Genomic DNA, 70,950 nt, shown 5'->3' with positions numbered 1-70,950 from the left:
CAGTCGTAAAAAACCCCAGAATAAAAGTACAGGAGCTCTGATTGGAAGCAGGTCTGATTGCAGAGCATGTGAGTTGGGGAACAAGGAGGGAGGGGACAGGGGGGCCAGAGGTGCATTTCCCTCCCCCTGAACAGTTCTGGGCTCCTCCATCAGCAGCTCTGTTTAAGCAGTGCTGTGCCACAGGTGAAAACAGGTGGGTTTAAAAATGTGGGGCTGATACATAAAAAGCCATCAGCTTGCCCAACGGTGTGTCTTATAAAACAAAAATATTCCACTTGATCACTTCTCAAAAGACAAGCAAGGTTATCTGTACCCTGAACTCACCTCTGGAACTTCCCTAAGCCACACTAGGTGGGAGTCAGGCTTTGGCAAGGCTTCCCCAGAGCCAGTTGTGTGGGGAAAGTTGAGTCTCGAAGTCTATGAGATTTGTGCTAACAGGAATGGAAATGATAGATCAGATAAAGGTGGATGGAGGAGCACTTTTCTGTGACATCCTGATGCCCTCTCCCATCCCCATTTTCCATGACTGGGCCTGTTTTAATATGTGAGAGCAATAGGGGAATTTCAGGATAAAATCCTGGCCCTGTTAAGTTCAGGGGTGTTTTGTGATTAATCCAAATGGCTTCATTTTGGTGACATTTTGCCAAGCTGTGCTCAGATTTGTCAAGTGGGCTTCCATTTCAGGAGAACCCTTGATAGCCAACATCCCCAGGGAGAGCTGGGCTGGGTTAGGAAGCAAAGGGAAGTGGGCTCTGATCCCACTGATTGGTGTTTTCACCCAAGCAGTGCTCAGAGAGCCTGGAATCTGGTTATTCCTTCTTTCATCGCCTGCTTGGGTTTGCTCTTGTAGTCCTACAGGGTCCCTTTTGTCTCAAATTCCCTGCACTGCAGGAAACAAAGGGCAGAGCTGCTGTTCTCACTGTTCGGAGTCTTTCCTCCACTGCAGCCTCAGTGTCAGGATCAGATAAAAGACAAAGGCAGAAGAATTTATGGCAGCATTATCAGCTACCTTTGAAAATAAATCAAAGGACGGGGTTGTGGAAATTGCATGTTTGATGACATGGAATTTTGGGAAGGGAGTTTTTTCAAGCCCAGTTGTTTGAACCCTCCACGAAATCCCCTAATGCATTGCTGTGCTTCAGCAATTGGTGGTAATTTAATTCCACTCACTCTTTCCCTCTCCTGCTCTATCATCTCCTCAGATCCCTTTCTTCCCTCTCAGGCCACTGCTCTGTTTGCAGGGCTCATTGGGATGTAACCAAGGCTCTAAGGCTGAACAAACAAAGCCTAAAATAGGACAGTGATTTAACAAAACCAAACACCTAAAGGCCACGTCAAGGCCCTGCTGGCTTCAACACACTGTAAAGAGCTGGCTAATGACAGGCACAGAGCCCAGGAACTCACACTTTAGCTAGAAAGGCCCTGGTTTCCTCAAGAACTTTCTCAGCTCTAGGTATTGCTGGTGGCACTAAGTTCCTCAAGTTATTCATGTCCAAGGACAGCATCCAGAGCTCCACCTTCAACCCCCTGTTCTTAACAAAGACAAACAGGAGCCAGTGGGGCTCCAACGGAGAGTGAACAGCTCAAGTTTGCAGAACAATTCACATGGAGACAAGGATGAGCCATGGGCTCCCATGACTACTGAACAAAAGGCATTTACCCTGAGACCTGCCAGCTTCACCAGGCCAGCACTGAAATTCAAGATTAGTTTTATCATCTTCAGCTCTGAAGGGTCCTTTCAGGCTCACACTCAAGCAGCCCTGTCCTGACAGCCAGCCAGAGTCAGTTTTAGAGACTTTACAGGACATGTCCTCAGTCTGCAACATCGGCCTCTGCTCCTGTCCCTCCAAATGCATCCCTGCTTCTCAGGAAGAGGAGAGGAGAGCCCTAAGCCATGCTGTGGGTTGTATTCTGAAAGGAACCTCTGCAAGAAGCTGGGAGGCCTGGCTGCACATCAGCTGCACCGCAGCAGTGTTTGTTCAGGGGTATTTCCAGCGAGGATGCTCTGGAGATGCTCCTCCAAGCAGCACAGCACCCTCTCCCCTTCCGTGGTTTCCTCAGCTGGAATGCACAACAACAACATTTACCCTTTGCTTGCTCCAGAGAAATTTCATTTTCTGAATTCACCCTCCCTGTTTTGTTCATTAAATTGTCTTTTCTTATTTCCAGTGATGAGGCTGTTAGGATGGCACTCATGGATGTGTGCAGAGATTTGAAATGTACCCACTTCAAACCCTGCTCATGAGAGGAGTGGGTAGTTAGGCTCAGACACAGTATGAAAAATAATATGCCAGGCCCAAATGTCAAATATAATCATGGGTGATATTAACCTCCCCAGTGAAAGGAATACATCCCTTTATGAAACAACCTGGCTTTAATGTTCAAGACTGCTACAACAGATTAAAAGGCAGCCCCTGATAAGTTGCCTACACTAAAAGCATCATGGAAATTTATACCCCACTTAAGTGATTCACACTATTAATATATAGAGTTTTCTAAGCTGCATTTTTATCAAAGTTGAGCGATGAGAATAAGTGAGGGGTTTGTTTCATTTCTTTTCTGAATAAGAAAACAGATGCATTTATGTCCAGCGAAGAAAGAAGTAAAATTCCTTCTGAGAAATAGAAGTTGACACTTGAGCAAAATTCATTCTGTGCTGGGTTGATGGAAAGGGAAAGCATTGCTGTTGTGCTGCTCTTTGCCTAAAGAAACCCCTAAAGCTGGGTGACAGTATTTTAATATTCAGAGCTGAACTGAACCTGTGCTGGTGCTTACCCAGGCCAGGCTTCAAATCTGGTAGGTGGTGATGGAGGGGAGACACTTCAGAGCCCCACTTCTTCAAGTGTGGGCTGTAAAATCTGGGCAGCTGCAGGCTGTAAGGACTCCTTGCTTGAGATAAGAAAAAGATTGTGATCAAAACCCCAAACCAGGCACACACTCATCCTTCTCCACACAGACAAAAGGGCAAAGGAAAACAGATGTAACAAATTATTATTATCTTACTCTAGGTTTTGAAGCCACCTAATCCCAAGTGCTAATTTCTAATTTAATGGTAACCAAGATGATCTGTGGATGCTTACAAGAGAAGTTAAGTGGTTCACTGGGATGGAGATGCACCCACCCACACCTGCACACCATCACCCATAGCTTCCAAACCCTCTGAGATTTAGAAATATCAGACTTCCTTTCAATTACAGCCTCTCATAACCAATTTCAGTGGCAAGCCAGAGGCTGGCTCTAAGAGCTAAACCATCTTGTTTAATCTGCTTGCTGACGTTCCAGATTCAGTGCTGCCGGAGCCGCACCTTCGGTCTACAAAAACATCGCGCAGCTGCTCCTGTTCCCTTAGAGGCTCTCTAACATCCAGGGCTGTTATCCCTTCAGAAACGGTACAATGTGAGCCCAGAAATCCCTTGCCAGCGCCTCTGCAAGCTGGGAATGCAGCTGCCTCACAGCACCTGTCCAAATGGACACGGGCAGTGAGGATGTTGCACCTCGCCCACGGATTCGATGGCTCTCGTGTGTTGCTCACAGCGCTGTCCAACACCTGCGTCCCGGCCCTCTTGGGACAGGAGAGGCCAAAAGCATTTTCTCTGTGCCAAAATGAGAAGGAAAAAAAGCAGCACTCCACTGTCAGGTTTCTCACTGCTTTGACAGGGCACAGCTTGCCCAGATGGGTTTGAATCTGGCTGTGGAGCATCACTTTTGCAGCCACTCCAGTTTCCAGTCTCCCATGGGACCAGAAAAACTGGGGAAGTGAAAGAAGACGAAGGTTCTGGGAAGGAAATCCCAGTATCCATACTTACGTATGCACAAGCAGGTACTGCAGGTCCAACCATGGAACTTTGGAAGGGACATTAAAGATCAATGAGGGGATGCATGGAGGACTTGCTGGTTTTGTACTGAGGGGCAAGAGGGTTTCAGAAATCATCTCCTTTCATCCCCCTGCCCAGGCTCCATCCAGCAGCTCCCTGCTACATGTGATGGGGTTCATATCACTGCTTGCAAGGCTGTATTAGAGCCCTGGGGAGAGGGGCTTGCTCTGCCACAGACTCAGAAAAATATTTGTTACATCAGAGAGTCCTTCCCATTTCTCCTGACTGCATTAATGCCTCAGCTACCACCACTCCCAAAGAAATCTTGCTTACCCAAATCCCAGTGATCCCTCCCCTACTGAGACCCCAACACATTCACAGTGGCAATGAGGAGGTTGCAGGGATGGAGCCACAGAGCTGCCCCAGCCTCTCTTCACAGCTAATTCCACCCCAGGCAATAAGCTCATCAGTCTTATATTTTATAGATTTAACCAGGAGGAGAAAAATCTTCAGCCAGTTCCCAACAATTCCTCAGTCTGAATGGAAATTATTGCCTTTTGGAAGAGTGAGTTATGGAGGAGAGGGACAAAGCAGTGCTGTGCATCCCCAGCATGCCTGGTGAGGGACACACTCTTTAAAACTTGATTCCAAGACAAATAAAGGTCAAGCCATTAAGGGATTTGTAGCCACAACACTTCATTTGTCTTTATTCGTCTGCTTTGCAGAAAGCTCTTGATATACTCACAAAATAAGAGTCCCAGTGCACCAAAGTGATTTTGAGCAGCAATAGTCTGTGAAAAACCCTCATGAAGCATTATCACTCATTAACATCACAGGACAGAAAAGGCTGGGCTGGGGGAAAGAGCTGGAACCTCTTTGGTTCTTCTTTCCCTGAACTGGATGGCTAAACCAGAAGCACTCTGGGTGAATCCACAGATGAGCCACAAAAACAATCCTGTCTTTGTATTTAAGTAGATAAACATAAAGGTCTGGGAGAGGCTGCTCCGAGCTGAAGAAGATTTACTCGTCTAATCTCTCTGCCTGTAAATGCACCCAGCACGTTTCAGGCAGAATTTCACCATCTCAGTTTCTGCAGGAAAGGCTTTAAAGTGATCAAACAACACGAGAGCTCTCAGCACCCTCTCTCCTTCCTGTCTGCAGCAAAAATCATATTCGCATTTTTTCTATGGACTGTTGTTATCAAATTGAAATTCAGAGATGGAAAATTGGATCCTGCTGAGTTCTGATGACTTTTTTTTCTTGTATCCGAGTTTCTGATGGTCAAAGGTATTGAGAAAAACTCACACTGACTTCAGCAATGAAAACTGGACCCTGCATTGGCATCGTGGGAAAGGGACGGGAAGAGCTGCCAGTTCAGCAGCTTCCCAAAAACATTATCCCACTTTTCAGCCTGGAAAATGAAAAAAACAATTCCTGTGTACAGGTATGTTTCTGCCTGTCATTTTGGGATCCATCCACTTTTCCATGCTTTTATTTATAAAGACAGAACATGCTGAGCCTTAACATGTACTATATGGGAGCCACATGTGGCTTTTTGACTGTTCAATACCATTAATAACCAGACATTACAAATTCAAAATGAGCCGTATGGAGGTCTCCTCTTCTCTGTTTTTATTCTCTTTAAAAGTCTCTGGCATGTCTGCCCTGGGGACCACAAAACACAATAAAACATATTCTGTAGCTAATCCACACTAACTGTCATCATTAGGCATTTAACAGGCAATGTCAAGACAATGTCCATGCAGCTGGAACTGTCTCCACTTGCTGTCTTTCCTAATCAAGAATTAACTCATCTTCATTCTTACAAAAGAGCATGAGCTCTCTCCTTTCCCACTTTCCAGGCCATTTGTCACCAAAGATTAGTCCAGATTTATGACACAGTTTTGCCAGGGCAGGCAGGGTTAGTGGGTTATTTTTCCCAAAGAACAGTGCTGCTAGGTCCCAGCCCTGTCTCAGTTCTTTGGAAATGCCCACATTTCCCTGGTTTTATTGGTGGCTCTCAAGTGACCTGGTAAACACAGCCCTTCAGGCTGTGCAAGCACAAAAACGTGGGTCAGAGTCTGCAGCATTTATAGGAAAAAATGTAGGGAGGACAGTTCCAACTTTCAAATTATTCACCAGAAAGCAGGTCTGCTCCTGGCTTTCTCAGGAATTTCTTTTCCTCCCACAAATAAGCATTCCTAGCCCACTCCTCAGAGCATTGGCTAAACCAGCACCGGGTATTATATAAATAGGAATTATTGAATTAATGACTAGACTACAGTAAGGTGTAAAATTCCTCTACCAAGACAACCCATTGAAGTGACTGATTCCATTTTTCACCCTGAAGATCTCATGGGAAGGGTCATGGATACATTCATATTTGCTCCTTCCATTCAGAAACATCTCCACATGGGAAGGCAGCACTTCGGCAGAAAGCAAACCCAACTCTCTCCTGGTTCAGCTCTAGAGATTGGAAATACACTGATCAGAGAGCCAAAAGGCAGAGAGCAGTTTGCATCTCCCTTTTGGTCTGCACAAATTACAACAGATTTTTTTTTTTTTTTTTTTTTTTTTTTTTTTTTTTTTTTTTTTTTTTTTTTTTTTTTTTTTTTGTGGGTGGTTTGTATCTCTCACTTTTTAGTTTCCAGGAGAGGAAGGAGTCCTCTTGATCAGGAATGTGCTGGAGTCATTTGGGGAGTGGTGAAGAAGGGCAGGGTTCTCAGATCATGACAGTGTTTTACTCTTGATTCCAAACACCTTAAGGAACAACATTAAACCCCTGTCTTGGGTCCATCCCTTCTATGGCTGGAGGGATCTTTCAGTGGTTTTCCTCAACTTTCGGCAATTTATTCTGAGTTCAGGGTAAGTCAAACCTCACAGTTAGCATGGAGGAGAAATCTTAATATAAGTGAAGGTGTGAACGCTGATGGTGTTTCCTGCTTCCCTCCTCCCTCTGGGAAACTGAGGGCAAACTAACTCCGGACCTTAGGATGTCCAGAAGAGGGATTTGACCCTACTCCAGCACCATCCCAGTGAGCTTGTTGAACACAGAAAAGCAATGATGTTGCTCCTCAGAAGTCAGTGATTTTATCAGTCCTCTCACTTAAGAAATGATCGATTTTCTCATATTACCAGGATAAAATCTAGTCTGTAATATGTAGGTCATGAACTCATCTTTCTCCACCTTCCTTGTCTCCAGGCACAGTACAACCAGAATTAATGGCAATAATAATAAACTCCTTTGGAGTTTAACGATTATTCATTAGCAGGAGTACATCAGTTCTGCAGTCTCCTCTCTCCTCACATGCCTGACACTCTGGGCTGCTCTGCTTATATTTGAGAGGAACGATCAATGAGCACCGTGCAGGCCTGGCTTTCTGGGCTGTTAATCTCTCCATTGCTCAGTTAGGCACAGTCCCCTTGGCTTCAGCTGAATCTGTGTGCCAAAAGAAAAGCCCACACCATTAAACATACCCTTAAAGGTGAGCACGTCACCAGGCTGCATCTCCTGGGACAGCAGGAATGTGCTGGTGACAAGAGGACACCTGGAGCGTGTCCCTCACCACCTTCATCCTCCAACACGCAGATGAAGCTGAGAAGCCATGTCCCTGTCCTCAAACCTTCCTGGGACCCTGGGAGATCAGAGTGGGGCAAGAACAGGGCTGAGAAATCACCACACCTCTGCAGGGTCCTTCCTCCACCATCCAGCGACTTGGGCAAGAACCCAAGGGAGGGCTGGGACCTCAGGAGGCAGCAGGAAGAGCTCCAGCAACTTCAGCAGGACTGCTATTTCACTGGGAGGGACTTTAACAGCCGGTGGCGCTGTGACTCAAGTGCTTCATCCAGGCCTGAAGCTCATCCTCTGAGCAGAACATCTCACCTGATTCCAAAGCTCTCCTGGCATTTCTGCTGGGCTGCACACCAAGGCAGGGAGAGTGTCCTGCTGGTGGCAGGCTTCAAGACCTCTCTCTTCTCTCTTTTTGGCCTCTGAATATAATTCATCCAAGCTTTTATGAAGCAATTTACATCCAGATTTTATTAGAAGTGGAAGGCCCTTTTATTTCCTCAGTGTATTCAGCACACAGAGAACTGGTGCTCTGGTTAATTTTATTTCTTCACTTTCTGTGTTTTAATAATGATCTCCCCAGCTCCATTCAGCTCTGAAAAGGTGGGGGAGATGGAGAGATATGAGTTGGAATAATGTAATCACGTACTGCAGACAGAAAAATACTGGTTAAAGTGAAGTGTAATGAATATATGACTGAGGCAGAGACATAAAAGACTGCTTTCAGTACAAAATCTGATGTATTTTCTCACCTCTCTGGCATGGGAACACACGCTAAAAAAAAAAAAAAAAAAAAAAAAAAAAAAACCACAAAAAAACCCAACCAAAAACCCAAAACCAGATATGATCTAAAGAAGAAAGTAAAATGATATAAAAACTTACTTTTATAAAAATATTGTCCAGATATAGCTCTGGGACCACAGTCTATGTGGGTTGTTTTATTTTTACTGACTTTTTGAAACCAAACAAGACAAAGACTTACCAGAACAACAACAACAACAAAATCTTCCTGTGACACAGAGTATTTGTGTGTGGGTGACAGTAGGAAATGACACACAGCTCCAAGCTCACACAGGCCAAGGCTTGTCCTTCTGGTATTTCTTTCATCCCCCAGCTGAGATCTCCCTGTTCCTGCAGCTGCCTGATGGAGGATATCAAACCAAAGACACTTCCACCACCCACTGCACCACTCCTCCTGTGCAGAGGATTTTTCCAAGTGCATCCAGCCAGACTGGAACACCAGGCAGGCTCATTGATGGCTGTCTGGGGCTCACAGAAAGGCAGCCAGGCTTTGTAAGCCTAGATTAAAACCCAGGGAGAGATTCAGCTCCATTTTAACATCATTCCTTTATCTGATACTCACAGTCTGCATGTCATTTAGTGAATGTGTTTTGGTTTCTGGGGGATGCACACAGTGCAGGCATTGAGAGACTCAGCAATGAGTGTTTCCTACAGACCACGTAATGGGAAAATTAAAATCTGCCTGTACTGAGCATGGAAAACCCCTGGCAGGGTCAAGGAAATTAATTCTAAATAAATCGGGTTAAGCACCAAAGAATCTCCCTCTTGTTTCGCCTTGGGGTTTTTTTTCCCACAAAAAATTATGCTGCCAGCAGCACCTCTACAACTGGATTTTTAAATTTGTTTAAACACTGGCACAGGTTGTCCTGAGAAGCTGTTGATGAACCATCCCTGGAAACACTCACAGTCAGGTTGGATGGGGTTTTAAACAACCTGATGTCCCTGCTCATTGCAGGGGGTTGAAAATAGAGGACCTTTAGTGGTCCCTTCCAATTCGAACAATTCTATGATTTTTATGAAATTTCAGAAGCCTCACGTTGGCCCAGCTGAAAATGTAAAGGTGATACAAAGCAGGCTGGAGAGGTTCCCACCTTTCCCTGAAAACCTGTGTCTAGCTGCCAGAGAGCAACATGCAGCTTTCAGCTGGTTCCTAAGGAAACAACAGAGGTGTACCCAGGTGGTGGGGGGTGTGGCAGGGCCCCACTGCAGTTTTGGGGTGCTGGGGACCAAGGGCCCCTGTCAGAGAGCCCCACAGCCCATTGAGGTCCCTGCACACCCTGGTTGAATCAAACCTGAGGTCAGCCCTGCTGCTCCAGCTCCTCCTGGAGGGAGAGAGGTCTGGATGTTCCACTCCCGTCCTGCTTCTCCAAATGTTGACAGGCACCATTTCTCTTGCTTTTGAACCAAATGCAAAACCTCCTTGGAGACCTCCCCTGAGTTTTGACCCTCATTTTCGCTGTTCACACCCTCCTGCACCCCCTCACCCAGAAGCTGAGCAGGAGCACCATTTTTAACAAGATGCTGCAGATTCAGCAGAGTAATTAATCTCAACAGCAAGTGCTGTCCACCTTTCCCTGGTAATTCACTTAAATTGGGAAGTTAATTCCATTCAATGCAGCTGCCCTTCACCGCTTAGAGAGAGACACAGGCTTTGAACATCCCTGAGTGGAGCGGTTCTGGCACAATCCTTCCTCCTCCTCCTCTATCTGCCCTGACCCCTGCATCCCCTGGGGAATGCCACATGCCAGTGCTGTGTGATCCTCCCTCTCGAGGCTGATTAGCCAGAGCTGGAGAGTTCAGGGAGGTGAGAGCATCGGCATCCTGGCGCTGACGTTTGATCGCCAGCGGCTGCCCGTGCTCCCAATTAGCCTGCAAACTCTGCCTCCAGCTCACAAACACTTTCAAAAATGAAATTTGACAAAAAGCCGCCTGTGCTGCCATTCTTCAACACTCTCTGCTATATCAAAGCCTTTGAGAGTATCCGAGGACAACTTTTATAGCGAGAAGGGCCCATTTGAGTGCTGGCTCATTAGTGCTGTGGCTGTGCTGCCCACAGAGATGCAGAACATCCATCAGCCCACTTACCAGGAGCACTCCTGAACACCAGCAAGTGTGTTAGGCTGGAAGTCACCACTGATGGGGGCCACCAAATGGTTTTTCAAGCAGAAAGGTCACCCAGCTCATCTGCTTCTAGGGGAGCTGATTAGAGCCGCGCATTTCGGGAGCCGTGGCACCCCGCAGCAAGTCCATGCCCTGGCTCATTTTTTCTCCCTTTGCTCACAGTAATGATCTGCAGCTCCTCAGAGGGGCTCAGCAGGGGAGGACAGCAGCAGCACTTATTTTAATAAATAACACTCATGAGTTGGCTTTCCAGGCTGCAGCTTGGTGAGGGATGTGATGAACATCAGGAGGAAAGACTGAGAGAGACGCTGGCACAGGGTGCCCAGGGAAGCTGCTGGATGCCCCATCCCTGGAAGTGTCCAAGGCCAGGTTGGACAGGGTTTGGAGCAACCTGGGATAGTGGAAAGTGTCCCTACCCATGGCAGGGGGTGGAACAAGGTGAGCTTTAAGGTTCTGCAGGATAAGGCTGGTTGTGCCTCCTCAATCTTCTCTCTGATAAGTTTAACAGTAAAACATCACCTGGGGCATTTCCTTGAGCAGTGATTCCAGCCTAAGGTCCCATGTTTCTGGCAGGGCTGGTGTATTTCAAGGTGTGTTTCTGCACTGAGGAGGTTTTGGGGCAGTTCTGCTCAGTCTCAGTGGATTTTCCAGGACTGGATGCACTCTGGGCTCGAAGTGACCACAGCAGACCTGCTCCAGCTGCTGCTCAGGCCAAGATCCCTACAAAGGAGAAATCATCACCAATGTGTTTGCACAATAGTAAGGAAAAGCATTTGCACTGGGAAAACAGAAGGAATATCTTTAGTTGTTACTTCTGCAATTTAACATGACTGTTAGAAACATCTGATGAAAATAGTGCCAGAAACACTGGCAAGCCTATCTTCCTTCAAAACCAAAACACATCACAGCATTAACCCCACTTTCATGGATGAGCTCAAAAAAAAAAAAAGGCTGAAGGGGAAGGAAAATCCTGAGAAGAACACCTTTCTTTTTTTTTCCCTTTCTAAACAGCTCCTTGTTTGTCCAATACATTTATTTTGCATTATTATTTCTCATGTAACTGTGAAGAAATTAAATACTTGAAAACACAACAAAACATATAAATTAAACCAAATGTTTTGATTAATGCAAACCCACTGGCATTTCTCTTCCTGAATAATTTAAAAATTAAGCTGAGAAAACCAATTCCCTGCCTGAGAAGCCTCTATAAAAGGGAATGTTTGGTATTTTGCAGCACTTCTGTTAAGTGCTGGACTGGTGTCAGCATCTCATTCTTTTAATGCTTAGAACAATTTTAACCCACCCACACTCTAGTTCTGAATTATTTAGGAAAAGATGTGTCTTTCTAGACCTTCTCTGTAGTCCCTCAGCAAAGGGTCTGGTTGTACTTGGCATTTCTTATCTAGGATAAAAATACTGTATTTAAATAACAGTGACAGTGCCCACAACACGTATATCTTTGAAGCAAAGTTGGGCCATATTTTGTCCTCCATTCCTCACTTGTGTCATAAAATGTAAGGCATTTCTCCTGTATGGAAATAATCTGATCTTGAAAGGAAAATTAATGTAACTTCCATGGGTGACCCCTTCTCTTGTTCAGCAGGCTTTTGTTAGGGAAGACAACTCCTCCATATAGCTACATTAAAATAAACAGAAAAAAAATCAAGTTATCTTGTTCTGAATGTTTTAAGATGTCATTTTAATGAGTCTGCCTTTTTGTTAGTGCTGGAAATAAAACATTCACTGTGAGGGAAAAGTAATTATTGTCCCACAGGCAGAACGAGGCAACCAGAGGCAGAGAGAAGCTGCATTAGGTGACTCAGCCTGTCTGCAGCTGGATTCCCTACCCCAAAGCCAACATTTCTGCAGTGTGGAACAGGGCCACCTTCCTGACCCATTCTTGGACTCAAAAGAAGCCCCGAAGCCTTTGAGCACATCATCAGAGTCACAGAGGTGATTCCATGCACCCACAGTGAGGTTTGCACACAGACTGGATGGGAAGGAACTTGCAGAGTGCAAAAACCGAGCCAAGCTGGGCCCAATTCCTGCTTGGTTAATAAGGGCAGAGGTTTGGCAGTGTTTGAGCTGTGTTTAGCACATGGTTTACTTGGGTTGGCTCCTTGGGGGAAATCTACTGAGCGGCAGCTGCTCAGCTCATCTCTCCTGGGAAGGCTGCTCAGGGACACACACAGGAACGGCAGGAGGAGACACCAAATCCCCCTGCCTCAGAGACATTCTGTCTTAAACTTCTGCCTCAGGGCTTTCTGCACGTTCTGGATCTTCTCTGTGATCACAGTGTCACTGAGGTGATCTCCAAACTTCTGCTTCAGCAGCACCCTGATGATTTTGATGCAGCGTTCGTCCATCATGGGCTTCGCCTCCCGGAAGGTGTTGCCCCTGCGCCCCGTGATGGAGTGGCTCTGGATGTAGTCAGAGGTGAAGAGTTTGTAGAGCAGAGTCTTGCAGGCTGTGCTGATTTTCTGGTCAAACCTGATGGTCTCTTTCAGCTGCTCCTTGGTGTAGCCGTTGAAGAGCTCCACCACCTCACATGGCTGTCGGTGGGGCTCCTCCTGGAAGGACAGGGATTCCAGCCTCTGCACCTTCTTCTTCAGAGAGAGGACATCCTGTTGGAGGTCCAACACCATCCTTTCCAGCTGCTCCATCTTCTCCACCCTGAAAAATTAAAGTTGCTCGTGTAAAGGCAAGAAGACACCATGTCCTCACTGTGGATGTCGCTCCTCCACCCAAGCAGTGATTAGATGCCTTCTGCCAGCAGGGCAGGACAACTCCTCTAAACAGAGCATCAACCCTTCCAACTCTTCCTGGATGAGGAGTAAGGCAGGAGAGAAAAATGACATGGTGGACTTTTCAGTGCCCAGGAATGTTCAGTTTAACCTTCAACCCCCCCTTGGCATGCATACATGGAGACTGATGCCCAATTTTCTTCTCAGTTGTAAGGAAAGACATAAAGCCTGTCTTGCAAGTCCCAGGACACACATATTTGTGGTATTGCACAACAGACTTGTGGGAAATGACAATACAAGAACCATAACTTGAATTTTTTGGCACCCATTTCTTTGCAAGAAAACTGTCCCTAGCAGCACTTTATCACTGGATACTGGCCATCAAAGCAATGAGCAATAAAACAAGGAACACACAACCATGTTTTGACTGTTATAGGCAAGAGCTTTGACGTTTCTGCACTGTTTTAGAGCCTTCTCGCAACTCTAAATCCAAGCCCTACAATCACAAACACCTCAATTGTTAAGAGACTCAGCAACTTTGGAGTTTAAAATTGTCCCACTTTGTCACCCATCTGTGATCTCACTGCTCACTCTTGTAGTGAGGAAGAGAACACAGTTAGGAGCAAGTGCTTTATTTTGCTAATTACCTTTCCACCTCACCAGGACTGAAATTTTTGTGAACCCTCTCGAAGCCATCCATCTCTTGCAAAGCATCAATCTTTCGCTCCTCACGGCTGGAAGAAACAAGCAAGTTAAACAGCACTGCCACAAACAGCTTTGTGCTCGTCTCCAAATTCATTCCTGAGGAGGATTATCTGGAATTCAAAGCAAAGTCAATTCTGGTTTCATTTGCAACAAGAATAAAATAGACTGAGAGGGAACATGAGGGGTTCTTCACGTGAACAAACTCCTGTGCATCCCCCTGGCACACAGATATGGGGGACCTCCCACTGACCCACCATGGAATCAGGACTTCAGAGCACAGGCTCATTTCTCTGCTGTATGTGCCCACACAAAGTCCTATTATCTCCTGTGCTTTGGGTTTAGCCTCCATGAGCATCTACTCAAAGCAAGCACTGGCAGAGAATGGAGACAGAGTGGACGGAAATCAATATGTGTGGTGTGAAACATTCAGGCTCCTTACTGTGCTTTCAGGTGTTACCTGTTCAGACAGATCTGCTGCTGGCACGGGGACAAGATGCCATCTGACTTCCTCTTCATTGGAAGGGCAACATAATCTGCAGCAGGGGTGGGAGACAAGCTGAAGAATCAGCTGTTGAAAAGGTCCTGAATCCCTCTGTCTCCAGAACAGGTTATCTAAGCACCCCTGCTAGATTGCATGGCAACACATCATTCCATTTGCATAACAGTGATCCAGACAGGCTCTGCAGGGCTGATCAATGGGGATTTGTTATTGGAAAAAGGTGGCATCTCAAGGGCTTCTGCTCCCAGTGCAAATGATATGGTGGGGGCAAGGCAGGCAGAGCCAACTTGTCTCTGGATGCTGCTGTTAGTCAGCAGGTAAATAAGACACTAGCATATTTTCATAAGTGCATTTAATGGGTGTAGAAGTAGGTGGAAAAATAGGGAAATAGGCAAATCTAGAAGGTTTGACTAATGGAGACACAGGGCTTTTGGGAATTTCAGTTATTCAGACAGGCATTCATTCAGATTGTCTTTTGGCTTGGGGGGAGAGAACTGCTAGCCCAGAGACAGAGCAGAGACCATGCACTGCATCTCCCTTTAGACAGTCCTCTTGGAACAGATCCCCAGGTGGAAAGGACCAGGAAATGCCATCTCTAACCTCTGCAGCCCTGAGACAAAGCCCATACAGCCCCAGAGCAAAGCAGAAGCTCTGCAAGTCCCCATCCCACCCTGTCACTCAGGACCAGGCAGCAGAGCCAGAACCCAAGATTACCTCTGGCAGCTGGACCAGCCCTGTCCTCTTCACTCTGGGAAGTCCCTGGCCCTGGCATGGCCATGGTGATGAAGGAGGATGGAGGTGTGAAGGCACTGGCTGGGTGGGGGGGAGCTGCCAGCGAGCGGGGGCTCCCTGCCACACTTCCCAGGACACGCCTGTCCTTGAGGATGGAGGAGCTGCTGGCATCATGGGGCAGGCTGGCCTCAGCCACCCTCAGCAGTGGCTTTGCAGGATAGGTCCTGTCACTGGGATATTTCTTGGATGCATTCCCTGGGGTCCATTTTGGAAAGGTTTTCCTGGATTTTTTTGGTGGGGATGGCATCATGCTGTGGACAGCTGGTTCTTCTTCTGAAAGGAAGGGAGATACTCAGGACATGCACTGGGGCAGCAATGTGTGTATCTTCCACTCCCACTCAGTGCTTTGTACGCTTTGTGCAGTGATGTGAAATTTATGATGGGACTACAACATGCTCAGCTTCCTCCCACCCGAAAAGCCCCATGGAAGTAGAAAGGTACAATGTTCAAATGCCCTTACTCACTTAACTTCTCCAGGAGCTGTCGATCTTCCAGCAGCTTCTTCTCCAAAATACCTTTATGCTCTATAGGATGAGAAGATCTTTCAGCACTGAACTCCTTCTTGGAAGGTTGCTCCTTAGCAGCCCCAAATTACAAACCCAGGCCAGCAGGATGTCACTTACCACTGATGCCTTCCACCACACCCCAGTAGAGCCCACTGAATCCAGGGCAGCGTGCCAGGACCTGCTCTCCCACGGTGTAGAGGTGGAAGGGCTTGCGGGGCTCCTTGATGTTCTCCATGCTGATGACCCGGCTGCCATCAGGCCAGCTGATGAGCACGTACAGCTTGGATGACATCAGGGCTGCCCACCTGGAGCAGAGGGACAGGATGGGAATGTCACCACAGCGGTCTGGGCTCTCCTGTGGGTGGGAGTGTTCACAAGCTGTGCTCTACATGGGACAGCACAACCTGCAATTATAAAATATTTGGTGCTGCATTTTCTCTACCAGTTATTTCTCTGTTCCCATTCCCACCCTTCTGAGCTGTCCTCATCCTAAAGCCCTTTGCTGGGAGGCTGTCTTGTGTCTGGCTGAGCACAGCACCACATGCCTTCAGTGCATCCAAGTGTCCTCTGCAGTGACAGCCGTGCCAGGTCTCAGCTGGGATCAGGCAGCCCTCACAGCTGACACTTTGAGCAGATGCTGAACAAGGCACTGAGCAGACAGAGTCTGGTTCCTCTGCCCCTGTGGACCATCACAGCTCAAAGGACTTCAGTGAATCTACAGCAGTTTGCTCCAGTGCAGGGCTGTGTCTGTGTGATATCAAGGCAGTGCAGAGAAGAGACTCAAAAAGACCCAGGGGTATTCCAGGAAATGATCATTCCTTTGCCTGCACAATTATTTCCCCCAGTGAACATCAAAATGCTTTGATAAGGAGAACAGAAAATTCCCTTCATTTCACCCATGGGGAAACTGAGGCACACACCAGTGATAGACATGTCTAAGGCAGTCAAGCAACAAAGCTGCAAGGAGCTGGATCCTAAGTCCTAGCCCACTCCTCTGTCCACTGAGCTTTCTCTTTCTGCCCCTGGAACTTCAGACTTCAATCGCTGGAGAAACTGGAGAGCCAGGCTGGTGGGGATTTCCAAAACCTCCCATGCCAGAGGAGCAGCTGAGGAGCCGAGGGCTGCTGAGCTCAGGAGCAGTTTCTTTCCAGCTCCTAAGGGCCCTGGCAGCATCACCCCAGTCCTGCCTGCTCTGCTTGGCAGCAGGATTTGGCAGAAGGGTTCTGGGGACAGGGCTGAGCCCATGTGCTGGGCACCAGGTGGAGAACGGCCACAGTGTCCAAAGAAGATGGGAGGGAGCTGGGGCAGGCAGAGGAGAGTTGGAGCTGGCAGAAAAGGCAACTAGGACCCAGTTTATTCCAGTTTCTTGTTTTGTCTCCACACCCCCATTAAAATCCTGCCTGGAATTGATTCCTCCCACTTGGAAGGTCCAAGTTCACCCTGGAGAACTTTCTCCATCCCTATCTCAGCCATCATCAGCTGCAGCACAGCTCCCTGCAGGAACCATAACTCACCCCAAACCTGCCAGTCTGCCCTGCTGGCACAGTCTCACACCTGCTTTTCTCCAACCCTTTTCTCCTGACTGATACACACCCTGGCATTGATTTTTTTTATCAGGAAGCACCATATACAAATGATCTGTGTGCCTGTCTCCCGACATCCCCTTCCCTGAAGCAGGCAGCTGCCCTCAGCCCTCTCCCAAACACAGGGAAGGCTACAGATCAGAAACTGGGATAAATGCATAGCTGAGCCCTCTCCCTCCCAGAAACAGAGCTCCACATTCCAGACAGCAAACAACCCCAGCCCAAACAGCCCTCTGGAGAGGTTTTCCTTTAACATTTAAAGAAAACACACTCATCTTCCTTCCCCAAACCAGTTGTTCATTTACCCTTATGAATGCAACAAAACTACACAAAATCACAAACAGAGAGAGAGAAAAAAAAAAAGAGAGATCACAATCCTGATAGCAACAGAGCTGCTCCTTGCCTGGTTAGCACTGCTCCAGGTGTTGAATCGTGCAAGATGTCTCCTGTCTCTCCAGGTCTCTGCTGCCTGTTCCAGGAGAGGAGGTGGCCGGACACTTCCTTGCCTTGGGCTTGTCCCTTCACCACAGGTCCTTGTCAGGTCTCCTTTGTCTGGCTTGGAAAGCTCCTACCTGCTGTCCCCACTGCAAAGAAAAAAGAAAGAGCTTTTGCTTTCTTTTTTCCTGGTTGTTTTGTTTCAGCATTATTATTCCTGTTCTTTTCCCATATACATATATTATTTTTTCCTTAGCTTGTTTCAGGTCTGTTTCTTACAGGGAGAGAGAGCAGAAGAGAAGAGAAAAAGCCTTGGGTTTTTTGGAGCATGAATAAACCTTGCATTTCCATGAGTTATTCATGAATAATTCATGAAAATGCATGATTAATTCAGGTTCATGAATTATTCAGGAATAATTCTCGAACATTCCTGGTTAATTCATGCTCACACAGCGAGTGAGTCAGGCTCTAGGGCTTGGAGAATTCCTTTCTCCCTGAGACAGGAGAAGAGAGGCTTAGAGAAGCTGCATTGTGCACTTGCTGTTTACTGCCTCTGAGAAGAGAACATATTTTGGGCCCTTTTTGAAACAAGGACTTGAAGAGAATTGAAATGCCTGCAGCCTCCTGCCCACAGAGGAATAACACAGCACCAAAAGGAAAAAAAAAAAAAAGAGAGAGAGAGAGAGAAAAATTGGACTTGCTCACAGAGGAAAGCCTGGCAGCTAGTTTTATCCCCTTTCAAAGCATCTTACTACCCCCACCTCCCTGGTTAAGATACATCTCACTGCTTCAGTTTTTACCTGCTGTGCAAAAAAAGGATCATCTACATGGGTTTCTGCTTGAGGAGTCAAAAGGAATTCCCATTCCCGTGCCCATCCGTCCCTCAGTGTGTGTGTGTGTGTGTGTGTGTGTGCGCACAGTGTCTTCTCCCAAGTAACAACCAACAGGGCAAGAGGAAACGGCCCCAAGTTGCACCAGTGGAGGCTTAGAGTCGATTTTAGGAAAATTTCCTCACCAAAAGGGTTGTCCAGCCCTGGCACAGGCTGCCCAGGGCACTGGAGTCACCATCTCTGGAGGGATTTAAAAGAAGTGTGGATGTGGCAGCTGGGGACATGGTTTAGTGGTGGGCTTGGCAGTGCTGGAGGAATGGTTGGACTCCATGAACTTTGAGAGCTTTTCCAAGCTAAACAATTCTTGAAAAGCTCCTTGACTCAGTGTCCCAGCCAGGGTGAGCACTGGTCATGGCACTGGCTCAGCACATCCAGCCTGGTGCTCACACCTGGCCATGCACAGCTCTGTTTCTCCCAAAAATATCACTGCTGCAGTGCCTGGGATTCCCCAGTACTGGGCTTTTTATCCCTACTACATGGAGGATCACATGGCATGGCAAAGGATGGATCCCATGGAGCCAGCCTGCCATGATCCAGGCTGGACATCAGCAGGGGAAGGTGCAGTGCATTGTCTGCATCACCCAACCACTGGATGAGATGGAAAAACAGGCAGGGAGTGACTCCAAACAGCACTGTCTGGTTTATCTTAGCCAAAAGCAGCACTGGAGGTTGTTGGGAGAAAGGAAGAATTCAATGTTCAGTGGCATATTGGAAAAGAACCTTGATCAGATTCACAGAGTAAGAAAAATTCTGCATCCCTGATTTGCAATATTTACAGCTAAAAAATACACCTGTCAGCCCAGGTAAAAGCAGATCTTCAATGGAGAGCTGGTTGGGATTAGGTAACAAGCAGATATGAATAGGAAAGCAGCAGTGTGTGACTCCTGTGTTCTGAGTTCTGAATGATGTTGCTCAAGACTGAGAGCTGCATAGTAATAAGAAAAGGAAAAGCAATGATGAGAAAAATAATAGAGATACACAACAACGGAGAGGAGATTGGATTCTGGTTTGAGGCAGGACTTGGTTCCAAAAAAATCTGCCTGGGAAGAGGGCTGGCTTAAACTAGCATTGTTTACTTTTCCTTTGAAGAACAACAATATCCAAAACATAACAGATGAATATTCCTGGGGTAGAGGTTGGTAATTCAACTGCAAACCACAGGAGAGGAAGGATTGCAGGAACCACAAGAGGAAGACAAATTGTAGTCTCATCAAACAACAGAAAAGTCAAGTGCCTGTGTATAAATATACAGCATTTGTGTTGAATTATTCCAGGAAAATGCAAGTCTGAAGTGAATCCCAGGTGTTTGACTTCATGAAAATTAGCAAGCCCTGATTAGATTTCCCTCCCAGTGGGTGAATATGAAATCCCTGGGCCGATGCCTCAGTTCTGGGTGACTGTATTCAGGAACCTCTCCCCTGCATCTCCCATTTTTCTGAAAACAAGTCCCACACAGTGGCCCCAGAGCCACCACATGTCACCCTCTGAGCTGCACTGCTGAGATTTAGATTTCAGCCACGACTGAAGAATAACAAAGGCTCCTTTGTGATTCTACCCAGAGATACAGCTGGGAACAGCTTCAGCAGCTGTTTGAGCACCTGCCCAGGTCTTTATCAGAACAATCTTAATTGATGTTGGAAGGGATTGAAAGTGCAAACACAGGTGGTTTTCATCCCCTTCTTCACTTAACCTCAACAACATAGCTCTTCTTTTGGCTGGGTTCAGCGGCCCAGTCATAGAATTCTAGAATGGTTTGGGTTAGTAAGGAACTTAATCTCATTCCATCCCCCCTGCCCTCCACTATCCCAAGTTGCTCCAAGCCCTGTCCAACTGGCCTGGAACACCTCCAGGGATGGGGCAGCCACAGCTTCTCTGGGCAGCCTGTACCAGGGCCTCACTGCCCTCACAGAAAAGAATTTCTTCCCAATATCCATCTAAACCTGTCCTTTGTCAGGCTGAACCCATTCCCCCTTGCTCTGTCACTCCAGCCCCTTGTCCAAAGTCCTTCTCCAGGTCTCCTCAAGCACCTTCAGGCATTGGAAAGAGTTCAAAGGTCTCCATGGAACTTTCTCCAAGCCAAACAGTCCCAGCTCTCTCAGCCTGTCTCCAGAGCAGAGCTGCTCCAGCCCTTTGAGCATCTTCATGGCCTCCTCTGGACTGGCTCCAGCAGCTCCACATCCTTCACCAATTCCAGCAAGCAGCCAGAGTTCAATAATTGAGAGACAAGAGCTACATGGTTCATTAATTTTTATCAACACGATGGCATGGCACAGGAACCCTCAAGCCCTGTGGTTCTCTGAGATCAGCTCTGCATCCCTCCCATGCTGCCAGGAGAAGGGGAGGGTATCAGCAGGAGGGATCAGCACTGCCAGGGCAAAGGGTGGACAGAGACCTGCCTCGTGTAGGGTGGCAGGGTAGCTGATGGAGTCATCAGGATGGATCTGGGGGACGGTTTTGCATTCCACGAGGACAAACGCTGGAGTGTAAGGCACTGTGTGTTCCCCAGAGCGACCACCCGGGGGCATTTTGCATTTGTAATGAAACAAGTACAAGACCCACCTCTGCCTGCGTTCCCGGGAACAGTGAAATACGATCCAGGCGAATGACGCTGGAGTTAACTGCATTTTAATTAAAGATTGTCTCTTTTCTAACAAGCCAGAAAGAAGCTCAGTTACACAGACATGGGGAGCAAAGCCACCACGACGGTCAGCAGCCAGTTAGACCCTTCAAGTCCTACCTACCACAGTTTGTTAAATTCTTTCTGGGTCAGAGCTCTTCCCTGTTATTCCTCATGTGAAAGAGACCAGAAAACAATGAGAAAATCAGAGCCTAAATGCACTGGGCTCAGCTTTGCAATGGGCTCTGCACAGAGTCCACTGGCTGTAAGGGCTTCCCATTTACCTAATGCAAATTCTTATTCCTTCTCTATAATTGCCCTGAATTAATTAAGATATTTTTAGAGCACAAGGTATTTTATTTCTCTTCAGAGAAGGGTTTCCCCTTTGTAATCCCATCCCAAATCCCCTTTCTTTTAACCTTAGCAGCTTCCCACTATTTTGCAAATCCTTTTTTTTCAAGCTTTCTGTATTTATTAAACCTCTGTGCTCTGCAATACCTGATTCCTTATCTACTTGGCTGGCTGATTTCTAGGGGTTCCTTTGTGAGCTTGGCAGTGAGATAGCAGCAGCACAGTTAGCAAAAAAAAAAAAAAAAAGGGGGGGGGGGAGATCACCCAAAAATAAAAAAAAAAAGAAAAAAAAAAAGGAAGGAACCATAATTAAGGGAGGGCAGCAAGACATAATGGCTTTCAAATATGCCCAAACCTTTTTCTGATTCTCTCAAGTATTTAGCATTAGCCACTTTTTAGTATTCAAGGGAACCTGAAGGGGACTAGCAGGATTAGCCAAACTACGGAGGTACCAGAAATCAAATAATAGATCATTTCCATGAGACTGAAAAGAAGGAAAGTATTTTACATTGCAATTACAGCTGAAGGTACCTGGGAAATATCAACCCACTTAAGTATCTGAGCAGCTCCTGAGAAAGTGGCAGGACTGACCATACTTTTTCAATAAAGCACAGGCTTTAGTGCCACAAAATCAGGGCCAAAAAGCAGAAAAAACCCTCAATTTTTTACTTAGTAACAAGCCCCACTGAAAGGGATCCCAGCACATCATCTCACTGAGGGAGGAAATAATACAGCAACAAAGGGCTGATGTGGAAAATTCATATCATCACATCCTGGGGGCTCACCACCCTTTTCCACACCATTCCTGAATGGAAAGGTGCTGGAGGGATATGAGGTCCGAGCTTGGGAGCAGCAAAGCCGAGTGTTGGGCTGGCAGGGTGCCAGCAGCTGCTCCTGCTCCGAGTCACTGCCCCGTTACCTTGGCAAACACAGCCACAAGTACCTGAGAGCAGCTCCAGCACCCAGAGAACGTCTTGTTTCCTGTTACTCCAGCAGCACAACCCTGATTACACATTCTCCCCCTGCTGCTAATTAATTAAATAAAATCAGGAGCACGTTAGCAGTTGCAGAAGGGACTCACCAGTTGGCACACACTGCCTCCAGCCCCCTCCACATCATCCCTGTGGAACAGAGCTCTTTTTCCTCAGCATTTCAGGGCTGGTGCTCCCCCTTTCCCAATGTTTGCCCTGTTTCTGGCAGAAGGCACCAAAAAGAAGTTATTTGCATTAGGAGGGAATGTGTTTTGGGCTGATTTTGTACAAGAAGCCAGGTGGGACCTCCTCCCTCTCCCTGCTGCCTTGGGCTGCCACACTGTGGGTGGGAGTTTGTGCAGCAGCACCTGATCCTCTGCCAGAAAGCATTAAACCCTCTGATTTCATCTCACAGCACTAATTACTTCTCACAGGGCCTTCGATGCTGCTGAGTAACTCATTAAATTCCCTCTAACCTGTCACAGCTTTGGCTGGGGGCACAGGGCCCGTGCAGGCCCGGGTGGCTCCTGCAAAGCCACGCCGGTGCCACCAGGCAGGCAGCGTGTGGCAGGCTGCTCCCACCCAGGACACCATCCACAGGGGTGCAGAGAGAATGGAAAGCTCTGTCAAACATGCTGCAAAATCAGGCAGAGAAATTGCCCTTGACCAGCTGTCTCTCCAGGCCCTGCTTCCAGGGCCGGCTCCAGCAAATGGGCTCTTGTGTGAATAGATCTGTCAAAGCCCATGGGAGCAATTCCCATCCCAGCCCTGCCTACTCGAAGTGGCTTCATTTTGGTACCTGACTACTTCAAAGGTGAAAGCATATTCTCTCTAATTTGCTAAATTGACAAATTTACTCCTCTCAGGAGACAATCTCAATTAAATCTTCTACCTCTTTAGCTTTGTACACTCAGCCCATAACATGGAAAGATTTTACCTTAATTTCCTCTCCAGGAAAGAAGTAATTGATCTTTTATTTGTGGCACTTTAAATTGGCATGTTGACTACAAAAATCCACTGCTCATCACATCAAAGGTTGATCCAATAGTGCCAATTACTCCAGTAATGGAGATCTTTAGAGGGATGGGTGGAAGGGAGAGGATCAAAATAAATGGGTCTTCTCAGAGAAAGAAGCAGAATCTGGGAAGAGGGTACAGCTTTAAATTAGGATATCTGCTGTGCATGGCAAGAATAACACAACCCATTCCTCATCCTGTCTCTGGATGTGATTCAACCCACTCGTCCCCAGCTCTGGAGGTGTTGTGCAGAATCTGGTCCTCACTCCCCTGGCAAATGACAGAGCTGAGCTGATCTCAGCCTGGAATCCCTGTGGATTGACAGCAAGGACTTCTACAAGATGTAATTCATGTGTTTGTAACAAGCACAGCATCCACTGGCAGGGAATGATTAGCTCTTCATCCTGCCCACTCTCCAGGTATTTCTCTAGGAAAATCCACTCTCTAGAGCAGACAAAGCAGTAGGGATGGAAGGTTCTGTGTGCCCCAAAAAGCCGTCAGCCTGTTCATCCCACAGCTCTGCTACTCACAGCCACCAGTTCTGCACAGAGCAAGCAGCAAACTGGTCACTACCAGCACTGCCTGTGGTCTGAACTGGGAACTGTGGATCACCATCAAGCTTCAAGTGTTTTCCAGTGGGAAGTATTTTACCCAGATCCCTACAGATTCTGGTTCTGGGTCAGTCCCACAGCAGGTCTGGGGAGTGTTGAGGTCAACAGGGTCTCCTCAGGCTGCAGCTGGAGCTTGGGGCCTCCTTCCAAACTACAGCACAGTAAAAAATATGCACTAAGGCCACAAAGAAAAATCCTCTGCTGAGCCTTCTTTGGTGTCTCTCAACTCCTAATTCTGACTGTAAAATGCTGTTTGGGAAGATCAGACTGATCAAAATCAGGACATTTTTGCGGATTTTTGTAATAATGCTTTTTGAAGGCCTAAGATGGAGGGATTTTCACTGAAGTCATTATTTCTCTTCCAGGTTTTTCAGCATACTGTTGTTTTGACTTTCCACTCTTATCTCCTGGCAACTTTTACCTGCCCAGAGGCAATTGTTTTGCTGACAGCTGCCATGCCCATGTGCCATTTGCTGAGCATCACCTGCATGGGGCCTCAGGTGCTCATAAAGGAAAACTCACATCTTCATATTCCTTGCAGAACCGAGGAAGATCTTGCTTGCTCGGGGGGCAGTGGAAGAGTTTTCTATTCAAACCCACTCTTTGTGGCATCACTGATGTATTTTTGACTCAGAGAAATCTGTTTATTTTCTGCTCTTAAATAAGGAGTGAGCAGCTCCATGAGCAACACCACAGCAGAGGAAACAAACAGGCTGATACTCAAAACACCATCTCTGAAGGGATTGTGCTCTGCTTTTCAGATGAGATTAAGAGCTCAATTACAGCAGAGAAAGAGGCTTTCATTAAATCACACATAGAACATAATAAGGACAAATTACAAAGCTCTTCAGAAGCAAATCTGTGTCAGACTGCTGGGTAAGGAGGCCCTTTAGGGGAGGCCTTCAGAGGTTTCTCCTGCCCTTCTGAAGAAATGAGTCCTACACACCTCATCTCACCACGTTTTTGAGGAAAGCTCACAACCAGAATCCTATGAGGCATCCAATTCTCTGAATGCCTCTCTGCCAGTGGCTGAGATGAGCAGTACAAGCAACTACCCCCCCATGTTTGTAAAGAGTGAGGTGAGGCCTCAGGCCAGTGCTGATGTGCACAGTTCAGAAGTGCAATAGTTGGTTCTGCTAACACAGGAAAAGCCCAGAAGCTCAGTGTTGTCTCAGTCCTCATAGTAAGAGGAGATGGCATGTGGAGTTTAAAGAATTTTAAGGCCCAGTGGCTAAGGGATGAATCAACTACCTAATGCCAGACCCTGGACATACTGTTTAATTCCAGCATTCCTGCCATGCTCTCCTGTCTGCAAAAGCCTCCACCAAGAAACCTGCAGCTAAGGAGGTGAGGAAAGAACAGATTCAAGCCCCTCAAGCAGAGGAGAGAGCTCCGAGACCCTCAAGCCAGAGAGACCCCTCCCTGAGCAGCCAGGCTGCGCAATCTTTCAAAATCAAAGCTCCAGTGTGCAAATCCCAGGCACAAACAGACAGAAATACCCACTGGGCTCTGGATTTGCAGGTGACTGTACAAGAGTGAACCTGGAGCTGAAGGATTGGATGCTTTTCCCTCCCCAGAAACCCAAGGCAGTGCATGGCAGAGCTCAAAGTGGACAGCAAAGGGTTACAGAGCTGCCCAGAATCCTGCACCTGGGAAAGGGGAAGTCCAGGTTCAGTCACAGAGTTGTCACCACTTGATTTTGTTCCCTTGTTATTCTGCTCTCCTGGAATATATTATGGTTAATTAAAGGCAGTTAGCTAATTGGATTGTAAGCAGGTGCTGGTTAAAAAAAACCAAACTACTGCTCCCCTTTGAAATACCAGACAGGAAATTCATTGAAATTCCCTTTGAAAAGACATCCCCAAACCTCCTAATCTGTTGATGAAAACAGTCAAGCAAAAGTAAAAAAAAAAAAAAAAAAAAGAACAATGTTTTTCATGAGGTTTCACAACTCAGGCAACTGCAACCCCCATCAAGCATTAGGATTGAGGATCATCATTCCCACACCAGGAAACCTTTCAAAGTCTCAAAACCTTCACTGAAAAGTAGTGCCAGAATGCCCCAAAGCTGAACAACACTCCCATGAAGGCATATTTCCACCAAGGCCAGGATGAGATGAGTAGCAGAGGACAACTTGGGCTCTTCAATAGCCAAACCTCAGAGCTGAGAGAGGATTTAATCCTGATATCCCTCTAGTTATCCAGAAAAGGATCAAGACATGTGAGGGAGCTCGGAAAGCCAGAGTGCTCAAAACAGCAGCATGAACGCAGAAGGAAGAAGGGAAAATACAGCTGGATACTTCCTAATGCTCTTCTTTGGACTGACCTGAGTGTCTGGTGCAGTGAGTCACAGACAACTTGCTCTAAACATGGGTGGCAGAACTGAAAATGCTCACTGGTATGCAACAGAAAAAATTAAGAGCATATAGGAGTGAGTGTAGTCACAAGGACCTGGAGAAGAAAGAGCCCCAAAAGGCCAGACATGATGTAATATCATCCATAATAAGGGTAAAATATGTGTTGCTATTCATCATGTATCCAAAGAATTATAGAATGGTTTGGGTTGGAAGGGACCTTTAAAGGTCATCTGGAATGACAGAGTACTGAAAGCAAGAAAAAAAGCAGTATCTTAACTGCCAGGGAAAACTATATTGAAAGCAACCTAAGATTAGAGCCAAAACAGCAACATCTTATCTTTGAACTAAAGATTTATCAATAACTAATGCTGTCTGCCACTGAGGGGCACACTAAGCCAGAATCCCTCCACTCCAGTTTTGCCATGCTGTGCTATCAAAGCTCCCCAGCTCCTGCAGAAACTGGACTTTGTGAGGTGACTCCAGCATGGCAGCAGCCCAGGTGAAGCACCATCACTTCTACAAAACGAGTCAGTTTTTACCTGAACATCAAGCAACACTAAACTTCTCTGGGAAGCACTGGGTGCCGGATAATCAGGGACAGAAAAGGAATGTGTCTGTGGAGCAGAGGGCTGGTTAAAATTCTCATGAGGTTGTTAACAGCTGGTTTCATTAGTCTGCCTACAGACAATCGTAATTACTTAGCAGCTACTGCAGGGTGAAAAGCCATTTCAGTTTATTAATGTTCTCAGAGCTGCAAACCTGGCAGTGAAATTATTTTTAAAGTGGCTTGTAAAGTTTGTGTCTTCTCGAAGAACATGTCAGACTGATAGACCGGGGTGGGAAATTTATGCCCCAATAAAAGGGAGTTTGAATGCAGTTTAATAGCACTTGAAATGTTCTGCTCTGAAAAACTGTCCCCAAAGTCCAGGTGGACCTTTCTCCAGTGGAACTCTTTGAAATTTGTAGAAGCTGTAACTTTGGCATTAATTTTACAGGAGCATTTATAGCCCAAGGGTCAAGACCAAAGCCATAAAATGCTGCTCAAGCCCTGAGCTTTCTCAAACCAGAGGTAAACTTGTATCTAAAGGCCTGCCTGGAGCCCAGGACCACTAAATTTGCTCTACTAGAATTGTGTTATAAAGCTTAGCCTACAACAAAGGTAGACTTTTATCTTAGCTTAGTTAAATATTCCCCCTAAACCAGCATAAATTTTAATTTCCCCGCTATAATTCATGGTTTGTCCACTCCTAACTACTCTTTCTTCTTGCCCTAAGCACAATCCTTACACATACAATAAGTTTGATGGCTCCCATTAAATTTATTATTCTACAGACATATGTTGGAATAAAGTTTACCTGAATGAGAGCTTTATCCAGCTCCTGCCAGAGCTAATGGAGAAGGTATTTCAGTTTATTCAAAGCAGCTGTTATCTCAGAAAGAAGATCATGCTTAAATTATAATAAAAGTTCTGCCAGACACAGTGTTCCTTTGTTTCTCCCAACCATTCACTAAAAGCCCTCAGTCACTTAAGAGCTTTTTAAATCATTTCTAGTATTCACTACATGGCCAATTATTAAAAGAGCTCTGACCCTGCAGTGCAGTTAATGACCATCTCCGACATATTTCTTACATGCATTTTTTTCAACATTTCCTTCAACCGTAGCTAACCAGGTGCCTTGCTCTTTTTATCTCCTGTTTAATCCATTTACTCTCATCCTCCACGGCACAGCACACCATGTTTCCACAAAACCAGCCTGCACCAGCCACTATTTCACAACTCACCCATAAAATCCCACTCTTTCACACTTCTACCTCTTCATCTTCCCATCCAGGGAGGGGAGTCAAGGTCAGCCAGATGCAAAGGAAGTGTTTGAAGCTCAGGTGTGATGAGGCAGTGATTGCTTGATGAGCACAGGAGGAGGAAAGGTCTTGGCTGTGCCTCGGTTCTTAAATCATCCTCAATTGTGCAGGAAAGTTAAGGACAGAGCAGTGATGCTCCTCTGACCAGCTTCCGCCTGGCATTGTTCCTGTCATGAAGTTAAAGACAGGCAGGTCACACACATTCTCTTACTCTGACTCCTGCTGGGATGACAACATTGAAAAATAGAAAAAAAAAAACAATTATCAGGGATTTTCATTGTGTGAGCTCAGGATTCCCCATGCTCTCGCAGAGGGGAAATGTTCATCAGGCAAAGGATATGAGAAGGAGCCTCAAATTGCCCAAAATCCCAGTAGAAATATTTTTTCCCATGGAACCCTACACCAAAGCTGGTCACACTTCAGGTTTGTGCACCCAATTCCTGATGTGCATCTCCCAGGGGGGTGTTCCCACTGCTCCAAGGACCCAGCACAAACCCACCCCCAGGAGCAGCACCCTTCCTTCCAAACCTGGGTACCTGCAACAGCCACCTCTGTGCTGAGCTAAGCCAGTTTCCCCCCAAAAGAAGGTGCTCCGTTTATCCTTGAAAATATTGACAACAGCATTTTTGGCTTCTTCAAAAGAGCCATCATTTCACAGCTGTAATCTCCACACCGAGACTTTATTCCCTTAAAGTGTCCAAGTACACAGGCAGCATCAAGGAAGGCCCTGAAGTGAGTCAAATTTAACCCCAAAGAGCTCTCAGCTCCCTGGAAAAGCTCAGACAAGCAGTGGAGAAAGAATGAATGCTCCCATAACTGGCATCTAACAGCCACAGGGCAAGTGAGAAGTTGGTTTTAGAGAATGAAGAAAAAGCACTAAGTAATAAAAGGCGAGAAAAATCCATCAGTCCAACAGCTAAATGAAGGTAAACCACTTGAAGAAACAGAAGTAGATGGAGGGGGGAAAAACCCACAGTTAATAGTGCCCATGACACCCAGAGCCAAAACAAGCCCAGGGGATCAGGAAAGAGGGAAGCACGTGCTCCAAACAACAGCAGAAATGAAGTGAGAGCTCTGGAGGGAACAAAAGAAAGAGGCAGCCTGAAGAAAGGAAAAAATGCCTCCCCACGAGTTGCTTTGGTTTTTTTTGATAGAGAGTCTCTTGTATCATGTGGTAGAAATCCAGAAAAATGAAGGTCAGGAGAAGCACGGTTTCTTGGGAGCATTCCTGCATAGCAGACAAGATAGATCCTTGTGCAAATTATTCCATGCAGTACTCACATATTTAATAGCTGCTTTTCCTCTTCCTTGGGAAGCAGAGTTGCTTTCTTTACTCCAAGCAGTATTTTCTCCCTCCTCCTCGGCAAAGAACAAGCTCCTATTCTGGCAAGAGTTCACTAGTTTACTTAGAGCTCATCACACCCATGCTCAGTAGAGTGGAGTAGGTTAATTTATCACTTGTTACAATGATTCACTTGCCCAACTGCCGAGTTCAAGAGCCCCAGAGTGCCTCAGGTTATGCAGGATCACAGAAGGAGCGGCTCCATTGAATTAAGCTGCTGCCACACTGGCCCTCTTTGCCTGTCAAGCACATTCAGCTGCTCTTGCACTGCCCTCTGAAAATCCCCCATCCCATGTGAGAAAGCACAGCTGGCTTCTGCTCAGGACATCTCACCTACGTGGGGTATTTGTGACCTCCCCTTGCAAAGGCAGCATCTCAGGAAAACCAGAAGTTTCTTTTCATGGACTCGCCATGCTGAGGACACTCAGCACATTCCCCCAGACAAGGTTGCTCCAAGCCCCATCCAACCTGACCTGGAACACTTCCAAGGGTGACACAACCACAGCTTCTCTGGAACCTGTTTTGCTCCTCCACATCTAAAATCAGACCCAACTTAGCAGTATCAGATACAGATTTCTATTAAATAGCGACATTTTTCTAGGAAAGAAAGATGACAAACCTTGTTTGCATCTAACTTTGCAAAATCAACACAAGCTCTTCAGAAAGGGCTGCCACCCACTTTTCTTATTTTTCCCCATTTGGTGGAACATTTTCATTCTGTTGTTGTTTGGAGCAGTATTTTAATATATCTGGCTGAGGCTGCTAAAAATACTAGAGCAAGATACTTGTCTGAGGGGTGGAAAACTGAGCTCTTGCACATCCAGTGTTTCTCCTGTTGGAAGTCTTAAATCCCACCTCTCTGGTGGGATGAAATAGGTGCTACTAATCCAATTTCTAAAGTATCATGCATCAAGCTGACACTATTTTAAGATTAAAAAAAAAAAAAAAAAGCAAATTTAAAGAAAACTCTGCTCCTTTCCATTTTCTCTGTTCCACAGTTTATGACAGGAGAGAAAGATTGTTTTGGGAACAATGTTTTCAGGACTCTAAAAATAATATAAAAATTGCACTGCCACACTCTCAGCTGTTACAGCCCCAAAAAGCACAGGCTGTCTTTGCTCTCAGAGTCAAAATTGTGGTGGAATTTCTACCACACCAGAGGACAGTCAATTTTTGGTTTTCTCCTGGACATAACTACAGCACTTCTGGGTAGCAGGGCAAACATGAGCCTCTTTTAATGCAGGCCCTCCAAACTGGACATGTGAAATGAGGTACAAAAAGCCAAAGGCCACCTGAACCGGGGATCTCTCAATGGATCTTCACATTCTTCCCAGGAAGAAGAACCACAATCACTGTTGTGCCAGGGAAACGGCACCTGCTGGGAATGTGGGGTAGAAAATGTGCTTCTTCCTGCTCCTCTCAAAGCCAAAATTCCTACCCATTTCTTCTAAGTCCTTCTTAGATAAGGACCATGTCCAGCTGAGAGACAGAGAAGCAAAATGGCAGTCCAGGAATAAATGTTCCTGTGCACAACATCCTCCGTTCACAGGGATGGTTTCTCACTGGCACACAGGAATGAGGAAAGAACCCAAATCCATGATTGTACATAAAGTCAGCCGTGTTGAGAGATGAACAGATCTCACAGGGATATGGAAATCTCCCCTGAAAACCCAGTTCAGGGAGAGCCTGAGCTGTTTTGTGGTTCTAGGCATGAAGATGCTCAGCATCTTCCACAGGTGCTCAGCAGGCAGTAGGATTGTGCCTGGATGTTGCTCTGCAAATGCCAGGGGCTCAGCTGAGAGCTGTGGGAATGATTTCCACTGCACTGAGAGGGGCCACAGTCCTGCAAGGGTCTTTGGTCAGGAGCCAACAGCAGCCGGGAGGGTGGGGAATGCTGGATCTGTACCACTGCTCACCCTTCACCTTCATGTGGAGCTGCCCCCAAAGCTGCCATGGATCACTTTTTATCGTTCTCCTGTTGGGTACATTTTGGAGCAGCTGTTCTATGTGGCTTTTGATGGTGATCCTGTGGGAAGCAGCCATTTGCCTGCTGCGATATCCTCACAACTAAGATGAACTCCTCATTCCCTTTGGTTTCATTTGGGATTTTTTATCTGTTGGATTGGTTTGCGTGGGTTTGTTTATTTGGGGTTTTGTCTGTTTTGGTTTGAGCTTTTTATTTGCTTTGTTCTAAATGACCGGTGAAGTTGGCAGAGCCAAACTCAAGAAAATGTCAACCAGGTTTGACTTTCCAGAAATTACTTCTGGCTGGGTTGAGCTGCCAGATCCCCAGGCTCAGGATCACCAGTAGATTTGCAGGTTTTGCTCTGCATCATCAGCCTGCCCAGACTCTGCTTGGTGTTTCAGAAATGGAGAAGATAATGGACATTGTGCCAAGCTTCCTTTCCAACAGAAAAACCTGAGTCAGCTGACAGAAAAGAAGAAAAAATATAAATCACCAGTTAGAACAGAACCAGTGTCCCAGCATCTTCCCCTCCAGTGTTCTGAATTGTGTACATGAAGAGGCAAAGCTGGGCCTAAAGCTTCCATCTCTCAGTTCCTGATGCTATTTGACTTTAGCCTTGATCCCCCTGATCTGACTGACTGCTGTCCAAGCTGGGCTGGGGATGCTCAGCCTGGAGAGAGAAGACACTGGGGAGGCCACACTGCAGCTGTGCAGGACTGGAAGGGTCCCACAGGAAAGAAGGGGACCGAGTGTTCAACAGGGCCTGTGGTGACAGGACAAGGGGGATGGCTTTCAACTGCAGGAGCTTGATTGGAGCTGCATCTAAGGAGCTGCTCTTTTACACTGAGGGTGGTGAGGAGCTGGCCCAGGCTGTGCACAGAGGCTCTGGATGCCCCGTGCTTGGCCACAGGTCTCTGAGCAGCATGGTCTGGGGCAAGATTGCTCAGCTTGGAACAAGATGATCTTCAGGGTCCCTTCCAAGCCCAACCCTTCAGGGATTCCACCATTCCATGATCACCACTGTCCACTTCAGGCTGACCCCGGACTCCTGGGTACTGCGATGTCACAACCAAGGTTCCAGCTGCAACATGCAGCACCCAGCAAAGAGCACAACACGACCATTGGCCCTTGTGCCACCGCACACTTCACCCCGCTCTTGTGCGCTCCTGCCAGCCTTCTGGTCACCTGCCCCCCGATAGCCCCGTCAGCGCCAAAAGCTCCATATTGACTGGATTGGCCATCCATCCCTGCAGGATGCTGTCATTCGCCCTGAGGATGGTGACTTTTGTCCTGACGATGCTAGCAGTTGTCCTGAGGAAGGTACGGTGCCATTCCATGGAGGTGGACACCCCCAACTGCCCGGGTGGGCTGGAGCTCTGTGGGGATGGTGTGGGACAGGGACCCCACTCTGAGGTTTTGCTACCTCTGCAGGCTGTCACAGAGAGAGAGCAGGAGATGGAGGTGGATATCGAGCCTAATCCAGTGCAGGACATGGACATGGAGGTAGAAGAGGCTGGAGACGAGAAGATGGAAGTGGATATGCAGCCGGATCTGGTGGAGGAGATGGACATGGAGGTAGAAGAGGCTGGAGAGGAGAAGATGGAAGTGGATATGCAGCCGGATTCGGTGGAGGAGATGGACATGGAGGTAGAAGAGGCTGGAGAAGAGAAGATGGAAGTGGATATGCAGCCGGATCCGGTGGAGGAGATGGACATGGAGGTAGAAGAGGCTGGAGAGGAGAAGATGGAAGTGGATATGCAGCCGGATCCGGTGGAGCAGATGGACATGGAGGTAGAAGAAGCTGGAGAGGAGATGATGGAGGTGGATGTGGCCGTGGAAGAGGAGATGGAATGGGAAGTGGAAGACTATATTGAAGAAATGGAGATTGATGACAAAGATGAAGAGGAGGACATCATCTTGGCGTGAAGACTGGTGCCAGCAGCAGGACAGGCATGTGGTCCCCACGGGCAGAGTGGGTCCCCTGCAGCCAGGCTGGGGCTGAGCTGGGTGGTCCCTGCTCAGGGACGTGGTACCCCGTGCCCTGCATTCTGGTGGCCACCCACAGCCTGTCCTGTGTTGCACAAACTCCATCCCAGACGCAGCCAAGCTCAGTTATGCTAGCAGAGTCCTGCTGGGCCAGCCTGGGGGCACATGGAACAGCCTTCTGCTCCCCACTGCAGTGACCGTGGCACTTGCTTTTGTTCCAGGACCCAGGAAGATCCCAGACACAGATGCCACCATTTTGTACATAGGTTTTGCACTTTCTTGTTGTCTTTGAGAGTTAGGTTTTAAGGCTTCCTTTTGTCTTCTGTAAATACGTTTCACGTAGTTTTGCTAGATAGGTTCTTATGTATATACGTTCTATAGTTTGTTGTTAGAAATATTCTTACCATGTAAATGTGTTCTGGATTTTGAAATGTTTAAAAATAAACCATTTTTACTTTTCACACCCCAGTTCTCTTTGCATTTGCTTTGGGCACGGCAGCATTTCTGAAGTTGTGGTTTCCACTTGCTCCAGGTTGCCAGGGCTGGAGGTCCCTGAGGAAGCTGGCACAGCCACCCTAGGAGTGGGGGTGGTTTTCTGGTTTTCTCCTGGACATAACTACAGCACTTCTGGGTAGCAGGGCAAACATGAGCCTCTTTTAATGCAGGCCCTCCAAACTGGACATGTGAAATGAGGTACAAAAAGCCAAAGGCCACCTGAACCGGGGATCTCTCAATGGATCTTCACATTCTTCCCAGGAAGAAGAACCACAATCACTGTTCTGCCAGGGAAACGGCACCTGCTGGGAATGTGGGGTAGAAAATGTGCTTCTTCCTGCTCCTCTCAAAGCCAAAATTCCTACCCATTTCTTCTAAGTCCTTCTTAGATAAGGACCATGTCCAGCTGAGAGACAGAGAAGCAAAATGGCAGTCCAGGAATAAATGTTCCTGTACACAACATCCTCCGTTCACAGGGATGGTTTCTCACTGGCACACAGGAGTGAGGAAGGAACCCGAATGCATCATTGTACATAAAGTCAGCTGTGTTGAGAGATGAACAGATCTCACAGGGATATGGAAATCTCCCCTGAAAACCCAGTTCAGGGAGAGCCTGAGCTGTTTTGTGGTTCTAGGCATGAAGATGCTCAGCATCTTCCACAGGTGCTCAGCAGGCAGTAGGATTGTGCCTGGATGTTGCTCTGCAAATGCCAGGGGCTCAGCTGAGAGCTGTGGGAATGATTTCCACTGCACTGAGAGGGGCCACAGTCCTGCAAGGGTCTTTGGTCAGGAGCCAACAGCAGCCGGCAGGGTGGGGAATGCTGGATCTGTACCACTGCTCACCCTTCACCTTCATGTGGAGCTGCCCCCAAAGCTGCCATGGATCACTTTTTATCGTTCTCCTGTTGGGTACATTTTGGAGCAGCTGTTCTATGTGGCTTTTGATGGTGATCCTGTGGGAAGCAGCCATTTGCCTGCTGCGATATCCTCACAACTAAGATGAACTCCTCATTCCCTTTGGTTTCATTTGGGATTTTTTATCTGTTGGATTGGTTGGCGTGGGTTTGTTTATTTGGGGTTTTGTCTGTTTTGGTTTGAGCTTTTTATTTGCTTTGTTCTAAATGACCGGTGAAGTTGGCAGAGCCAAACTCAAGAAAATGTCAACCAGGTTTGACTTTCCAGAAATTACTTCTGGCTGGGTTGAGCTGCCAGATCCCCAGGCTCAGGATCACCAGTAGATTTGCAGGTTTTGCTCTGCATCATCAGCCTGCCCAGACTCTGCTTGGTGTTTCACAACTGGAGAAGATAATGGGCATTGTGCCAAGCTTCCTTTCAAACAGAAAAACCTGAGTCAGCATGACAGAAAAGAAGAAAAAATATAAATCACCAGTTAGAACAGAACCAGTGTCCCAGCATCTTCCCCTCCAGTGTTCTGAATTGTGTACATGAAGAGGCAAAGCTGGGCCTAAAGCTTCCATCTCTCAGTTCCTGATGCTATTTGACTTTAGCCTTGATCCCCCTGATCTGACTGACTGCTGTCCAAGCTGGGCTGGGGATGCTCAGCCTGGAGAGGGAAGACACTGGGGAGGCCACACTGCAGCTGTGCAGGACTGGAAGGGTCCCACAGGAAAGAAGGGGACCGAGTGTTCAACAGGGCCTGTGGTGACAGGACAAGGGGGATGGCTTTCAACTGCAGGAGCTTGATTGGAGCTGCATCTAAGGAGCTGCTCTTTTACACTGAGGGTGGTGAGGAGCTGGCCCAGGCTGTGCACAGAGGCTCTGGATGCCCCGTGCTTGGCCACAGGTCTCTGAGCAGCATGGTCTGGGGCAAGATTGCTCAGCTTGGAACAAGATGATCTTCAGGGTCCCTTCCAAGCCCAACCCTTCAGGGATTCCACCATTCCATGATCACCACTGTCCACTTCAGGCTGACCCCGGACTCCTGGGTACTGCGATGTCACAACCAAGGTTCCAGCTGCAACATGCAGCACCCAGCAAAGAGCACAACACGACCATTGGCCCTTGTGCCACCGCACACTTCACCCCGCTCTTGTGCGCTCCTGCCAGCCTTCTGGTCACCTGCCCCCCGATAGCCCCGTCAGCGCCAAAAGCTCCATATTGACTGGATTGGCCATCCATCCCTGCAGGATGCTGTCATTCGCCCTGAGGATGGTGACTTTTGTCCTGACGATGCTAGCAGTTGTCCTGAGGAAGGTACGGTGCCATTCCATGGAGGTGGACACCCCCAACTGCCCGGGTGGGCTGGAGCTCTGTGGGGATGGTGTGGGACAGGGACCCCACTCTGAGGTTTTGCTACCTCTGCAGGCTGTCACAGAGAGAGAGCAGGAGATGGAGGTGGATATCGAGCCTAATCCAGTGCAGGACATGGACATGGAGGTAGAAGAGGCTGGAGACGAGAAGATGGAAGTGGATATGCAGCCGGATCTGGTGGAGGAGATGGACATGGAGGTAGAAGAGGCTGGAGAGGAGAAGATGGAAGTGGATATCCAGCCGGATCCGGTGGAGGAGATGGACATGGAGGTAGAAGAGGCTGGAGAAGAGAAGATGGAAGTGGATATGCAGCCGGATCCGGTGGAGGAGATGGACATGGAGGTAGAAGAGGCTGGAGAGGAGAAGATGGAAGTGGATATGCAGCCGGATCCGGTGGAGCAGATGGACATGGAGGTAGAAGAAGCTGGAGAGGAGATGATGGAGGTGGATGTGGCCGTGGAAGAGGAGATGGAATGGGAAGTGGAAGACTATATTGAAGAAATGGAGATTGATGACAAAGATGAAGAGGAGGACATCATCTTGGCGTGAAGACTGGTGCCAGCAGCAGGACAGGCATGTGGTCCCCACGGGCAGAGTGGGTCCCCTGCAGCCAGGCTGGGGCTGAGCTGGGTGGTCCCTGCTCAGGGACGTGGTACCCCGTGCCCTGCATTCTGGTGGCCACCCACAGCCTGTCCTGTGTTGCACAAACTCCATCCCAGACGCAGCCAAGCTCAGTTATGCTAGCAGAGTCCTGCTGGGCCAGCCTGGGGGCACATGGAACAGCCTTCTGCTCCCCACTGCAGTGACCGTGGCACTTGCTTTTGTTCCAGGACCCAGGAAGATCCCAGACACAGATGCCACCATTTTGTACATAGGTTTTGCACTTTCTTGTTGTCTTTGAGAGTTAGGTTTTAAGGCTTCCTTTTGTCTTCTGTAAATACGTTTCACGTAGTTTTGCTAGATAGGTTCTTATGTATATACGTTCTATAGTTTGTTGTTAGAAATATTCTTACCATGTAAATGTGTTCTGGATTTTGAAATGTTTAAAAATAAACCATTTTTACTTTTCACACCCCAGTTCTCTTTGCATTTGCTTTGGGCACGGCAGCATTTCTGAAGTTGTGGTTTCCACTTGCTCCAGGTTGCCAGGGCTGGAGGTCCCTGAGGAAGCTGGCACAGCCACCCTAGGAGTGGGGGTGGTTTTCTGGTTTTCTCCTGGACATAACTACAGCACTTCTGGGTAGCAGGGCAAACATGAGCCTCTTTTAATGCAGGCCCTCCAAACTGGACATGTGAAATGAGGTACAAAAAGCCAAAGGCCACCTGAACCGGGGATCTCTCAATGGATCTTCACATTCTTCCCAGGAAGAAGAACCACAATCACTGTTCTGCCAGGGAAACGGCACCTGCTGGGAATGTGGGGTAGAAAATGTGCTTCTTCCTGCTCCTCTCAAAGCCAAAATTCCTACCCATTTCTTCTAAGTCCTTCTTAGATAAGGACCATGTCCAGCTGAGAGACAGAGAAGCAAAATGGCAGTCCAGGAATAAATGTTCCTGTACACAACATCCTCCATTCACAGGGATGGTTTCTCACTGGCACACAGGAGTGAGGAAGGAACCCAAATGCATCATTGTACATAAAGTCAGCTGTGTTGAGAGATGAACAGATCTCACAGGGATATGGAAATCTCCCCTGAAAACCCAGTTCAGGGAGAGCCTGAGCTGTTTTGTGGTTCTAGGCATGAAGATGCTCAGCATCTTCCACAGGTGCTCAGCAGGCAGTAGGATTGTGCCTGGATGTTGCTCTGCAAATGCCAGGGGCTCAGCTGAGAGCTGTGGGAATGATTTCCACTGCACTGAGAGGGGCCACAGTCCTGCAAGGGTCTTTGGTCAGGAGCCAACAGCAGCCGGCAGGGTGGGGAATGCTGGATCTGTACCACTGCTCACCCTTCACCTTCATGTGGAGCTGCCCCCAAAGCTGCCATGGATCACTTTTTATCGTTCTCCTGTTGGGTACATTTTGGAGCAGCTGTTCTATGTGGCTTTTGATGGTGATCCTGTGGGAAGCAGCCATTTGCCTGCTGCGATATCCTCACAACTAAGATGAACTCCTCATTCCCTTTGGTTTCATTTGGGATTTTTTATCTGTTGGATTGGTTGGCGTGGGTTTGTTTATTTGGGGTTTTGTCTGTTTTGGTTTGAGCTTTTTATTTGCTTTGTTCTAAATGACCGGTGAAGTTGGCAGAGCCAAACTCAAGAAAATGTCAACCAGGTTTGACTTTCCAGAAATTACTTCTGGCTGGGTTGAGCTGCCAGATCCCCAGGCTCAGGATCACCAGTAGATTTGCAGGTTTTGCTCAGCATCATCAGCCTGCCCAGACTCTGCTTGGTGTTTCAGAACTGGAGAAATAATGGACATTGTGCCAAGCTTCCTTTCAAACAGAAAAACCTGAGTCAGCATGACAGAAAAGAAGAAAAAATATAAATCACCAGTTAGAACAGAACCAGTGTCCCAGCATCTTCCCCTCCAGTGTTCTGAATTGTGTACATGAAGAGGCAAAGCTGGGCCTAAAGCTTCCATCTCTCAGTTCCTGATGCTATTTGACTTTAGCCTTGATCCCCCTGATCTGACTGACTGCTGTCCAAGCGGGGCTGGGGATGCTCAGCCTGGAGAGGGAAGACACTGGGGAGGCCACACTGCAGCTGTGCAGGACTGGAAGGGTCCCACAGGAAAGAAGGGGACCGAGTGTTCAACAGGGCCTGTGGTGACAGGACAAGGGGGATGGCTTTCAACTGCAGGAGCTTGATTGGAGCTGCATCTAAGGAGCTGCTCTTTTACACTGAGGGTGGTGAGGAGCTGGCCCAGGCTGTGCACAGAGGCTCTGGATGCCCCGTGCTTGGCCACAGGTCTCTGAGCAGCATGGTCTGGGGCAAGATTGCTCAGCTTGGAACAAGATGATCTTCAGGGTCCCTTCCAAGCCCAACCCTTCAGGGATTCCACCATTCCATGATCACCACTGTCCACTTCAGGCTGACCCCGGACTCCTGGGTACTGCGATGTCACAACCAAGGTTCCAGCTGCAACATGCAGCACCCAGCAAAGAGCACAACACGACCATTGGCCCTTGTGCCACCGCACACTTCACCCCGCTCTTGCGAGCTCCTGCCAGCCTTCTGGTCACCTGCCCCCCGATAGCCCCGTCAGCGCCAAAAGCTCCATATTGACTGGATTGGCCATCCATCCCTGCAGGATGCTGTCATTCGCCCTGAGGATGGTGACTTTTGTCCTGACGATGCTAGCAGTTGTCCTGAGGAAGGTACGGTGCCATTCCATGGAGGTGGACACCCCCAACTGCCCGGGTGGGCTGGAGCTCTGTGGGGATGGTGTGGGACAGGGACCCCACTCTGAGGTTTTGCTACATCTGCAGGCTGTCACAGAGAGAGAGCAGGAGATGGAGGTGGATATCGAGCCTAATCCAGTGCAGGACATGGACATGGAGGTAGAAGAGGCTGGAGACGAGAAGATGGAAGTGGATATGCAGCCGGATCTGGTGGAGGAGATGGACATGGAGGTAGAAGAGGCTGGAGAGGAGAAGATGGAAGTGGATATGCAGCCGGATTCGGTGGAGGAGATGGACATGGAGGTAGAAGAGGCTGGAGAAGAGAAGATGGAAGTGGATATGCAGCCAGATCCGGTGGAGGAGATGGACATGGAGGTAGAAGAGGCTGGAGAGGAGAAGATGGAAGTGGATATGCAGCCGGATCCGGTGGAGGAGATGGACATGGAGGTAGAAGAAGCTGGAGAGGAGATGATGGAGGTGGATGTGGCCGTGGAAGAGGAGATGGAATGGGAAGTGGAAGACTATATTGAAGAAATGGAGATTGATGACAAAGATGAAGAGGAGGACATCATCTTGGCGTGAAGACTGGTGCCAGCAGCAGGACAGGCATGTGGTCCCCACGGGCAGAGTGGGTCCCCTGCAGCCAGGCTGGGGCTGAGCTGGGTGGTCCCTGCTCAGGGACGTGGTACCCCGTGCCCTGCATTCTGGTGGCCACCCACAGCCTGTCCTGTGTTGCACAAACTCCATCCCAGACGCAGCCAAGCTCAGTTATGCTAGCAGAGTCCTGCTGGGCCAGCCTGGGGGCACATGGAACAGCCTTCTGCTCCCCACTGCAGTGACCGTGGCACTTGCTTTTGTTCCAGGACCCAGGAAGATCCCAGACACAGATGCCACCATTTTGTACATAGGTTTTGCACTTTCTTGTTGTCTTTGAGAGTTAGGTTTTAAGGCTTCCTTTTGTCTTCTGTAAATACGTTTCACGTAGTTTTGCTAGATAGGTTCTTATGTATATACGTTCTATAGTTTGTTGTTAGAAATATTCTTACCATGTAAATGTGTTCTGGATTTTGAAATGTTTAAAAATAAACCATTTTTACTTTTCACACCCCAGTTCTCTTTGCATTTGCTTTGGGCACGGCAGCATTTCTGAAGTTGTGGTTTCCACTTGCTCCAGGTTGCCAGGGCTGGAGGTCCCTGAGGAAGCTGGCACAGCCACCCTAGGAGTGGGGGTGGTTTTCTGGTTTTCTCCTGGACATAACTACAGCACTTCTGGGTAGCAGGGCAAACATGAGCCTCTTTTAATGCAGGCCCTCCAAACTGGACATGTGAAATGAGGTACAAAAAGCCAAAGGCCACCTGAACCGGGGATCTCTCAATGGATCTTCACATTCTTCCCAGGAAGAAGAACCACAATCACTGTTCTGCCAGGGAAACGGCACCTGCTGGGAATGTGGGGTAGAAAATGTGCTTCTTCCTGCTCCTCTCAAAGCCAAAATTCCTACCCATTTCTTCTAAGTCCTTCTTAGATAAGGACCATGTCCAGCTGAGAGACAGAGAAGCAAAATGGCAGTCCAGGAATAAATGTTCCTGTGCACAACATCCTCCGTTCACAGGGATGGTTTCTCACTGGCACACAGGAGTGAGGAAGGAACCCAAATGCATCATTGTACATAAAGTCAGCTGTGTTGAGAGATGAACAGATCTCACAGGGATATGGAAATCTCCCCTGAAAACCCAGTTCAGGGAGAGCCTGAGCTGTTTTGTGGTTCTAGGCATGAAGATGCTCAGCATCTTCCACAGGTGCTCAGCAGGCAGTAGGATTGTGCCTGGATGTTGCTCTGCAAATGCCAGGGGCTCAGCTGAGAGCTGTGGGAATGATTTCCACTGCACTGAGAGGGGCCACAGTCCTGCAAGGGTCTTTGGTCAGGAGCCAACAGCAGCCGGCAGGGTGGGGAATGCTGGATCTGTACCACTGCTCACCCTTCACCTTCATGTGGAGCTGCCCCCAAAGCTGCCATGGATCACTTTTTATCGTTCTCCTGTTGGGTACATTTTGGAGCAGCTGTTCTATGTGGCTTTTGATGGTGATCCTGTGGGAAGCAGCCATTTGCCTGCTGCGATATCCTCACAACTAAGATGAACTCCTCATTCCCTTTGGTTTCATTTGGGATTTTTTATCTGTTGGATTGGTTGGCGTGGGTTTGTTTATTTGGGGTTTTGTCTGTTTTGGTTTGAGCTTTTTATTTGCTTTGTTCTAAATGACCGGTGAAGTTGGCAGAGCCAAACTCAAGAAAATGTCAACCAGGTTTGACTTTCCAGAAATTACTTCTGGCTGGGTTGAGCTGCCAGATCCCCAGGCTCAGGATCACCAGTAGATTTGCAGGTTTTGCTCTGCATCATCAGCCTGCCCAGACTCTGCTTGGTGTTTCACAACTGGAGAAGATAATGGGCATTGTGCCAAGCTTCCTTTCAAACAGAAAAACCTGAGTCAGCATGACAGAAAAGAAGAAAAAATATAAATCACCAGTTAGAACAGAACCAGTGTCCCAGCATCTTCCCCTCCAGTGTTCTGAATTGTGTACATGAAGAGGCAAAGCTGGGCCTAAAGCTTCCATCTCTCAGTTCCTGATGCTATTTGACTTTAGCCTTGATCCCCCTGATCTGACTGACTGCTGTCCAAGCTGGGCTGGGGATGCTCAGCCTGGAGAGGGAAGACACTGGGGAGGCCACACTGCAGCTGTGCAGGACTGGAAGGGTCCCACAGGAAAGAAGGGGACCGAGTGTTCAACAGGGCCTGTGGTGACAGGACAAGGGGGATGGCTTTCAACTGCAGGAGCTTGATTGGAGCTGCATCTAAGGAGCTGCTCTTTTACACTGAGGGTGGTGAGGAGCTGGCCCAGGCTGTGCACAGAGGCTCTGGATGCCCCGTGCTTGGCCACAGGTCTCTGAGCAGCATGGTCTGGGGCAAGATTGCTCAGCTTGGAACAAGATGATCTTCAGGGTCCCTTCCAAGCCCAACCCTTCAGGGATTCCACCATTCCATGATCACCACTGTCCACTTCAGGCTGACCCCGGACTCCTGGGTACTGCGATGTCACAACCAAGGTTCCAGCTGCAACATGCAGCACCCAGCAAAGAGCACAACACGACCATTGGCCCTTGTGCCACCGCACACTTCACCCCGCTCTTGTGCGCTCCTGCCAGCCTTCTGGTCACCTGCCCCCCGATAGCCCCGTCAGCGCCAAAAGCTCCATATTGACTGGATTGGCCATCCATCCCTGCAGGATGCTGTCATTTGCCCTGAGGATGGTGACTTTTGTCCTGACGATGCTAGCAGTTGTCCTGAGGAAGGTACGGTGCCATTCCCTGGAGGTGGACACCCCCAACTGCCCGGGTGGGCTGGAGCTCTGTGGGGATGGTGTGGGACAGGGACCCCACTCTGAGGTTTTGCTACCTCTGCAGGCTGTCACAGAGAGAGAGCAGGAGATGGAGGTGGATATCGAGCCTAATCCAGTGCAGGACATGGACATGGAGGTAGAAGAGGCTGGAGACGAGAAGATGGAAGTGGATATGCAGCCGGATCTGGTGGAGGAGATGGACATGGAGGTAGAAGAGGCTGGAGAGGAGAAGATGGAAGTGGATATCCAGCCGGATCCGGTGGAGGAGATGGACATGGAGGTAGAAGAGGCTGGAGAAGAGAAGATGGAAGTGGATATGCAGCCGGATCCGGTGGAGGAGATGGACATGGAGGTAGAAGAGGCTGGAGAGGAGAAGATGGAAGTGGATATGCAGCCGGATCCGGTGGAGCAGATGGACATGGAGGTAGAAGAAGCTGGAGAGGAGATGATGGAGGTGGATGTGGCCGTGGAAGAGGAGATGGAATGGGAAGTGGAAGACTATATTGAAGAAATGGAGATTGATGACAAAGATGAAGAGGAGGACATCATCTTGGCGTGAAGACTGGTGCCAGCAGCAGGACAGGCATGTGGTCCCCACGGGCAGAGTGGGTCCCCTGCAGCCAGGCTGGGGCTGAGCTGGGTGGTCCCTGCTCAGGGACGTGGTACCCCGTGCCCTGCATTCTGGTGGCCACCCACAGCCTGTCCTGTGTTGCACAAACTCCATCCCAGACGCAGCCAAGCTCAGTTATGCTAGCAGAGTCCTGCTGGGCCAGCCTGGGGGCACATGGAACAGCCTTCTGCTCCCCACTGCAGTGACCGTGGCACTTGCTTTTGTTCCAGGACCCAGGAAGATCCCAGACACAGATGCCACCATTTTGTACATAGGTTTTGCACTTTCTTGTTGTCTTTGAGAGTTAGGTTTTAAGGCTTCCTTTTGTCTTCTGTAAATACGTTTCACGTAGTTTTGCTAGATAGGTTCTTATGTATATACGTTCTATAGTTTGTTGTTAGAAATATTCTTACCATGTAAATGTGTTCTGGATTTTGAAATGTTTAAAAATAAACCATTTTTACTTTTCACACCCCAGTTCTCTTTGCATTTGCTTTGGGCACGGCAGCATTTCTGAAGTTGTGGTTTCCACTTGCTCCAGGTTGCCAGGGCTGGAGGTCCCTGAGGAAGCTGGCACAGCCACCCTAGGAGTGGGGGTGGTTTTCTGGTTTTCTCCTGGACATAACTACAGCACTTCTGGGTAGCAGGGCAAACATGAGCCTCTTTTAATGCAGGCCCTCCAAACTGGACATGTGAAATGAGGTACAAAAAGCCAAAGGCCACCTGAACCGGGGATCTCTCAATGGATCTTCACATTCTTCCCAGGAAGAAGAACCACAATCACTGTTCTGCCAGGGAAACGGCACCTGCTGGGAATGTGGGGTAGAAAATGTGCTTCTTCCTGCTCCTCTCAAAGCCAAAATTCCTACCCATTTCTTCTAAGTCCTTCTTAGATAAGGACCATGTCCAGCTGAGAGACAGAGAAGCAAAATGGCAGTCCAGGAATAAATGTTCCTGTACACAACATCCTCCGTTCACAGGGATGGTTTCTCACTGGCACACAGGAGTGAGGAAGGAACCCGAATGCATCATTGTACATAAAGTCAGCTGTGTTGAGAGATGAACAGATCTCACAGGGATATGGAAATCTCCCCTGAAAACCCAGTTCAGGGAGAGCCTGAGCTGTTTTGTGGTTCTAGGCATGAAGATGCTCAGCATCTTCCACAGGTGCTCAGCAGGCAGTAGGATTGTGCCTGGATGTTGCTCTGCAAATGCCAGGGGCTCAGCTGAGAGCTGTGGGAATGATTTCCACTGCACTGAGAGGGGCCACAGTCCTGCAAGGGTCTTTGGTCAGGAGCCAACAGCAGCCGGGAGGGTGGGGAATGCTGGATCTGTACCACTGCTCACCCTTCACCTTCATGTGGAGCTGCCCCCAAAGCTGCCATGGATCACTTTTTATCGTTCTCCTGTTGGGTACATTTTGGAGCAGCTGTTCTATGTGGCTTTTGATGGTGATCCTGTGGGAAGCAGCCATTTGCCTGCTGCGATATCCTCACAACTAAGATGAACTCCTCATTCCCTTTGGTTTCATTTGGGATTTTTTATCTGTTGGATTGGTTGGCGTGGGTTTGTTTATTTGGGGTTTTGTCTGTTTTGGTTTGAGCTTTTTATTTGCTTTGTTCTAAATGACCGGTGAAGTTGGCAGAGCCAAACTCAAGAAAATGTAAACCAGGTTTGACTTTCCAGAAATTATTTCTGGCTGGGTTGAGCTGCCAGATCCCCAGGCTCAGGATCACCAGTAGATTTGCAGGTTTTGCTCTGCATCATCAGCCTGCCCAGACTCTGCTTGGTGTTTCACAACTGGAGAAGATAATGGGCATTGTGCCAAGCTTCCTTTCAAACAGAAAGACCTGAGTCAGCATGACAGAAAAGAAGAAAAAATAGAAATCACCAGTTAGAACAGAACCAGTGTCCCAGCATCTTCCCCTCCAGTGTTCTGAATTGTGTACATGAAGAGGCAAAGCTGGGCCTAAAGCTTCCATCTCTCAGTTCCTGATGCTATTTGACTTTAGCCTTGATCCCCCTGATCTGACTGACTGCTGTCCAAGCTGGGCTGGGGATGCTCAGCCTGGAGAGGGAAGACACTGGGGAGGCCACACTGCAGCTGTGCAGGACTGGAAGGGTCCCGCAGGAAAGAAGGGGACCGAGTGTTCAACAGGGCCTGTGGTGACAGGACAAGGGGGATGGCTTTCAACTGCAGGAGCTTGATTGAAGCTGCATCTAAGGAGCTGCTCTTTTACACTGAGGGTGGTGAGGAGCTGGCCCAGGCTGTGCACAGAGGCTCTGGATGCCCCGTGCTTGGCCACAGGTCTCTGAGCAGCATGGTCTGGGGCAAGATTGCTCAGCTTGGAACAAGATGATCTTCAGGGTCCCTTCCAAGCCCAACCCTTCAGGGATTCCACCATTCCATGATCACCACTGTCCACTTCAGGCTGACCCCGGACTCCTGGGTACTGCGATGTCACAACCAAGGTTCCAGCTGCAACATGCAGCACCCAGCAAAGAGCACAACACGACCATTGGCCCTTGTGCCACCGCACACTTCACCCCGCTCTTGTGCGCTCCTGCCAGCCTTCTGGTCACCTGCCCCCCGATAGCCCCGTCAGCGCCAAAAGCTCCATATTGACTGGATTGGCCATCCATCCCTTCAGGATGCTGTCATTTGCCCTGAGGATGGTGACTTTTGTCCTGACGATGCTAGCAGTTGTCCTGAGGAAGGTACGGTGCCATTCCCTGGAGGTGGACACCCCCAACTGCCCGGGTGGGCTGGAGCTCTGTGGGGATGGTGTGGGACAGGGACCCCACTCTGAGGTTTTGCTACATCTGCAGGCTGTCACAGAGAGAGAGCAGGAGATGGAGGTGGATATCGAGCCTAATCCAGTGCAGGACATGGACATGGAGGTAGAAGAGGCTGGAGACGAGAAGATGGAAGTGGATATGGAGCCGGATCTGGTGGAGGAGATGGACATGGAGGTAGAAGAGGCTGGCGAGGAGAAGATGGAAGTGGATATCCAGCCGGATCCGGTGGAGGAGATGGACATGGAGGTAGAAGAGGCTGGAGAAGAGAAGATGGAAGTGGATATCCAGCCGGATCCGGTGGAGGAGATGGACATGGAGGTAGAAGAAGCTGGAGAGGAGAAGATGGAAGTGGATATCCAGCCGGATCCGGTGGAGGAGATGGACATGGAGGTAGAAGAAGCTGGAGAGGAGATGATGGACGTGGATGTGGCCGTGGAAGAGGAGATGGAATGGGAAGTGGAAGACTATATTGAAGAAATGGAGATTGATGACAAAGATGAAGAGGAGGACATCATCTTGGCGTGAAGACTGGTGCCAGCAGCAGGACAGGCATGTGGTCCCCACGGGCAGAGTGGGTCCCCTGCAGCCAGGCTGGGGCTGAGCTGGGTGGTCCCTGCTCAGGGACGTGGTACCCCGTGCCCTGCATTCTGGTGGCCACCCACAGCCTGTCCTGTGTTGCACAAACTCCATCCCAGACGCAGCCAAGCTCAGTTATGCTAGCAGAGTCCTGCTGGGCCAGCCTGGGGGCACATGGAACAGCCTTCTGCTCCCCACTGCAGTGACCGTGGCACTTGCTTTTGTTCCAGGACCCAGGAAGATCCCAGACACAGATGCCACCATTTTGTACATAGGTTTTGCACTTTCTTGTTGTCTTTGAGAGTTAGGTTTTAAGGCTTCCTTTTGTCTTCTGTAAATACGTTTCACGTAGTTTTGCTAGATAGGTTCTTATGTATATACGTTCTATAGTTTGTTGTTAGAAATATTCTTACCATGTAAATGTGTTCTGGATTTTGAAATGTTTAAAAATAAACCATTTTTACTTTTCACACCCCAGTTCTCTTTGCATTTGCTTTGGGCACGGCAGCATTTCTGAAGTTGTGGTTTCCATTTACTCCAGGTTGCCAGGGCTGGAGGTCCCTGAGGAAGCTGGCACAGCCACCCTAGGAGTGGGGGTGGTTTTCTGGTTTTCTCCTGGACATAACTACAGCACTTCTGGGTAGCAGGGCAAACATGAGCCTCTTTTAATGCAGGCCCTCCAAACTGGACATGTGAAATGAGGTACAAAAAGCCAAAGGCCACCTGAACCGGGGATCTCTCAATGGATCTTCACATTCTTCCCAGGAAGAAGAACCACAATCACTGTTCTGCCAGGGAAACGGCACCTGCTGGGAATGTGGGGTAGAAAATGTGCTTCTTCCTGCTCCTCTCAAAGCCAAAATTCCTACCCATTTCTTCTAAGTCCTTCTTAGATAAGGACCATGTCCAGCTGAGAGACAGAGAAGCAAAATGGCAGTCCAGGAATAAATGTTCCTGTACACAACATCCTCCGTTCACAGGGATGGTTTCTCACTGGCACACAGGAGTGAGGAAGGAACCCGAATGCATCATTGTACATAAAGTCAGCCGTGTTGAGAGATGAACAGATCTCACAGGGATATGGAAATCTCCCCTGAAAACCCAGTTCAGGGAGAGCCTGAGCTGTTTTGTGGTTCTAGGCATGAAGATGCTCAGCATCTTCCACAGGTGCTCAGCAGGCAGTAGGATTGTGCCTGGATGTTGCTCTGCAAATGCCAGGGGCTCAGCTGAGAGCTGTGGGAATGATTTCCACTGCACTGAGAGGGGCCACAGTCCTGCAAGGGTCTTTGGTCAGGAGCCAACAGCAGCCGGGAGGGTGGGGAATGCTGGATCTGTACCACTGCTCACCCTTCACCTTCATGTGGAGCTGCCCCCAAAGCTGCCATGGATCACTTTTTATCGTTCTCCTGTTGGGTACATTTTGGAGCAGCTGTTCTATGTGGCTTTTGATGGTGATCCTGTGGGAAGCAGCCATTTGCCTGCTGCGATATCCTCACAACTAAGATGAACTCCTCATTCCCTTTGGTTTCATTTGGGATTTTTTGTCTGTTGGATTGGTTGGCGTGGGTTTGTTTATTTGGGGTTTTGTCTGTTTTGGTTTGAGCTTTTTATTTGCTTTGTTCTAAATGACCGGTGAAGTTGGCAGAGCCAAACTCAAGAAAATGTAAACCAGGTTTGACTTTCCAGAAATTATTTCTGGCTGGGTTGAGCTGCCAGATCCCCAGGCTCAGGATCACCAGTAGATTTGCAGGTTTTGCTCTGCATCATCAGCCTGCCCAGACTCTGCTTGGTGTTTCACAACTGGAGAAGATAATGGGCATTGTGCCAAGCTTCCTTTCCAACAGAAAAACCTGAGTCAGCATGAGAGAAAAGAAGAAAAAATATAAATCACCAGTTAGAACAGAACCAGTGTCCCAGCATCTTCCCCTCCAGTGTTCTGAATTGTGTACATGAAGAGGCAAAGCTGGGCCTAAAGCTTCCATCTCTCAGTTCCTGATGCTATTTGACTTTAGCCTTGATCCCCCTGATCTGACTGACTGCTGTCCAAGCGGGGCTGGGCATGCTCAGCCTGGAGAGAGAAGACACTGGGGAGGCCACACTGCAGCTGTGCAGGACTGGAAGGGTCCCGCAGGAAAGAAGGGGACCGAGTGTTCAACAGGGCCTGTGGTGACAGGACAAGGGGGATGGCTTTCAACTGCAGGAGCTTGATTGGAGCTGCATCTAAGGAGCTGCTCTTTTACACTGAGGGTGGTGAGGAGCTGGCCCAGGCTGTGCACAGAGGCTCTGGATGCCCCGTGCTTGGCCACAGGTCTCTGAGCAGCATGGTCTGGGGCAAGATTGCTCAGCTTGGAACAAGATGATCTTCAGGGTCCCTTCCAAGCCCAACCCTTCAGGGATTCCACCATTCCATGATCACCACTGTCCACTTCAGGCTGACCCCGGACTCCTGGGTACTGCGATGTCACAACCAAGGTTCCAGCTGCAACATGCAGCACCCAGCAAAGAGCACAACACGACCATTGGCCCTTGTGCCACCGCACACTTCACCCCGCTCTTGTGCGCTCCTGCCAGCCTTCTGGTCACCTGCCCCCCGATAGCCCCGTCAGCGCCAAAAGCTCCATATTGACTGGATTGGCCATCCATCCCTGCAGGATGCTGTCATTTGCCCTGAGGATGGTGACTTTTGTCCTGACGATGCTAGCAGTTGTCGTGAGGAAGGCACGGTGCCATTCCCTGGAGGTGGACACCCCCAACTGCCCGGGTGGGCTGGAGCTCTGTGGAGATGGTGTGGGACAGGGACCCCACTCTGAGGTTTTGCTACATCTGCAGGCTGTCACAGAGAGAGAGGAGGAGATGGAGGTGGATATCGAGCCTAATCCAGTGCAGGACATGGACATGGAGGTAGAAGAGGCTGGAGACGAGAAGATGGAAGTGGATATGGAGCCGGATCCGGTGGAGGAGGTGGACATGGAGGTAGAAGAGGCTGGAGAGGAGAAGATGGAAGTGGATATCCAGCCGGATCCGGTGGAGGAGATGGACATGGAGGTAGAAGAGGCTGGAGAGGAGAAGATGGAAGTGGATATCCAGCCGGATCCGGTGGAGGAGATGGACATGGAGGTAGAAGAAGCTGGAGAGGAGAAGATGGATGTGGATGTGGCCGTGGAAGAGGAGATGGAATGGGAAGTGGAAGACTATATTGAAGAAATGGAGATTGATGAGAAAGATGAAGAGGAGGACATCATCTTGGCGTGAAGACTGGTGCCAGCAGCAGGACAGGCATGTGGTCCCCACGGGCAGAGTGGGTCCCCTGCAGCCAGGCTGGGGCTGAGCTGGGTGGTCCCTGCTCAGGGACGTGGTACCCCGTGCCCTGCATTCTGGTGGCCACCCACAGCCTGTCCTGTGTTGCACAAACTCCATCCCAGACGCAGCCAAGCTCAGTTATGCTAGCAGAGTCCTGCTGGGCCAGCCTGGGGGCACATGGAACAGCCTTCTGCTCCCCACTGCAGTGACCGTGGCACTTGCTTTTGTTCCAGGACCCAGGAAGATCCCAGACACAGATGCCACCATTTTGTACATAGGTTTTGCACTTTCTTGTTGTCTTTGAGAGTTAGGTTTTAAGGCTTCCTTTTGTCTTCTGTAAATACGTTTCACGTAGTTTTGCTAGATAGGTTCTTATGTATATACGTTCTATAGTTTGTTGTTAGAAATATTCTTACCATGTAAATGTGTTCTGGATTTTGAAATGTTTAAAAATAAACCATTTTTACTTTTCACACCCCAGTTCTCTTTGCATTTGCTTTGGGCACGGCAGCATTTCTGAAGTTGTGGTTTCCACTTGCTCCAGGTTGCCAGGGCTGGAGGTCCCTGAGGAAGCTGGCACAGCCACCCTAGGAGTGGGGGTGGTTTTCTGGTTTTCTCCTGGACATAACTACAGCACTTCTGGGTAGCAGGGCAAACATGAGCCTCTTTTAATGCAGGCCCTCCAAACTGGACATGTGAAATGAGGTACAAAAAGCCAAAGGCCACCTGAACCGGGGATCTCTCAATGGATCTTCACATTCTTCCCAGGAAGAAGAACCACAATCACTGTTCTGCCAGGGAAACGGCACCTGCTGGGAATGTGGGGTAGAAAATGTGCTTCTTCCTGCTCCTCTCAAAGCCAAAATTCCTACCCATTTCTTCTAAGTCCTTCTTAGATAAGGACCATGTCCAGCTGAGAGACAGAGAAGCAAAATGGCAGTCCAGGAATAAATGTTCCTGTGCACAACATCCTCCGTTCACAGGGATGGTTTCTCACTGGCACACAGGAGTGAGGAAGGAACCCAAATGCATCATTGTACATAAAGTCAGCTGTGTTGAGAGATGAACAGATCTCACAGGGATATGGAAATCTCCCCTGAAAACCCAGTTCAGGGAGAGCCTGAGCTGTTTTGTGGTTCTAGGCATGAAGATGCTCAGCATCTTCCACAGGTGCTCAGCAGGCAGTAGGATTGTGCCTGGATGTTGCTCTGCAAATGCCAGTGGCTCAGCTGAGAGCTGTGGGAATGATTTCCACTGCACTGAGAGGGGCCACAGTCCTGCAAGGGTCTTTGGTCAGGAGCCAACAGCAGCCGGGAGGGTGGGGAATGCTGGATCTGTACCACTGCTCACCCTTCACCTTCATGTGCAGCTGCCCCCAAAGCTGCCATGGATCACTTTTTATCGTTCTCCTGTTGGGTACATTTTGGAGCAGCTGTTCTATGTGGCTTTTGATGGTGATCCTGTGGGAAGCAGCCATTTGCCTGCTGCGATATCCTCACAACTAAGATGAACTCCTCATTCCCTTTGGTTTCATTTGGGATTTTTTATCTGTTGGATTGGTTGGCGTGGGTTTGTTTATTTGGGGTTTTGTCTGTTTTGGTTTGAGCTTTTTATTTGCTTTGTTCTAAATGACCGGTGAAGTTGGCAGAGCCAAACTCAAGAAAATGTAAACCAGGTTTGACTTTCCAGAAATTACTTCTGGCTGGGTTGAGCTGCCAGATCCCCAGGCTCAGGATCACCAGTAGATTTGCAGGTTTTGCTCTGCATCATCAGCCTGCCCAGACTCTGCTTGGTGTTTCACAACTGGAGAAGATAATGGGCATTGTGCCAAGCTTCCTTTCAAACAGAAAGACCTGAGTCAGCATGACAGAAAAGAAGAAAAAATATAAATCACCAGTTAGAACAGAACCAGTGTCCCAGCATCTTCCCCTCCAGTGTTCTGAATTGTGTACATGAAGAGGCAAAGCTGGGCCTAAAGCTTCCATCTCTCAGTTCCTGATGCTATTTGACTTTAGCCTTGATCCCCCTGATCTGACTGACTGCTGTCCAAGCTGGGCTGGGGATGCTCAGCCTGGAGAGGGAAGACACTGGGGAGGCCACACTGCAGCTGTGCAGGACTGGAAGGGTCCCGCAGGAAAGAAGGGGACTGAGTGTTCAACAGGGCCTGTGGTGACAGGACAAGGGGGATGGCTTTCAACTGCAGGAGCTTGATTGGAGCTGCATCTAAGGAGCTGCTCTTTTACACTGAGGGTGGTGAGGAGCTGGCCCAGGCTGTGCACAGAGGCTCTGGATGTCCCATGCTTGGCCACAGGTCTCTGAGCAGCATGGTCTGGGGCAAGATTGCTCAGCTTGGAACAAGATGATCTTCAGGGTCCCTTCCAAGCCCAACCCTTCAGGGATTCCACCATTCCATGATCACCACTGTCCACTTCAGGCTGACCCCGGACTCCTGGGTACTGCGATGTCACAACCAAGGTTCCAGCTGCAACATGCAGCACCCAGCAAAGAGCACAACACGACCATTGGCCCTTGTGCCACCGCACACTTCACCCCGCTCTTGTGCGCTCCTGCCAGCCTTCTGGTCACCTGCCCCCCGATAGCCCCGTCAGCGCCAAAAGCTCCATATTGACTGGATTGGCCATCCATCCCTGCAGGATGCTGTCATTTGCCCTGAGGATGGTGACTTTTGTCCTGACGATGCTAGCAGTTGTCCTGAGGAAGGTACGGTGCCATTCCATGGAGGTGGACACCCCCAACTGCCCGGGTGGGCTGGAGCTCTGTGGGGATGGTGTGGGACAGGGACCCCACTCTGAGGTTTTGCTACCTCTGCAGGCTGTCACAGAGAGAGAGCAGGAGATGGAGGTGGATATCGAGCCTAATCCAGTGCAGGACATGGACATGGAGGTAGAAGAGGCTGGAGACGAGAAGATGGAAGTGGATATGGAGCCGGATCTGGTGGAGGAGATGGACATGGAGGTAGAAGAGGCTGGAGAAGAGAAGATGGAAGTGGATATCCAGCCGGATCCGGTGGAGGAGATGGACATGGAGGTAGAAGAGGCTGGAGAGGAGAAGATGGAAGTGGATATGCAGCCGGATCCGGTGGAGCAGATGGACATGGAGGTAGAAGAAGCTGGAGAGGAGATGATGGAGGTGGATGTGGCCGTGGAAGAGGAGATGGAATGGGAAGTGGAAGACTATATTGAAGAAATGGAGATTGATGACAAAGATGAAGAGGAGGACATCATCTTGGCGTGAAGACTGGTGCCAGCAGCAGGACAGGCATGTGGTCCCCACGGGCAGAGTGGGTCTCCTGCAGCCAGGCTGGGGCTGAGCTGGGTGGTCCCTGCTCAGGGACGTGGTACCCCGTGCCCTGCATTCTGGTGGCCACCCACAGCCTGTCCTGTGTTGCACAAACTCCATCCCAGACCCAGCCAAGCTCAGTTATGCTAGCAGAGTCCTGCTGGGCCAGCCTGGGGGCACATGGAACAGCCTTCTGCTCCCCACTGCAGTGACTGTGGCATTTGCTTTTGTTCCAGGACCCAGGAAGATCCCAGACACAGATGCCACCATTTTGTACATAGGTTTTGCACTTTCTTGTTGTCTTTGAGAGTTAGGTTTTAAGGCTTCCTTTTGTCTTCTGTAAATACGTTTCACGTAGTTTTGCTAGATAGGTTCTTATGTATATACGTTCTATAGTTTGTTGTTAGAAATATTCTTACCATGTAAATGTGTTCTGGATTTTGAAATGTTTAAAAATAAACCATTTTTACTTTTCACACCCCAGTTCTCTTTGCATTTGCTTTGGGCACGGCAGCATTTCTGAAGTTGTGGTTTCCACTTGCTCCAGGTTGCCAGGGCTGGAGGTCCCTGAGGAAGCTGGCACAGCCACCCTAGGAGTGGGGGTGGTTTTCTGGTTTTCTCCTGGACATAACTACAGCACTTCTGGGTAGCAGGGCAAACATGAGCCTCTTTTAATGCAGGCCCTCCAAACTGGACATGTGAAATGAGGTACAAAAAGCCAAAGGCCACCTGAACCGGGGATCTCTCAATGGATCTTCACATTCTTCCCAGGAAGAAGAACCACAATCACTGTTCTGCCAGGGAAACGGCACCTGCTGGGAATGTGGGGTAGAAAATGTGCTTCTTCCTGCTCCTCTCAAAGCCAAAATTCCTACCCATTTCTTCTAAGTCCTTCTTAGATAAGGACCATGTCCAGCTGAGAGACAGAGAAGCAAAATGGCAGTCCAGGAATAAATGTTCCTGTACACAACATCCTCCATTCACAGGGATGGTTTCTCACTGGCACACAGGAGTGAGGAAGGAACCCAAATGCATCATTGTACATAAAGTCAGCTGTGTTGAGAGATGAACAGATCTCACAGGGATATGGAAATCTCCCCTGAAAACCCAGTTCAGGGAGAGCCTGAGCTGTTTTGTGGTTCTAGGCATGAAGATGCTCAGCATCTTCCACAGGTGCTCAGCAGGCAGTAGGATTGTGCCTGGATGTTGCTCTGCAAATGCCAGTGGCTCAGCTGAGAGCTGTGGGAATGATTTCCACTGCACTGAGAGGGGCCACAGTCCTGCAAGGGTCTTTGGTCAGGAGCCAACAGCAGCCGGGAGGGTGGGGAATGCTGGATCTGTACCACTGCTCACCCTTCACCTTCATGTGCAGCTGCCCCCAAAGCTGCCATGGATCACTTTTTATCGTTCTCCTGTTGGGTACATTTTGGAGCAGCTGTTCTATGTGGCTTTTGATGGTGATCCTGTGGGAAGCAGCCATTTGCCTGCTGCGATATCCTCACAACTAAGATGAACTCCTCATTCCCTTTGGTTTCATTTGGGATTTTTTATCTGTTGGATTGGTTGGCGTGGGTTTGTTTATTTGGGGTTTTGTCTGTTTTGGTTTGAGCTTTTTATTTGCTTTGTTCTAAATGACCGGTGAAGTTGGCAGAGCCAAACTCAAGAAAATGTAAACCAGGTTTGACTTTCCAGAAATTACTTCTGGCTGGGTTGAGCTGCCAGATCCCCAGGCTCAGGATCACCAGTAGATTTGCAGGTTTTGCTCTGCATCATCAGCCTGCCCAGACTCTGCTTGGTGTTTCACAACTGGAGAAGATAATGGGCATTGTGCCAAGCTTCCTTTCAAACAGAAAAACCTGAGTCAGCATGACAGAAAAGAAGAAAAAATATAAATCACCAGTTAGAACAGAACCAGTGTCCCAGCATCTTCCCCTCCAGTGTTCTGAATTGTGTACATGAAGAGGCAAAGCTGGGCCTAAAGCTTCCATCTCTCAGTTCCTGATGCTATTTGACTTTAGCCTTGATCCCCCTGATCTGACTGACTGCTGTCCAAGCGGGGCTGGGGATGCTCAGCCTGGAGAGAGAAGACACTGGGGAGGCCACACTGCAGCTGTGCAGGACTGGAAGGGTCCCGCAGGAAAGAAGGGGACCGAGTGTTCAACAGGGCCTGTGGTGACAGGACAAGGGGGATGGCTTTCAACTGCAGGAGCTTGATTGAAGCTGCATCTAAGGAGCTGCTCTTTTACACTGAGGGTGGTGAGGAGCTGGCCCAGGCTGTGCACAGAGGCTCTGGATGCCCCGTGCTTGGCCACAGGTCTCTGAGCAGCATGGTCTGGGGCAAGATTGCTCAGCTTGGAACAAGATGATCTTCAGGGTCCCTTCCAAGCCCAACCCTTCAGGGATTCCACCATTCCATGATCACCACTGTCCACTTCAGGCTGACCCCGGACTCCTGGGTACTGCGATGTCACAACCAAGGTTCCAGCTGCAACATGCAGCACCCAGCAAAGAGCACAACACGACCATTGGCCCTTGTGCCACCGCACACTTCACCCCGCTCTTGTGCGCTCCTGCCAGCCTTCTGGTCACCTGCCCCCCGATAGCCCCGTCAGCGCCAAAAGCTCCATATTGACTGGATTGGCCATCCATCCCTTCAGGATGCTGTCATTTGCCCTGAGGATGGTGACTTTTGTCCTGACGATGCTAGCAGTTGTCCTGAGGAAGGTACGGTGCCATTCCCTGGAGGTGGACACCCCCAACTGCCCGGGTGGGCTGGAGCTCTGTGGGGATGGTGTGGGACAGGGACCCCACTCTGAGGTTTTGCTACCTCTGCAGGCTGTCACAGAGAGAGAGCAGGAGATGGAGGTGGATATCGAGCCTAACCCAGAGCAGGACATGGACATGGAGGTAGAAGAGGCTGGAGACGAGAAGATGGAAGTGGATATGGAGCCGGATCTGGTGGAGGAGATGGACATGGAGGTAGAAGAGGCTGGAGAGGAGAAGATGGAAGTGGATATGCAGCCGGATCCGGTGGAGGAGATGGACATGGAGGTAGAAGAGGCTGGAGAAGAGAAGATGGAAGTGGATATCCAGCCGGATCCGGTGGAGGAGATGGACATGGAGGTAGAAGAGGCTGGAGAAGAGAAGATGGAAGTGGATATCCAGCCTGATCCGGTGGAGGAGATGGACATGGAGGTAGAAGAGGCTGGAGAGGAGAAGATGGAAGTGGATATGCAGCCGGATCCGGTGGAGCAGATGGACATGGAGGTAGAAGAAGCTGGAGAGGAGATGATGGAGGTGGATGTGGCCGTGGAAGAGGAGATGGAATGGGAAGTGGAAGACTATATTGAAGAAATGGAGATTGATGACAAAGATGAAGAGGAGGACATCATCTTGGCATGAAGACTGGTGCCAGCAGCAGGACAGGCATGTGGTCCCCACGGGCAGAGTGGGTCTCCTGCAGCCAGGCTGGGGCTGAGCTGGGTGGTCCCTGCTCAGGGACGTGGTACCCAGTGCCCTGCATTCTGGTGGCCACCCACAGCCTGTCCTGTGTTGCACAAACTCCATCCCAGACCCAGCCAAGCTCAGTTATGCTAGCAGAGTCCTGCTGGGCCAGCCTGGGGGCACATGGAACAGCCTTCTGCTCCCCACTGCAGTGACCGTGGCACTTGCTTTTGTTCCAGGACCCAGGAAGATCCCAGACACAGATGCCACCATTTTGTACATAGGTTTTGCACTTTCTTGTTGTCTTTGAGAGTTAGGTTTTAAGGCTTCCTTTTGTCTTCTGTAAATACGTTTCACGTAGTTTTGCTAGATAGGTTCTTATGTATATACGTTCTATAGTTTGTTGTTAGAAATATTCTTACCATGTAAATGTGTTCTGGATTTTGAAATGTTTAAAAATAAACCATTTTTACTTTTCACACCCCAGTTCTCTTTGCATTTGCTTTGGGCACGGCAGCATTTCTGAAGTTGTGGTTTCCACTTGCTCCAGGTTGCCAGGGCTGGAGGTCCCTGAGGAAGCTGGCACAGCCACCCTAGGAGTGGGGGTGGTTTTCTGGTTTTCTCCTGGACATAACTACAGCACTTCTGGGTAGCAGGGCAAACATGAGCCTCTTTTAATGCAGGCCCTCCAAACTGGACATGTGAAATGAGGTACAAAAAGCCAAAGGCCACCTGAACCGGGGATCTCTCAATGGATCTTCACATTCTTCCCAGGAAGAAGAACCACAATCACTGTTCTGCCAGGGAAACGGCACCTGCTGGGAATGTGGGGTAGAAAATGTGCTTCTTCCTGCTCCTCTCAAAGCCAAAATTCCTACCCATTTCTTCTAAGTCCTTCTTAGATAAGGACCATGTCCAGCTGAGAGACAGAGAAGCAAAATGGCAGTCCAGGAATAAATGTTCCTGTACACAACATCCTCCGTTCACAGGGATGGTTTCTCACTGGCACACAGGAGTGAGGAAGGAACCCGAATGCATCATTGTACATAAAGTCAGCTGTGTTGAGAGATGAACAGATCTCACAGGGATATGGAAATCTCCCCTGAAAACCCAGTTCAGGGAGAGCCTGAGCTGTTTTGTGGTTCTAGGCATGAAGATGCTCAGCATCTTCCACAGGTGCTCAGCAGGCAGTAGGATTGTGCCTGGATGTTGCTCTGCAAATGCCAGGGGCTCAGCTGAGAGCTGTGGGAATGATTTCCACTGCACTGAGAGGGGCCACAGTCCTGCAAGGGTCTTTGGTCAGGAGCCAACAGCAGCCGGGAGGGTGGGGAATGCTGGATCTGTACCACTGCTCACCCTTCACCTTCATGTGGAGCTGCCCCCAAAGCTGCCATGGATCACTTTTTATCGTTCTCCTGTTGGGTACATTTTAGAGCAGCTGTTCTATGTGGCTTTTGATGGTGATCCTGTGGGAAGCAGCCATTTGCCTGCTGCGATATCCTCACAACTAAGATGAACTCCTCATTCCCTTTGGTTTCATTTGGGATTTTTTATCTGTTGGATTGGTTGGCGTGGGTTTGTTTATTTGGGGTTTTGTCTGTTTTGGTTTGAGCTTTTTATTTGCTTTGTTCTAAATGACCGGTGAAGTTGGCAGAGCCAAACTCAAGAAAATGTAAACCAGGTTTGACTTTCCAGAAATTATTTCTGGCTGGGTTGAGCGGCCAGATCCCCAGGCTCAGGATCACCAGTAGATTTGCAGGTTTTGCTCTGCATCATCAGCCTGCCCAGACTCTGCTTGGTGTTTCAGAAATGGAGAAGATAATGGACATTGTGCCAAGCTTCCTTTCAAACAGAAAGACCTGAGTCAGCATGACAGAAAGAAAGAAAAAAAAAATCACCAGTTAGAACAGAACCAGTGTCCCAGCATCTTCCCGTTCAGTGTTATGAATTGTGTACATGAAGAGGCAAAGCTGGGCCTAAAGCTTCCATCTCTCAGTTCCTGATGCTATTTGACTTTAGCCTTGATCCCCCTGATCTGACTGACTGCTGTCCAAGCTGGGCTGGGGATGCTCAGCCTGGAGAGGGAAGACACTGGGGAGGCCACACTGCAGCTGTGCAGGACTGGAAGGGTCCCGCAGGAAGGAAGGGGACCGAGTGTTCAACAGGGCCTGTGGTGACAGGACAAGGGGGATGGCTTTCAACTGCAGGAGCTTGATTGAAGCTGCATCTAAGGAGCTGCTCTTTTACACTGAGGGTGGTGAGGAGCTGGCCCAGGCTGTGCACAGAGGCTCTGGATGCCCCGTGCTTGGCCACAGGTCTCTGAGCAGCATGGTCTGGGGCAAGATTGCTCAGCTTGGAACAAGATGATCTTCAGGGTCCCTTCCAAGCCCAACCCTTCAGGGATTCCACCATTCCATGATCACCACTGTCCACTTCAGGCTGACCCTGGACTCCTGGGTACTGCGATGTCACAACCAAGGTTCCAGCTGCAACATGCAGCACCCAGCAAAGAGCACAACACGACCATTGGCCCTTGTGCCACCGCACACTTCACCCCGCTCTTGCGAGCTCCTGCCAGCCTTCTGGTCACCTGCCCCCCGATAGCCCCGTCAGCGCCAAAAGCTCCATATTGACTGGATTGGCCATCCATCCCTTCAGGATGCTGTCATTTGCCCTGAGGATGGTGACTTTTGTCCTGACGATGCTAGCAGTTGTCCTGAGGAAGGTACGGTGCCATTCCATGGAGGTGGACACCCCCAACTGCCCGGGTGGGCTGGAGCTCTGTGGGGATGGTGTGGGACAGGGACCCCACTCTGAGGTTTTGCTACCTCTGCAGGCTGTCACAGAGAGAGAGCAGGAGATGGAGGTGGATATCGAGCCTAACCCAGAGCAGGACATGGACATGGAGGTAGAAGAGGCTGGAGAAGAGAAGATGGAAGTGGATATGCAGCTGGATCTGGTGGAGGAGATGGACATGGAGGTAGAAGAGGCTGGAGAGGAGAAGATGGAAGTGGATATCCAGCCGGATTCGGTGGAGGAGATGGACATGGAGGTAGAAGAGGCTGGAGAGGAGGAGATGGAAGTGGATATCCAGCCGGATCCGGTGGAGGAGATGGACATGGAGGTAGAAGAGGCTGGAGAGGAGAAGATGGAAGTGGATATGCAGCCGGATCCGGTGGAGGAGATGGACATGGAGGTAGAAGAAGCTGGAGAGGAGATGATGGAGGTGGATGTGGCCGTGGAAGAGGAGATGGAATGGGAAGTGGAAGACTATATTGAAGAAATGGAGATTGATGACAAAGATGAAGAGGAGGACATCATCTTGGCGTGAAGACTGGTGCCAGCAGCAGGACAGGCATGTGGTCCCCACGGGCAGAGTGGGTCTCCTGCAGCCAGGCTGGGGCTGAGCTGGGTGGTCCCTGCTCAGGGACGTGGTACCCCGTGCCCTGCATTCTGGTGGCCACCCACAGCCTGTCCTGTGTTGCACAAACTCCATCCCAGACGCAGCCAAGCTCAGTTATGCTAGCAGAGTCCTGCTGGGCCAGCCTGGGGGCACATGGAACAGCCTTCTGCTCCCCACTGCAGTGACCGTGGCACTTGCTTTTGTTCCAGGACCCAGGAAGATCCCAGACACAGATGCCACCATTTTGTACATAGGTTTTGCACTTTCTTGTTGTCTTTGAGAGTTAGGTTTTAAGGCTTCCTTTTGTCGTCTGTAAATACGTTTCACGTAGTTTTGCTAGATAGGTTCTTATGTATATACGTTCTATAGTTTGTTGTTAGAAATATTCTTACCATGTAAATGTGTTCTGGATTTTTAAATGTTTAAAAATAAACCGTTTTTACTTTTCACACCCCAGTTCTCTTTGCACTTGCTTTGGGCACGGCAGCATTTCTGAAGTTTTGGTTTCCACTTGCTGGGTCCCTGGGGAAGCTGGCACAGCCACTCTAGGAGTGGGGGCACCTGTGCACAGAGGGGTCCCACTGACAGAGGCCACCTTCTCCTTGCAGTTTCTCTGGACACACTTGGTAGCTGTGGGGGAAATCCCAGATCCCTGTCTCCTGGGATCCCATGCTGGAGCAGGGCTGAGCCTGCATGGTCCTGCAGAGCCTCAGCCATGGCTCTTCCTTGGGTAGCCCCTGGGCTAATGAGCGTGCGCTGGGCTGTGGGTCACCCCTGTTCCTGGGCACCCTTAGGGGCTGGAGCCAGCCTGGAGGGAGCCCCAGCCCTACATGGACCAAGATTTCCTTTGGAAACCCCCTCTGTCCCCAGGCTCTGGTACAAGCACCACACGAACTGATCCTTGTAGTTAAAGGTCTGGTGTTAATTGGCACAAATTTGTCCCTTGGACTTTCTAGCACAGCAAATGTCAGCACTTGTAATCCCTGTTCTGACTCCCTGCTCGGGCACCAAACCATCTGAACCTGACAGAACATCTTTAATTAGCACCAACCTGCAGAGAGCTACAGGAGGAGAACCTACCCCCACCCCCCCAGGGAAACACTTGACAGTGATAGTCTGGGGCAGGGCTGAATTACAGGCTGGAATTAAGGAGGAAGTTTTTCACAGGAAGAGTGGTCAAATACTGGAATCATCTGCCCAGGGAGGTGGTGGAGTCACCATCCCTGGATGTGTTTAAAAAAAGACTGGATGTGGCACTTGGTGCCACGATCTAGTTGAGGTGTTAGAACACGGGTTGGGCTCGATGATCTTAAAGGTCTCTTCCAACCTAGAAACTCTGTGATTCTGTGAAACAAAAGCATTTTAATGCCAAGAGAGAGGATTTTTTTATTGCTGAATTCATTCTCCAAGAACAATAATGAAAGCTTTTGGTCTCCTCACCTGCCACAGATGTGTATTGCTGAGGTTTGCTTCTGGGTTAGGACTGATTTTTATTAACCCCGATGCTGTTCCTGGCTAAGGTGCAGAGGTGATATTTCAGAGCCAGCTGAGCTCAGCACAGCTTGTGCAACACTCAATTTCCAGACCCAGACATTCAGGCCATGCAAACTGATACTTTTTCGTCTCTGTGCAAAGATCAGTATTAGGACACCACTGACGTACCACACACTTCTCAGAGCTGTCCCTTTCATCCAGCTCTCCCCAGCCACTTCACAGACTTCACTCCAAGCAGTTTCTGATAGAGTTCAGTCTCACATGGGATTTAATCCTGTTTTTTCTTCATCTTCTCCTGAGCTGTCTCCAGACATGGTGTGTGGGCACTGTCTGACAGCAGCAGCATTAACGTGTCACCTCCCTGACACTGAGCTTCATGTCACAACTTTTCATCAAAAGCAGCAAATAAATGATTCCTGCTGGGTCCCCACAGCTCCATGGGGAGTTGGTGTGGCTGCAGGTCCAGCACCAGCCCTAGTGCACAGGAATTTCAGGAGGAGATACAGCAGGAATCAGCCATTCACAGAGAAAAACAACAGTTTGCATGGCCAGATCCCCACAACACTGCAGACTCTGGTAACCCAGACTCTGCATTTTCACTCTGGCCTCTGTGCCTTACTTTTCCGCTCACTAAAGTCCTGCCAGTTTCCCTCTTGCTCAGGTTCCAAAGATAATTAAAAGCAGCATTAGGAGCAGGGATAGATGATGGGGAACTGGCCCAAGGCTTGACAAAATTTCTCTTCTCAGGCCTGACAATTCCAGCCAAGGAGAGAGGAAAAGCCTGCATGAAAGAGGTGTGAAATCAAAGCAGTAATCAAATTTAGGTATAATGAGAGCAGCTGAAGAGGTTTTCAGTGTTCAGAACAAGATTAGCAGCTCCAGGCACAGGAGGGATGCGACATTTTCCCCGCTGTAACAACACTGTGATGCAAATTGCATCTCAAATCCTTCTTCCCAGCTCTGGGACCTGTTCAGCCACAAACGTCTTGCTGAATTTTTAAAGCAAAGCGAAAGTTGGTCAGAGAGGTGGTTTGCAAATAAAAAGCTTAGAGGACAGCTTGGAAGCACCAGCTGGAGCAGAGAGAGGCAGAGCCTGGCCCCGAGGTGCAGCACAGCCACACGACACATGCCTGAAACTCTAAGAAATTAAAGAACTTGCCACTTGTTTTTCTCCCACAGGAGATACAGAAGGTGCTTTATGGAATCCCAGCCTCCTTCACACTGCATCAGCATGCAGGGGAGCGCAAGGATGAAGATTACAGCACCTTCTGCTACTGCTTCCATCTCCTGACTCAAATCTCACCAAAATCTGTCACCATTGGGCCTTCCCAAAGCCTCAGATTCACTCTGTCCTTGCAGGATTTCAGTTCTGAGGAGCATGAAGGGAGATAAAGGCACTTGCACACACCAGAGGTGCCATTGCTGCCTGAGGCATTTTACTGCCCAGGTTAGTGACTGTGAAACCATCAAAATCAGCCCCTCTGACAGCACCAGGCCAACAGCAGGACGTCAGGGCCTGCACAAGGTTGGAAATGCCATTTTTTAATATTTCTCTCCCAGTCTCTCATTTCATGGTGCCATTGCAGGGGTTAATCCCATCACTCAGCAGCAAGTCTTGGCAATCAGCTTCAGATGGATTTTTAGTGCTGAGCAAATAAGAGGCAATTTTACTTTGTCTCCAATGAATGAAATTTCACCTAAATCAGAAAAACTCTGTGTTCTGAGGCTGGCCAGGCACTAACCACTGCCAGGTCCCCAAGCCTGGATGTTAAACTGCTCTAATATTGAAAAGTTAAATTTATTCGGCTTTGTGTACAAGATTATTCTCTCTCAAAAGAACTGGAATCCATATAATTGCATTTCCAAGCACTAAACTCAGACCAGCCACAAAGAGCACAAGAGACAAGAAAAGAAATAGAGATTTCTAAGGAGATGGAAATTGAATGTTGAGTTTTTCCCATCATAGAAAGTTTCATGAATTATCACCTGCCAGCTTCTTGCCTTCACTTGTGTGGCCACCACTGAATACCCTCAGAGATAAGAAAATGTTTGTCCTGCTGAAAACTGGGACTGGAAGTCAAAAACGTCTCATATATCTGAATTAAAAGACAACATAATGAAAAGAGCTGCCTTATAATAGCAAGATATGATGGGCAGCAGGGATGGCTGAAGCCAGCAGAGATAAGTCCATGAACTATTCATGCTACAAAGATTTCTGACAAAACCCCCAATAACCCAAAAGGAATGTTTTGTCTGGCAGAGCTGATAGGAACCCTGTGCATTTCATTCAGCTATTGGCAGCAAATAGAGATCAGCTTGAAGCTCCTTTGGTCCACTACTACTTATTTCTTTTCACCCAGAAAATGCAATTACATCTACTCTTTGGGAAGAAATTACTGCTTTGAGTGGTTCAAGGCAAAGAGTTTCTTCCCATACTCACTCATAATCAGGCGCAAGAGAAATATTTTCTAAAAAGATCTCTTCAAAATTTTGGAGTGACTTTCAACATAAATAACTTGGTTATTTTGCTCAAAATGATAAGGGAATTGAATTGGGCTCCCTCAGCTTAAGAAGAAGTGTTTCCTCCTAGTTCTTCACAAAGAGGAACAAAACACTTTGTTGCAGCAAACTGAAGGGAGGAAGAGGTTTCTTTCCCCCTGGGCTGCACAATAGGAGACAATTTTGTTGCCAAGAGGCAGCAAAACCCAGCCAATTTCCAGTTCTTTTAGTGTAAGGGAAAAGCTCTGAGGATCACAGCTGCAGGAAACACAGAGTGGGAGGAGCAGGGGATCTGCTGGGGGTTCTGGGGTGGGGGACAGATTAAAGAAATGTTCAAGCAAAACCCGTGAGAGCTCAAGATTCCATCACTCAGAGGAGAAACTCCATTTGACCCAAATGCCATTCAAATCTAACAAACATTGAGGCATTTCCCCAAGCTCTGCTGAGCCATCAGGTATGACCCAAATCACTCTGTGGGACCAGAGCAGCAGATCCCTGGCATGGGACAGGGATGCTCCCCTAGGAAGCCGCCTGCATTGCCCATGGGACTCACAAAATCTGCTTCTAAAGACCCCAACATACAAAAAACTCCACATTAAAAGCCTTTCATTTGGGGTTTCACTTCTGCACCTGTCTGTTGTCACTAGGCAGCTGCTCCACTTCAACACCCTTCTGATGGGTATGAATTTTATCCTTATTTCCAGCCTACACAGGAAGTAATTTCCATTCATTCTTCTGCAAAGTCTGGGAGCTTGTACCTGATTTGTTCTTCCTCTCCTGGTGTGCATTTGTGCACCTAAAATGCCAAAGCCAAGAGCATTTCCTTGTTTAAATCATGTCATTTGTCCTTATTATTTCCTTCCCATACAGTTGCACAGATCTGGTGCTGGCTCAACACTCAGAATGTTGACAGCACAAAGGCCAGTTCTCACACTGACTTCTCCACGTTTTGGACCAAGCCTGCAAAGAAGGAAATACAGCAAAGAAATTCCAAACAGGGGCCCTAATAAAGGTAATAAACTGCCACATGCCTGTGTTTGCTGCAGGGAAGAATAGTGCTGCTTATTAAATCATTACAAACAATTAAAGCAGCAGAGGGGAGGAAGACAGCTCTATGGTTTCCAGCTCCCCAGTCCTCTGCCCCTGGCATGAATTTCATAAAGCGCAAATCTCCCAGCAGAGTTCCCTCAGCAATTGATTTCCTACTCGTGGAGCACAGCAGGCACACACCCTGGCTTTCCTGGACAGAAAAGGAGAATTTGCCTCCATGTTTTTCCCAGCCACACGGCTGTGATGTCAAATCCCCCTCCCTGCCCTGCCAGGAGATTCCTGAAGTGATTCCTGATGTTTCTGTAGGGTGACGACCCTCTGGAGAGGCACAGAGAGCTTTGTGTCAGTGTAAGGGACCCCCACAAGGGCAGATCTCTAATTCAGGCTCCATCACAGGCAATTCCTAGCTGTAAATCCGCAGTGATTGCATTTCCCCAGAACAGGTAATTTCAAGCACATTTTTCTCTTGAGCGGTTCTGCCTTCCACAAAAGCAGCGTGCCAGGGATTGCTTTGGAGATGAGCACCAGGAAACATAGCAACACCTAACAGCCAAGACCATCCAAACCCACTTACCAGCTCACCCCCACATCTCCTGGACTCACTTGAATGCCCAGGAGAGTCTGAAAAGCCAACTGTTTTCTAAGAAACAGCTGTGCAATCGAAAGGTAAATGACAGGGACAACCAGCCCCACACAGGTGCCTTAAGCAGGAGAAAGAGCAGGAGGGATCCAGCCCTTACTGACAGAGGTGCAGCTCAAGTGATGCTCACTCGCTATTTGGGTTGCTTTTGTTGCTTTTACATTAACAACACCACAATTGTTCTCCCTCCCTGCAGCCGCATGGAAAAAATTCACTGGTCTCTCAGCTCTTTCTTGCCTCTCTCTGCCTGAAATCATTTTCCCCTCGTACAACCAGCAAAACAGGGTTTGTTTTCATGATGGAAATAAGTCCAGAAACTCTTTGGCTGATTTCAATACGGACAACATCACTACAAACCACCCATTTCTCAGGTGCCCCAAGGCAGCAAGGGAGGGAAATTTGACAACAGAGGTGGGAACACCTGCCATGGGTAACAGCATCATATTCTGCCTCTCTCATGGATGCTTTTCTTCCCAGTTCAGAAAATTCCCTGCCCTTTTTAAGGCTGTAGAAGACTACTGTCTGCCCCACAAAACGAGGAGCAAACCAAGCAGGAATGCTGCAGAACAACTCTGTTCCTATGATATTATTCTGCTGAACCCATAAATCTGCAGAAGAACGGGCACTGCCAACCCCTGATTGCAGAGGAGGGAGTTCGTCACATCCTCCCCGTAAATTAGGATTTATCAGAGATGGAGAATTGATTGCCAAGTAACCTGCAGAGACACAAAACTGCTCTGCAGTTTTCTAGGACTTACTGAGCAGTACAAAAAAGTTATTGATGCAGCTGGGGAGTGTTTCTGTACAGGATGTGCACCTCCTGACATCCCAAGCAGAGAAAAGTTTACTTAAGATTTGCAAGAAAAAAGTAATTCTTCTTATTTAAAAAAATGGAAAAAATAAATGGAAAATCAACTTCATGGCAAGGAGCCTCAATAAGAGTTTGCAGAATTTGTTGAAAACAGGTCATTTACAAGGAAATAATTTTCATCTGCCTTCAAGTGGAGTTGTGAAGCAGGTGGAGATGGAGATGTCTCAGACTCTGAGTGTGCTCCTTACTGGCAAAATGACACTGATATTACCAAGTATTAGAAGTGAAAAACTTCAGTGATAACTCAGCCCTCCAACACAAAACACCTTCTCCCACGCAGTCAGCACTTGTCTGAAATCATTCCCCTTGGCAGGAGGCCCTGCATGGCCTGGTGAGTTCTGCACTTCAGAAATGTTTCCCTGTGGAAAACACTTTTATTTATTTGCTTTTTCTGCTTCTCCTCAATAAGCATCCAAAATTTCTCTCTGGTGTGGTTATCTATAATTTGCATCAATATGATTTCTGAGGGGGGCTTTATTTACCCAGCATGCTGTGAAAGCCCCAGTCAAAGACCTCACAGCTTCAATCCCCAGGGAATTGAATTTGGGGCTTTGTTTTGGGGCTCAAATTAGATTTTATAGAGAGAAGAGCCAGCTGTTCCTGACAGTCACTGCTCTTTTGTCTGTTTCTGGGGCCCACACTGAATCCAGTCCCTCCCTCACTTGTTCAAACAATCCCCACTATGGCCATGAGCATGGGGTGCAGATGAGCAGAGAGCACCAGCCATAAACCTCATCTTGCAGTAATCCCTTCCCTTTTATCTTTTGCGTTTTAAATTATTTTATGAGTTTTATAGCACACCATTTCTTACTCAATTCACCTGAGTTATCCAATTTACATTTTTCTCCATCACACTGACATAACCAACATGGCTCACACTCTTAGCACTGAATTTTCATGACCACATACATGGCCACAGGAATTATGAAGTTCTATTTAAGTAGGTCAGGCTGGCATTAATTGTAAAACAGAGCTGTAATAAAATATTGCAGTCCAAAGCCAGAATCAAGTTTCAAACCAGGCTAAGCTCAAACCAGGCCTTCTGCTTTTCCCTCTTTTCCTTACAATAGTTGTAAGGAAAACGTATTGGAAACTTTGTACTCCCCAATGTCTGTTGGCCAAAAGAGTGTGGAGAAAGGTGCCAGCTCTGTGTAATTGCACTGAAAAACATTGTTCCAAAAAACAGATTTCATCTGTTTTGTTGGTTTGGGGTTTTTTACAATGAACATTGTAGAAAATATTAGACCATCTCTCTAAAATATAATATTAAGGTGAAGATGAGTCATTTCACTGTCATGACACAAAAGGGAGGGAAACCAGAGTGAAGAAAGCAACAAATTCATTCAGCAGCAATTTGCACTCCACAACCCTCTGGTGATGAGGCTTTCAGGCCAGAGGAGCTCTGCTACTTAAGCAGACAAGGCAACACATTAAGCTGTTGCTTAGAGATATTGGAATATATTGCACAGAGCCTGCTCCCCGGTGAGATCCCTGAAGAGCTCCCGGCTGTTTTTCCAAGGATGCTTTATAGCCCTGCTGCAGTGCTGCTGTTTGTAAAGACTCACAGCTTTTCCAAGCAGGTCAAGCAATGACGGAAAGGGTGACTTTTCGCAAGAGAAAGTTCAGATGGCATTGAAAAAGTCAAAGTGAAAACTCATCTCACTTGGACGTGGCAGACACCAAGGGCTCTTAGCAGCTGTGTTACAACCAGCTTAATAGCAACTAAATAATGTATATTCCTGCCAGGAATGCTGATGGACCACTGCACTGCAGGACACCCTCATCTGCCAGCAGCACAGGAAGGACAGGGATCCAGGGAAGAGCTGATTCCTACCTGCTGATTCACACAAACTTTGGGCAAAAAACATCCTTTTATTTCGGTTTTGCTCTCACCTTTTCAAACTAGGATTCCTCCTTATGTCCTAACCCTCAGCTGTGCTGAGGAACCTCCTTGCACACGCTCTGTGCACATTTGGTAAAGGCCACCAGTAGGAAACAGAGCCCTGTTAACAAATCCGTGGTCAAGAGAACTCCAAAAGGAAGCAGTTAGCTGTACCCCAGAGTCCCATCACATCCCAGGCTTTTTCCTCACAGGTCCCGCAGGCAAATTACACAAACGGTGTCACTCACGTGGGCTGATAGAAGAACTCTGAGATAGGAAAGCAGAAAAGCTCCAAGTCCAAAGGACCAATCGACCCATAGATTGATGCAGCAGATTAGCTTCTCCTGCTTCCAGAGTTAAGGAGGATGAGGCAGCAGCATCTCTGGCACAGTCAGAGCCATGGGACAGTGTTTGCCCACTCCTCGTGGCAGCACTGACACAAGGGAAGCCCCAGGCCACTGGCCCAAGCCCCTCACACCCCACAAAGGTGATGAGCAGCACTGGAAAAGGGGAGAGTCCACTTCCAGAAACCTCCCTCTTTCAAAGGGTTCTGCTTTCAGCAAACTAAACTGGCTCAGGGCAGCAAACCAACCAAAATACACACTCACTTCCAGCCCTGGAGAAAAGCAGGAATAAATGCTGGAGAATAAAAGCATCTTGTAATGGAAACAGGTTCTAATTTCTCTCTGCAGCAAGGCTGCTTGAACCAGTGGGGAGTGGGAGAGGAAATGAGGGTGTTTAAAGCAGCGTTCCCTGTGCACTCGAAATTCTCACAGAGATGTATTAATTGCAGCAAGACTGGCACGGTGTCCTTGCTCCCACTGCCACGAGTACTCTACCAGAGCTCCCTTAATTAACACATCTGACAGCACAGCTCCTGCTGGGAGCCAGGCAGCCTCTTGCAATGCCACTCGCCCTCCATGGCTGGTGGCACCTCTGGGTGGCTCCAGCCAGCACCACAGGGCTGGGGAAGGTGTGGTGGAAGAGCCAGAGTCTCCAAGAAGTGCTGGGAATGAGGGCTAACCCATTGCAGGAGCCTCCCAACCTCTTTCCTGGCTGGCAGGGAGCAAACAACTTAGCCAGCCAGCCACCCGCTCCCAGGGCTACAGCTTTTATTCCCCATCACAGCTGGGCTGAGGAAATTGCTGCACGGTTTGTGTTGATTGCTCCCCTGCAGAGCCAGACGGGGCAGTTATTGATATGTGCTTTCCCTGACAAAAATAGGCCTTTTATGGACTCTTTACTCCCATTTTCCTAAAATCACTTCCTGAACCCCTTTGCCTTCACTGCAGCTTTCGGTGGGCAGGATGTGTCACCAGTCCCTGGATCCATGACAATTATCACCGTTCAAAAGCACTTTCTTTGCCCACAGTTCACCAGTTTACCGATGGGGACATTTGCCCTGCAGACACCCCTCACCACCTGCAGCTCTTGCCTGGTTCCCTGAGGTGTCCTACAAGGTGAGCACCATCACCTGCCTAAGCCAGCCTGGCTCAATAAGGCTGGGAAGGTTTTGGGGGGAAGCAGGAGGACATCCCAGCTTGTGGGTGAATGTTATCCTATAAGTAGCCTGACCAGGCACACTTACCTTGCCAGAAGCAATTTCAGCCCATTTGATGTCATCAGTTCTGGGCATTTCTCAGGACAGCAGGTCCTGTTGTGGTAGGACAAGGGGGAATGGCTTTAAACAGAAGGAGGGTGGATTTAAATTAGATATAAGAAAGAAGTTTCTTTACAATGAGGATGGTGAGGCACTACCACAGGTTACCCAGAGAGGTGGTAGATGCCCCATCCCTGGGAGCATTCGAGGTCAGGTGGGATGGTTCAGTTCTGAGCAATCTGATCTGGTTGATGATGTCCTTGCTCATTGCAGGGGGCTGGACTAGATGACCTTTAAAGGTCCCTTCCAACCCAAACTACTCCCTGATTCTATTATTAACCTGCAATGCTTTTGAAAGCCTGAACACTTCATACAAATAAATCACCTTAATAACCAGTGACTGCAAGACAGCCAGCCGAGAACATTTTGTTTTGGTAAACAG

The 70,950-nt window shown here is 48.6% G+C and overlaps 1 protein-coding gene across 5 annotated transcripts; it reads right to left on the bottom strand.

Annotated features, from left to right (window-relative positions):
• Positions 1–11,987: 11,987 nt before the first annotated feature.
• LOC119710158 lies at positions 11,988–28,225 on the bottom strand. Of its 5 annotated transcripts, none has more exons than XM_038158842.1 (8): positions 28,164–28,225; positions 17,538–17,718; positions 15,669–15,856; positions 15,510–15,569; positions 14,968–15,318; positions 14,212–14,287; positions 13,697–13,783; positions 11,988–12,978 (listed from the first exon to the last, which is right to left on the bottom strand). In XM_038158842.1, exons 3-8 carry the CDS (start codon positions 15,841–15,843, stop codon positions 12,531–12,533), a joined length of 1,197 nt encoding a protein of 398 aa, XP_038014770.1. In that variant the 5' UTR covers positions 15,844–15,856; positions 17,538–17,718; positions 28,164–28,225; the 3' UTR covers positions 11,988–12,530. The 5 variants fall into 5 exon arrangements, with proteins under 5 accessions (XP_038014770.1, XP_038014769.1, XP_038014768.1 ...); XM_038158841.1 differs by lacking the exon at positions 28,164–28,225 and adding an exon at positions 17,849–17,926; XM_038158840.1 differs by lacking the exon at positions 28,164–28,225 and having other exon boundaries at positions 17,538–17,830.
• Positions 28,226–70,950: the final 42,725 nt, after the last annotated feature.

The sequence above is a fragment of the Motacilla alba genome, chromosome 20 (assembly GCF_015832195.1).
Source record: "Motacilla alba alba isolate MOTALB_02 chromosome 20, Motacilla_alba_V1.0_pri, whole genome shotgun sequence".
NCBI lineage: Eukaryota > Metazoa > Chordata > Aves > Passeriformes > Motacillidae > Motacilla > Motacilla alba.
Note: the sequence above shows the minus strand (reverse complement) of the source record. Positions and strands in the feature narration are given on the sequence as shown.

Bases quoted from the DNA above. Each gene is read 5' to 3' on its own strand.
- LOC119710158 (XM_038158842.1), bottom strand. From the start codon at position 15,843: ATGTCATCCAAGCTGTACGTGCTCATCAGCTGGCCTGATGGCAGCCGG. The intron at 13,784-14,211 runs GTAACACCTGAA...TGTTTCTTCCAG, and splicing joins CAGCAGATCTGTCTGAACAG to CCGTGAGGAGCGAAAGATTG. The intron at 12,979-13,696 runs GTAATTAGCAAA...TTAATTTTTCAG, and splicing joins AGTCCTGGTGAGGTGGAAAG to GGTGGAGAAGATGGAGCAGC.